General features: G+C 39.3%; 1 protein-coding gene across 3 annotated transcripts; it reads right to left on the bottom strand.

Annotated features, from left to right (window-relative positions):
• Nucleotides 1-11,933: 11,933 nt before the first annotated feature.
• LOC124272269 lies at nucleotides 11,934-64,888 on the bottom strand. 3 transcript variants are annotated; one of them, XM_046707436.1, is made up of 8 exons: nucleotides 64,833-64,888; nucleotides 36,439-36,614; nucleotides 23,408-23,465; nucleotides 19,996-20,149; nucleotides 16,835-17,064; nucleotides 16,357-16,422; nucleotides 14,962-15,198; nucleotides 11,934-13,215 (listed from the first exon to the last, which is right to left on the bottom strand). In XM_046707436.1, exons 2-8 carry the CDS (start codon nucleotides 36,490-36,492, stop codon nucleotides 12,830-12,832), a joined length of 1,185 nt encoding a protein of 394 aa, XP_046563392.1. In that variant the 5' UTR covers nucleotides 36,493-36,614; nucleotides 64,833-64,888; the 3' UTR covers nucleotides 11,934-12,829. The 3 variants fall into 3 exon arrangements, with proteins under 3 accessions (XP_046563392.1, XP_046563390.1, XP_046563391.1); XM_046707434.1 differs by lacking the exon at nucleotides 64,833-64,888 and adding an exon at nucleotides 64,098-64,217; XM_046707435.1 differs by lacking the exon at nucleotides 64,833-64,888 and adding an exon at nucleotides 36,922-37,003.
• Nucleotides 64,889-72,089: the final 7,201 nt, after the last annotated feature.

Genomic DNA, 72,089 nt, shown 5'->3' with positions numbered 1-72,089 from the left:
ACTCTAGACTGATGTATCAGTTCCACTACTTTGTGCGCTTGGAACGTGCCTACAGCTTGAATAATGAAATGATGAATAGTGTTAATTGACTATTATTATTAATAAGTTACACATAATTACATCACTGTCACTGACGTTGCAATTAAAAGTTGTAAGAGTCTCTGAATACATCTAACACAATTGCGGTCCTTCCTATTTATAAAGCCTTTGTGTAGGTTCATCTTCATGGGCAAAACTTTCTGGTTTCTGGTGATGCAATCATGACGCTCTTTATATACACATGGAATATAGTATCGCAACAACCGATAGTTTTCAAATTATCAATATGTTACCATTAACCATAGCATAGGAACTTATTCAAACCTCAATTCACCTTACTATCTGGATAATAAGGAGGAACAAGGAATAAGCAAATCTAAACGCTGAAGAACGAAAAACTGTAGTTTATTCACAGAAGCAAACATGGTAAAAATGACTCATTTTGTAGTGCTGATAGCTATGGTCTTATGACGTTAAGTACCATCATATTCAAGATTCTGGCATACAATCTTCCAGACATCGCACAAGTGTCAATAACAGAACACAATGTCGGTATCTGGTGTAACCTCCACCAACTGCAATAATATACCTGGCAATCCTCTTCACTGACTGTGTCAGACGTTGAATTTGACACTGAGGTATTGCGTTCCTTTCTGGATGGAGAGCTTGTTCCATTACATGTAGCTTTGTATTGGTGGATCTCTCTAGCGTATTCTTTGACCCATCATGTTCCAAACAAGCTCTGTATGTTTGAGATCTGGATTCCGGGCAGAGCATGGTAGAGGTGCGACAGCCTCTTCACGTAAGCAACTACATCGGCATTGTTGTCCATGAAGACTGGCCTTGTTTGTGTTCACAGGATGGTCATGAAAATGCGGTTCAACAACCTTAGGATGTCAGCGTTGCACTATTGTTCATTCAAATCTTGTTTGATCGTCAATACCATCATTAGTTCGTTACGGGGGGCCACAGGGTTCTGTTCTGGGACCCTTCTCTTTAGCTTGTACATTCTAACAATCGGAGACATCGTGGGGAGTCATTCCCTAAAATTCCATCTATTAGCTGATGAAAATCAGTTGTATATTTCCTTCAAACCAAAAGAAGTTCCACAAGGACTTCACAAGATCGAACGCTGCATCATGGATATTCGGGAATGGATGGCAGTCAACAATTTGAAGTTGAACGACCGTCAGACTGAGTTCTTTGCTATAGGTTCACGGCAACAGTTGCAGAAGATGTCACCTGGGGTCACACTAAAGATAGGAACTGAGGATGTGAAGACCTTAAATTAAGCCAGAAATCTGGGAATCATCTTCCAGTCCAACATGTCCCTAGATGAATATGTCAAGTCCCTCTGCAGGTCATGTTTCTTTCACATCTACAACATCGGCAAGATCCGCAACTTCCGCGATATTGAGACAACAAAGCTCCACATGCACGCAAACACTTGTAATCTCTAAGCTTGTCTATTTCAACACGCTCTTTTGCAACACGTCATGTTCAACACTTTCTAAATAGCAGAAAATCCCAAAAGCAACAGCTCGTGTCGCCTCCCGAACCCATCGCTATGACCATATATCGCCAGTTCTGATATCCCTTCACTGCGGCTGGCTTCCAGTAAAGTACAGGATTTGCTTCAAGATTCTGCTACTGACGCATAACTGCCTCTACCATGACCAGTCCTGTGACTACCTTCGCCAGCTTGTACATCTGCATGTACCCACCAGAGCACTAAGATCAATGGACACACCCAGACTGACACAGCCAAGCTCTAAAACCGCAATGGGGATAGAGCCTTTTCTGCAACAGCACCAGCTCTATAGAACAATCTTCCAGTCACCCTCAGACGAACTGAGCACCAAGCATCTTTCAAGAACTTGCTAAACCCTACTTCTTCAAGATGGCTTTTGAATAAAAAATTCTTTTTTTTATTCTTAGTGTTTTTCTAATTATGTATGCAGCGCCGTTGAGAATCTGTGATGGAAACTAGGCCCTATACAAGCCAATTATTATTATGTTTTACAGATTAAAGATAGTATGCAGCAGAGAGGGTTCGGGGTATCCTGGCACAGTCAGGCTTGTAAGGATCATCAGCTCAGGGCCATGCTCCCTCTACACGCAGCCCAGACAGCGAATGGGACTTCTCCCAGAAACACTGCCTAGTCGAACCCACCAAGAACCTTCCGGAGAATATGAAGGCTCCCCAACACTGCAGCCTTCTGCATTACCCAGAGTGTCAGAAGGGCTGTGCTCCCGGTAGAGAACCCGGGCACTCTCCTGATCTGCACCAAGAGATCAGGAGGTACCAAACCTAGGGCACCGAGAACAATGGGGAGCCTGACGACAGTGTACTTGGGATGCAAGCGAGACATTTCAAAGGCGAGGTCCGCATATTTATCATGCTTTTCCTGAATTTTGCCAATCACAGTGCTGTCAAAGGGGACAGCAAAAAGAACAAGATCAGGTTTGTTAGCTGGAATTTTTCTGAGGCTGTATATGGGCCTATTCCACAGAAGTTTGAAAGCATCATTTTCCATGACGCCCTGGACATGTTCAGGGTCATACCATGGATGGACCTCAGAGTCAAAGCCACAGGCATGGCGGAGACGGCAGTAGAAGCAGCGAGCCATGCCATCATGTCTTTTATATTATTATTAAGGTCAAGTATACAGTCATGTGAGAGGCACCCCACACCATCAATGAACCCCGATACTTGCTCCAAGGTATTCCGTTGTGCGTATGCAGTGTTTCTGCGGCGCCAAACACGAACTTGGCCATGAGTCATGAACAAGGAAATCGACTTTCATCCGACCAGATGACCTTTTCCCCATGACGTCACATTCCAGTGACGTCGAGTTTGACACCGAAACAGTTGTGCTGTTTTGTGCTTTTGGGACAACAGCGAACGCCTGGATATTGGTCTGGTTCTATACCAGGCGAAGGAAGTCTTGTGATTCTGAGTCGACCTGAACACTGACGGTCCTTAGCTGATGTTTTCTGGCCAGTCGGCTGATGGATGACATTCAACATCCTATGCAATCACCCTCAAAGACATAATGTGAATTAGGAGATAACCCTAGTGTGTTTGAAAATCAGAGACATGCTTTACTGAATTGACGTACTACCTCCACCCCGGCATGCGACAAAAGCGTGACAGTGCTGCTGCTAAGTGTACATGCGACTAACTTGTGATTCCTTGGAACTTTGTTTTCATCGTTTGGGACTGGACTGTGTCCAAGCGTTTTTCAAAATGGATGAACATTACAGTGACAACCTTGCGGGGAAGCTGGCAGAGAGCAGAATTATTTTGTGAACGATGCAACGGGATATGATGGAGTATGACTATCAGTGGCATAAATGTGGTTTTTCGCCAGACCGTTAGATCTATCTTGCAAATTTCCCATTCTAAACGGAATTAAATATACCATTTACCAGGTAGGTAAATGTTTACTAATGTTTTGCTGCATATTTTGTATAGATAGGGATGTATTTTTACAAGGCTTCTGATTTATATGTTAGATATTGTATTGTAATTGAGTTTGAATATTGTTATAATAGAAGGTAATATGATAGTGAGGTTCCCTCTTAATTGTGTGGGAAATCATATAATTGTATTTTCGAGTTTAAATAAATGTTTTATCAGCATTTCCATCACGTCTGTTGTGTTGATATTAGTCATGTTGGTGGTCAAGCTGAAGTAGTGCGGCAGTGTTCTATACGTGCGCAGTGAAGCGCAATGAAATCAAACGCATTATTAATCCAAAAATTTCCAATTGCCTATGTGGAAAATTCGAAAGTCAGCGTCAAAATCCATGGAGTTCTTGTGATGATCCGCCATCATTGTGGTCAAACGGAAGTAGTTCTCACAATAAGATTTGTTAATGCGCGGTGAAGCGGCCTTTACAATCAGATGAGCGTCAATCCACAATTGATGCCGTCTGATTTTTCTGAACAACCAATCAGAATCTAGTATTTTCTTGATTCAGGGTAGAATAATACATAACCACATGCATGGGGGTGAAAAATCAGGTGTTGCGATACTTTTGTCCATGTGTATGTGTTGTGATACAGTGACCAAAACGCATCTTTCTCTACCCTGGTACCAAGAATCATGACAGGCATTAAACATTAAGAACTTCATGATGTGTATATACCGCATCGCTTTAAGTCAATAGTGCTATATCTAATTAATGTAGAGTTGGTGTATGTGCTGGAGACAAACACACCATGGCATTCATCAATAAATAACTGTTTAATTATGAAACGCGGCGCTAGACAGGTAGTTCTTTATTCGTTATTTATTATCATTTACGAAGCCTACAGGCCATAAGCTTCCTAATGTAATCTGGATGCGGATGACATAATGATTACCAAATAGAAACGGTATGTATATGCGTAGAAAGCTTTAGAAAGTTTTATTATCCTACAACCAAAGCCAACAATGGTTTAATTCTTTCATCTTTTCATTCATTCCGTCAGAATATGCCCCAACCATGGACATGTAATGGATCGGGTGAGACTCGATGTCAGAATATGCCCCGAACATGGACATGTAATTGATCAGGAAAGACTATGTGTAAGAATATGCCCCGCCCCGCACATGGTCATGCAATGGAAGAGGTAAGACTCATCCATTGCCTTTCATCGTTGCACACGAATCACTGGACTGTGTGGCCCAGATTATGTGCAGGGCGACGTGAAATATCTGAAATAACGGTGAATGCGGCATTAACCAACCAACGGACCAATTCAAACATAATTGTACAATTCTCTCAGTAAGGCGTGAAAAGCTCGGTTTATTGATCAGTGCGACATGCGCGACAATTCACGCTCAACCGGAGCCTGGGAAGGACTGACAATGTATCAGTTGCAACTCCATGGCTGCCGACTGGAACAACGGATAGGCTTCCAACATCATACACAGGACGGGTCACGTGATAGGGGGTTGGACATCGAATCCGTAATCTTTACGACATGGATGGAAACAAAGTGTTTAATATACAATGTGTCGACACGAGGTCTTGCCCTCATCAGGTGAATGACAAGGTTGGGGGGGGGGGGGGCTTCATAAACACAGCCAGCCAAATAGACAGGCAGATGGAAGGACGGACGAACAGACGTACTGAAAGACAGACAGAATATATATACATACATACATACATACATACATACATACATACATACATATATATACACACAAACATCGGCCATACATGCATATACCCGCACGCGCTCGCATGCACACGCACGCACACACACACACACACACACACACACATACACCTAACCTTGAAACCTAGAAATGGTATCCACATCACAAAACAAAATTGCACCCCGGACCTCGCTCAATGTACTCATGATACCCCAAACTCCAGGCACTTGCTCGCAAAAACTTACTTCTAACTTTAATCTGGCAACGAATAACAAATCTCATAACTAAACAACACAGCCCATACAGTATCTTCACGCCTAACTAAAACATCTCCTCAGAAATATACAAACAAACAAACCCAAACATCGCAAAAACACAACACAGGCATACATACAGGAACTCTGGCCAAATTGGTGCCACATTTACACAGACGGATCCTTTGACCCGAGTACAAAACGCACAAGACAAGCTAAATCATACAGACAGCCAATCAATTTTCACGGTAGAATTAATGGGCATAGTAACAGTACTTCATGACCCGCTCGTACACCAACACAATAAATGTTCATTCTGACAGACTCACTCAGTTTACTCCAAGCAATGAAAAACAGAAACACAAAAAGTAAACCTAAACTATTAAACAAGACACTAAAATCCACTCAGGATCTACCCGCCTTAACAATCGGATGTACACGCGGCAAAAGAGGTGAGTTGATAAGGATCCCTGGCCATGTTGGTGTATTTGGCAACGAACATGGGGACTAAGCAGCCCAAGCGGCTCTTAAAGTCCCAGAAGTGAACTTAAACATTACACTATCTAAAAACGAAATTAAAAGTCTATCAAAAAAGAAAATCTTCCCAAATTGGCAAAGTAAATACCTAAATTCAAATGCTAAACTAAGAATTCTACTAAAAAAGCTAAAAATACCATTAATAAACAATATTGACGGGGTGATAACAAAATTACAAACAGGTCACTCAAAATTAAATTCCCATGTACATAAATAAAAAACAAAACAACACAACACCAAGCAAACGAATGCACACTTGTGTGGTCCAGACTCGATTATTTACAGACCGCTGCCATAAAGCTGGAATATTGCTGAGTGCGGCGTAAAACAACAATCCAGCCAACCAAAATATTTCGTCTAAGACGTCAGTGTCGTAACAAAGGAGTTGAGTTGAGTTGAGGTGAGGTGAGGTGAGGTGAGGTGAGGTGAAATGGGGTTTAACTTCGCACTTAAGAATATTTCACTGATATGACGACGTGTATACGGGTGTATGTATGGCTGCTTGTACTAGCCCAGACTTAAGCTGGTTTTATAGTGCTAGCTCACTGATCGATGATCATTCTGTTGATCACTGGATTGTCTGGTCCAGACTCGATTATTTACAGATCGCCGCCATATAGCTGGAATATTGTTGAGTGCGACGTAAAACTAAACTCACTCACTCACTGACAATGCTATGACGTCATGAACTTGATGACGTCACAATGCTATGACATCGCTCCACTGCACGTCAAAATGCTATGACATCGCTACGGCAATACTGTGTTCAGAGATGTACATTTTTCATTGAAAACTAATGAAGAGTGATTTTTGATGATAAATAGACATTTGTAACTTTATCAAATCGTGTTGATATAATCAGTAGACACTTGGGTGAGATTCTCTATGTATTCGATATTTTGTAACGTGCAACAAAAGTATTCAGGCATGCTGTAATCACACACAACAATGCTGTTGTACGGTTTGAATCTGTTATGTTTCGGGACGGTTTCGGGCACAAAACATCCTCTAGTTATATTTGATCATGTCATTTCACTGTGTTTCCTTGTTTCGTTGGGGGCAGTGGGGTAGCCTAGTGGTTAAAGCGTCCGCTCGTCACGCTGAAGACCCGGGTTTGGTTCCCCACATGGGTGCAATGTGTGAAGCCCATTTCTGGTGTCCCCCGTTGTGATATTGCTGGAATATTGCTAAAAGCGGCGTAAAACTGATCCCACTCACATATGTGTCTTTAACACACCACGCATGTCTGACATTAATGTTTAGATTGCTTACATTTCTTCAGTATTATCTGGTATATATTTTATATATAAATATGATAATTTTATGCAACATATATTTTAAGCTATCATCTATCGTTCATGAGTCATACGTAATAGAGAGCTGTTTATTTATTACACAAACGAACCTTTAGTTCTTTGAGGTAACATTTGTGAAACGTCCTTTATGACAATGCTTTTACGGCACCAAAGCATGTATTTTTAATTGGACTTTTTCTAATAGTTTAATACAATATGTTGGAGGTAATAATGGTATACACCTGTCAATTGGGGATATCGATCATACGTCTAATGTGACATCACCATGGAAACAAGTAAATAATTCATCAGGGTTTAGAAACTTGGTGACAATCGATAGTGAAGAGACGAAGAAACCTACTTGAGCATGGCAGTGAGATTCAGTCCAAGACGTTCTCCAGTAGGATGTCATTATTGGAAGGGACCATTGTTGACTCATCATCGGAAAAATGGTTGTTTAAAAATCATAAATGCAATACTGTAACGGAAATAGAAAAAAATAATGAAGGTATTTTTAGATTATTAGTTTTAGACTTTAGTTAATTGATTTTCCAAAGTAGTAATTGTTACCACTGGATTCGATTCGTAACAATTAGGTTGCGGTGTGGTAACCTTATGGTTCAAGCAGTCGCTCGTCACACCGAAGACCTGGGTCGATTCTTTACTTGGGTACATTGTGTGAAGCCCATTTCTGGTGTCCGCCGCAGTGATATTGCTGGAATATAGCTAAAAGCGGCGTAAAACTAAACTCACTCACTCGTAGCAATTAGCTTCTCAAACAGCTGGAGATCGTGTATGGTTAAGGACCGAATCGTTGATAATTGTCTTTAGATATTACCACCAAAATATCGTTCAGTGGACATATTGAATGATAGGGTTCTCTATATGAAGAATAAACTGGGATGAAATGGGGAAAAACTCGGCCTCTCTCCCAGAAAACCAAATTGTTGGTTATTGCAGTTTGACGTGACAAGTGTGGTGTCGCAGGGCGTATACTAGTATTTAACATTCAACAGTGTATGCTCAGAGCGCTACAAATTTGTTTATCAGGAATATGCTTTAATGAACAGAAATGTTTTGAGCTTTAAGGTTGGACTTGACAGAGTGTAAGCAGGTGGCAGTTCTGAGTTGAACAGGAAGATCATTCCACAGTCGAGGGCCAACTGTGCTGAAGGCCTTGTAGCCATAGGTTTTAAGTTTATATAATGGAACTACCAGCTGCTGTGAGTCCCATGACCATAGAACCCTGTTTGGTTTGTAGGGCTGTGTCAGGTTTCATAGATACGTTGGTGCCTGTCCATAGAAACACTGGTAGGTTAGACACAAGACTTTGAAATCTATCCTGTATTTCACAGGCAAGCAATGTAGCTCCATCAGGACTGGTGTAATGTGGAAGGTGCGTGATGTTCTCGAATCATAAACGTATATTGATAGATATTTCTTAGGTTTATAGAAATTGTTTTTGTTGCTTTTATTGTTTACCTAATTGCAATAAATATATGCTCATGCTGTTGATCACTGGAATGTCTGGTTCAGGCGCGATTATTTACAGATGCCGCCATATTGCTGAGTGCGGCGTAAAACTAAACTCACTCACTCACATTTCCCCACAGAGCGTCTGTATTTCAGCGTGGTCATTGAGAACACGGCCCAGTCCTTCAAGAGCATCAACAAAATTCCAAGCAATTTCCAACTAGTTTTAGAACTATCACCAAAGGTTTAAGTATAAATCAGTTTAATTTTGACAATTAAGAATGACGACAAACGAATTTCTTCACAAACAGCTGTTTGTTGCGGGTTGTTTTACGGAATATAAAATTGCCCTTCGCGCAAGCTATCAACTGATGTTAAATTCTTTTCATGCATGCATGCAGGTTTATGCATGAATGCATTACGAATCATTCCCGTGAGGTTTTCGTGTTGTAATGTGTCCCCAGTAGCCTGTGCTTGTTTGAGATAGCTCCTTTTGAAACTCTCAATGACAGTACAGCTCTGGCTAAATAAGTAAAGGTAAGTCGATTTTCTTAGACCGTGGTGTGTGCTTAGTTCATATCGTTCTTCACCCTCCATAGTGGTAGTGATTATCACTATATTTGACCTGTTACCATTTGACGCCTAAAACGGATCGAAATCGGGTTCGATCCATTGAGAGAATTAATTGATTTGTGGTGGCAGTCGATGACGGATTGGACGTGTTTCATTCCTTCAACCACTGGGTTCCGTCCAGATTCGATCAAAGGCCACCGTCACATAGCTAGAATATTGCTCATTGTATCAACCACTGGGTTCCGTCCAGACTCCATCACAGTCCACCGTCACATAGCTAGAATATTGCTCATTGTATCAACCACTTGGTTCCGTCCAGACTCGATCAAAGGCCACCGTCACATAGCTAGAATATTGCTCATTGTATCAACCACTGGGTTCCGTCCAGACTCCATCACAGTCCACCGTCACATAGCTAGAATATTGCTCATTGTATCAACCACTGGGTTCCGTCCTGGCTCGATCACAGGCCACCGTCACATAGCTAGAATATTGCTCATTGTATCAACCACTGGGTTCCGTCCTGACTCGATCATAGGCCACCGACATATATCTAGAATATTGCTCATTGTAACAACCACTGGCTTCAGTCCACACTCGATCACAGTCCACCGTCACATAGCTAGAATATTGCTCATTGTATCAACCACTGGGTTCCGCCCTGACTCGATCATAGGCCACCGACATATATCTAGAATATTGCTCATTGTAACAACCACTGGCTTCAGTCCACACTCGATCACAGTCCACCGTCACATAGCTAGAATATTGCTCATTGTATCAACCCCTGGGTTCCGTCCAGACTCGATCACAAGCCACAGTCACATAGCTTGAATATTGCTGATAACGCCGTAACCGGTCTTCTTGACAGCGAAAGAACATATAAAACATGGCGTCCATCCCACAGACGGTGCAATGAGATTACACGCACATGCATTCTGGTCGCATTTTCTTTTCATTAATAATGTCAGAGAGAAAAAATGACATTGACATGACGAAACACATTCTGTATATATGTGATTTTTTTATTGTACTCCCAGAATTTAAAAATATGTTTTGATAATTCAGTATGGCATTTCTAGTCTTGAACATACTGCTTGGATATAATTACCAAGTAAATCAGTCTGAAATTGGAATAATTCTAAATATATTACAGTACATATTTTGTGATGCCAAAGAGTGTTTTGATACTTTAGTTTTATTTCAGACCACGCCATACTATATCGTCATAATAGCAATAACAAAGTTAATACAATACCAGATCGTTCGTGCTGAAGATAACGATAAAACAGCAAATAGCTAACAATCAGCCGATGTCAACAACACAGTAACATTCGTTATATAATACACACAGCTTATGTACATGCATCAAGCAATAGACTACCTGCAAAATGGTCAATCATATTCAGTTGTTCCTCTGTTTGACCATTTTGCATTAACACCTGGTATCATCATTGATTTTCATTGCTCCATTCATAAAATGTTGTCTTGGAATCTTTTCGGCGAATAATGGAGATAGGTTTTTCTCTTACTATTTAGCAGCTATATATAGTGAACATGTTTGAATATATGACATTCAGAACATGAAAAGCAATGGATCCAATGAAGCAATAAATCTGATAATCCTGATCATCAACTTGCTCACCATCCCGAAAATTTTGAACATGCTCCGACACCACACTCCGCGATATTCCCTGCGCCCTACGCCCCTCCACCCGTATATTACGTCTCCTTCGGTCACCCCACCTCCAGACCTCAAATTTCTCTCTGTACCCGATAAATAACTCTACACATAGGCGGATCCAGAGGGGGGGTGCAGGGGTGCACACCTCCCCTTTTGTGCTGAAAGTTTGTTAAATGACCATTGAAACTCGGGTGAAAATGAAGTGTGCACCCCTCCTTTTCTCAATAGTGTGCACCCCCTTTCTCAAAAAGCTGTATCCGCCCCTGCTACACCACTCCCTCTCGGCACCCAGACGGTGAGCGAATCTGTGCATCGCAGTTCAAACTAAAGCATAAATAAAGCATACAAAAGTATTCAGTGTCACAGGAAGCAAATTAAAAAGTAAAGACCTATATGCATACCTATATGCAGAGTTAATGAAGACCTATATGCATTTGCGAAAACAATACTTGATATTCCCTTAAAGCTATGTGCACCTCGTGTCGTAGTCATCACGTTGCTGTGGCAAAATGACGTTGCCACGAGGTCACTGATCGATATATCAAACTGAATTGCTTACTTGTTTAGAGTTTTCGCAAAACTAGCATTTTTGTGGAAAAAAACCCACTTATGTCAAAATCCACACCGAGACCGTATTATTGCTGCAAGATGGAATCGAATATCGGATTAGCCTTGACACGTGGTACAACCATTTTATAAGTTGTAATAATGAATACACGTGGTCAGAGCACCCATCGGTCACTGCGGTCAGCCAATTACTACGTCGATTCTTATGACGTAGACCGTATCACTTCGCGAACACTTGGTGATTTCCATTCATATATACTCATATCAATAATGGTTGTCACTCCCTCCCCACCCCCACCCCACCCACACCTCACACCCCACCCCACCCCTCTCAAATTAAAAAAATTGAAGGGGGTGACAACCATTATTGGCATGAGTATACTTTTCACAGCTCTGTTTTCCAAATGGAATTTGTTTCTGAGGATGTTCTTTGGCAATGACGTTCTGTACTATATTGAAAGAAATTGTACGGTTGTAGCTCTAGCGGATCTCTTGGGGCTTTTCTAGGATTCAAAATACGAGCAGCAGAGCCTAGAACGGGCAAGGGAAGAAACTCTGCACATCAACATACGTCGCTTAAGATCATAGGGGTATATATTTATGATCTACTGTTTGCAGATGACATTTTGTAGCAGCAAATGTAAATGAATATATTTCGTGCATGGGTAACCTACTGGGCTAGCTTTATACCAGTTCGAATCCACAAACCACCAAACAGCGTATTTGATATTCAATGCCCGCGCAAGTGCACATACTGATTTGTTCGCAAAGCTTTAACATTACTATGTACAACCCGTAAATCCATCTTTCCGCATAATCAATTGGAAAAATGTAGGCCTTGATTGCCTTAGCTTTCTATATACACATCTCAAAACAGCAGTAACAAAATACATGGATATGCTTATCAACTATCAATGTTTATATCACATCCTGCATATAAGATAATTTAAACCCTGCACACTTCATATATATTTGTCAAAGAAATAAAACAGCAATTCCGAAAAAGGTTGAGACTGAGATCTAGAATGAGATGTTGCGTCTTCGTCAATTCCTATCTACAGTGATAACGAGTACCATTAAAATGGAAAGCAGTTTATAATAACGTCATTTTTCTTATTTTCCAACAGTTTATATTACCATCAATTAAATATATTCCAAATTCAAATCAAATTATAAAAGAATTCGAAGAAAACCAAGGAGGAAGTTGCACGCAGTCTCCACCTACATTGGTCATACAGTACATTTAGTGTGCCATTCACGCATAGCTCTGTTTTGGACCTCCTTGAAGATTAACTTGAAGAGTAGTTGGGGGAGGTAAATCCTTTCCACCACCTGTGGCGCATTGTAGATTGTACATCATAATTTTCAAATCACGTAGCATTGAGGTACAGTCCAACAGCACTAGCCCTCCAAGGGTGACCGTGATCATAGTTATGCCAAAATACCCCATGGTTTGGGAGGATGGTCGATCGTCTGCCGCACTGGTCTTCTTCCGGATGGTTGCTGAGAGATTTTTTGTGGGAACGGTCAGTTTCTCCTTTGTCTCCTCCAAGATCTCCTCCAGTTGCTCTGGCGTCGGGTTCGACGTTACATTCCCGCAGATGCATTCTTCTCCGTCTTTGCAGTCGGTGAACTTTTCAACTGCGGAAGAGAGTGAGTGAGTCAGTCGGGTTTTATGCCGCTTTTAGCTATATTCCATCAATATCACGGCGGGGGACATCAGAAATGAGCTTCACACATTGTATCCATGTGGGGAATCGAACCCGACCCATCGGCGTGACGAGCGAACGCATTAACCACTATGCTACCCCACCGCTACGAAATGTGGAAACGAGACTTTACAATTCACCTATGGAGACCTTTGTAGTCAGTATCTGCGTGCACTTCCTCCAGGGTAAACTTCATCTTATTGTCTCCGTTCATCACCACTTAGACCCTATCAAGCCTCTGGACCCGGCAAAGGTCAACTCACAGAGGAATAGGTAGATTTTGAACACATGATTTTTTCGAAAATGAGTAAATATTGAAATACTGAAATATTGAACAGAAACGTTGTTCGTGTTACGGCTTCAGTGAACTTTTGACAAATGATTCAAAGACTTTACGAAAAGACAAACGGTAATCAAAGCACAAAATCCCTTTCTGAAACGATGCCTTTCGCGATGCCCAAAATCGTGTTACGACAATCGGGAGACAATCTAACACAGTTTTACGACCGGGATACGATCACAATAATGCATGAAGCGTTTCCCATTCAAGTGTGACAGCGCTACAAGAACAGGAAGCATGGACAATGTACTTGGTACAAAAACTTCTAACCAACGTTGATTAAGGCACATACAGTAAGCCACGATGTGAATAATATGTGTCTAATACAGGAATGATTCTTTTCGAAAGAGCAGATACCATCTCTAATTTAGCATATCGGGATATGATAATGTCACCCAGAAACGTGAATATATTGACATGTTTTGCAAAATATATTTTTCTGAAACATTATTAACACCAAGTGCACAAATATACATACACAGACTTAACAACATATATGATACAACAAACAAATAGAAATATAATTTTCCCACACAATAAAATTTCAGAATGTCAGTTGAGCCATTGAGGTATGTCAGAGTAGCTTTAGAGATGCAATGTGAAGGTCATACGTTGCCATAAGCAGCACGTGTGTCACCTGTCTATCCTGACAATTCCACCTTCATCTTAAAGTGACACCCCATTAGTTTGGACATTTCTATACAAAGAGGACGCCCATACGGACCTCCATGATTTAGGGGCCGACCAATGGACAATCTTGGTGTTTTGAGAGTATTTAGAAAAAAAGATTGTCCCAGGAATTGCTTGAAACAGATTTTTTCTCAAGCATTATTCCACAAAATAGACCATTCGCAAGTTGGTCCGGGGAAAAATGTGATGTAAAAAAAGAAACGCTTCCCCTCCTCATGTCTTTGATACTATGAGTTTGAATTAGTTCGGTTGAACTGTAGCTTGAAGATGTACTAATGTCAGTTATGTTGATGTCATCGCTCTCTTTCGAGGAGTACGGCTGTGTTTTGATTTTAGAAATCTTTCCAAATGACCATGTCGCTACAATGCCACTTTACTTTAGGAGAGTCGTTTGCCTTTAGAATATAACCTTAACGGTGTACATGGGAGAGTTGTCCCCCTTAAAAATATAAGCTTTGAGGTCTACAGAGGAGGGTTGTTTCCCTTTAGAATATAACCTGATAAGTATACAGGGGGAGAGTTGTCTCCCTTTAGAATTGAAGCTTTAAGGTATACGTAGTAGTCTTAACCAGAGAGTTGTGTCCCCTTAGGACATGACCTTGAAGGTGTACTGAGGCCCAGGCTTAATCTCCCCTCCTCCGACTATACCTTCGACACAGTACTTGGTGTACAGGTTGACGTTGGAGCCGCCTTGGATGTTGATGAGGACGGGTTTGCCTTCACTGATGACGAGCGTGCAGCTGGTAGCGCCGGAGTTACTGTCGTACTGGTACAGCCAACACTCATTGTTGCTGCTTTCGTAGGTGTCACACGTCTCTTTGCATTGGTCCAGGGTCTTGTTTGAGATCAAGAGATAAGGAAGGCTTGTGGATGGGGTTGCGGTAACTGGAACAACAATAAAGGCATCTGATCATTGACTTCATCAATGTTCAATCTGTATCAGATCTTCTGATCAATACGACGTAATCAACATAATCAGTGCGACTTAATTCTGGACGAAAGTATTGACAGAGTAGGTCGAATTATGAACTGTTATGGATGTGTTGATTTCATTCGACTCGTTCTGCCATGACTTCAGAGCGTATCTAATCCAGCTAACACACAATGTTTTCGTAACGTTGTAGGAAGGTTGTAGATGGTAACGTCATGACACAACGTTGTAGGAAGGTTGTAGATTGGTAACGTCATGACACAACGTTGTGGGAACGTTGTAGATTGGTAACGCCATGACACGACGTTGTGGGAACGTTGTAGATTGGTAACGTCATGACACAACGTTGTCACAACGTTAGCATAACGCCATTTTATAAAGTTTTGTCACAACGTGATAACAACGTTGCAAATTTACTTTGAGGAAACGTTATGCTTTGGGCTCTTCACAACGTTGTAACAAAGTTTCTCATAACTTGGTGTCCCCAATTCTTTCATCACTATTCAGCTACAGCTGCTAAACCCACGGCCAAAACAGCATGCAATTTGACGAATAAACATTAAAGTGAATTTCTGCTTTGTTTCATATGTACTGTTCACAAAACTGTTTAACTATTAACGTTAAATAGACTTTGTGGCGACGTAAAAATGACGTATCACAACGTCAGGCCACAACGTTGTGACAACGTAAATGGGAGTCCTGAGAATAACGTTGTAACCACGAAATTGTTAGCTGGGAAGTTCAGAACAGGAAATCCCGACGACAAGCACCGGAGGGAGGTTCGGGGTCAGGGCCTTTTTAAGAGTTTTAAATGTATTTGAGGTAACGGTATGACAGATTGTAGTGGCGAGAGGCGAACATCTTTACCCACAAGCACGGGTATAGCCAGGACTAGGCATTAATTACAATGATTATCAACTCAAGAACCAAATCTGGACGATGGCTAAATAGCTGGGACGTCCATGTCCAACGAGGTATAATGGATTATACATGACACACACACACACACACCGGTGATGCATATTTGAATGTTATTAACGAACATACACATAATTAAAATATTTTGAATTCATAATTATAACATGTATAATATATTAAAAAATGGTACTTACCTACAGTTGGCAACGTTGATTCGTTCAACATTTTCTTCTCGTGCGTTTTGAAGTCACACTTAGTTGCTAGAGAAAAAGAAAACAAAAGAAAACCCATCAAATCCAATCAATATTGATCACCATATTAATTCAACACAAGTTAATTATTTCCATTTGTGACAGAATACTGTCTAATTTATTTGCTCCCCGTATAAAAGAGAGCGCGCATAGTTTAACGCCGTTACCATTGTTTCAGCAATATTCCAGCAATATCACAGCAGATGAAACCAGAAATGGGCTTCACACATCGTACCCATGTTTGGAATTGAGCCCGAGTCCTCGGCGTAACGAGCGTATATTTAACCACTATGCTACCCCACTCAGTCAAATAAGTATGAAGTGGAATGATCTTAGTAGGGTCAAATGACAAAGTTATAATATTTTGCTACTTTGTCATCTTGATCTGAATATTTCAAAGGTTAATGATATTTGTACTTACAAGGAAGTGAGCAGATGAAAGGCGAAGGGACATCACAAGCTTGGGGGACGTAGAAAGGTTCCTTCACATTCCACTGTACACAGTCCCAGGTGATATTGTCCTTGAATTCAGGCCGAAGGGGGAAGGCAGCCGTCATGTTCAAATCCAGGGCAGTGCCACCAAGCCATTTCCAGTCCTTATTTGGTTCTCTCTTCAGACCGATCCAGAAGTACTTGTCGTCCAAGAAGATGCTTAAATGTCAAACACAATGTAAACGTGTAAGGTAAAGTTTTGTGGGTGCTGATTGAGGGGGGAGGCAGAGATAATTCATTAGTGTTAGTCTTTCAATTTATTTGGTAGTTCCTGTGGGTCTGGTGGGTTATTTGGTAGTTCCTGTCGGTCTGGTGTGTGTGTGGTAGTTCATGTCGGTCTGGTTGGTGTGTGGTAGTTCCTGTCCTTGTGGTGGGTTATTTGGTAGTTCCTGTCGGTCTTGCGGGGGTTGTTTGGTAGTTCCTGTCGGTCTGGTGTGTGTGTGGTTGTTCATGTCGGTCTGGTGGGTGTGTGGTAGTTCCTGTCCTTGTGGTGGGGTTATTTGGTAGTTCCTGTCGGTCTTGCGGGGTTGGGCAATTCCTGTCTGTCTGGTGGGTATTGGGCAATTCCTGTCTGTCTGGTGGGTATTTGGTAGTTCCTGTCTGTCTGGTGGGTATTTTGTAGTTCCTGTCTGTCTGGTGGGTATTTGGTACTTTCTGTCTGACTGGTGGGTAATTGGTAGTTTCTGTCTGTCTGGTGGGTAATTGGTAGTTTCTGTCTGTCTGGTGGGTATTTGGTAGTTTCTGTCTGTCTGGTGGGTATTTGGTACTTTCTGTCTGTCTGGTCGGTATATGGTAGTTCCTGTCTGTCTGGTGGGTATTTGGTAGTTCCTGTCTGTCTGGTGGGTATTTGGTACTTTCTGTCTGTCTGGTGGGTATTTGGTAGTTTCTGTCTGTCTGGTGGGTATTTGGTAGTTCCTGTCTGTCTGGTGGGTATTTGGTAGTTCCTGTCTGGTGGGTTATTGGTAGTTCCTGTCTGGTGGGTATTTGGTAGTTCCTGTCTGTCTGGTGGGTATTTGGTAGTTCCTGTCTGTCTGGTGGGTATTTGGTAATTCCTGTCTGGTGGGTTATTGGTAGTTCCTGTCTGTGTGGTGGGTATTTGGTACTTTCTGTCTGTCTGGTGGGTATTTGGTACTTTCTGTCTGACTGGTGGGTATTTGGTAGTTCCTGTCTGGTGGGTTATTGGTAGTTCCTGTTTGGTGGGTATTTGGTACTTCCTGTCTGTCTGGTGGGTATTTGGCAGTTCCTGTCTGTGTGGTGGGTATTTGGTACTTTCTGTCAGACTGGTGGGTATTTGGTAGTTTCTGTCTGTCTGGTGGGTATTTGGTAGTTCCTGTCTGTGTGGTGGGTATTTGGTACTTTCTGTCTGACTGGTGGGTATTTGGTAGTTTCTGTCTGTCTGGTGGGTATTTGGTAGTTCCTGTCTGTCTGGTGGGTATTTGGTAGTTCCTGTCTGGTGGGTTATTGGTAGTTCCTGTCTGGTGGGTATTTGGTACTTTCTGTCTGTCTGGTGGATATTTGGTAGTTCCTGTCTGTCTGGTGGGTTTTTGGTAGTTCTTGTCTGTCTGGTGGGTATTTTGTAGTTCCTGTCTGTCTGGTGGGTTATTGGTAGCTCCCGTCTGTCTGTCTGTCTGGTGGGTATTTGGTAGTTCCTGTCTGTCTGGTGGGTATTTGGTAGTTCCTGTCTGTCTGGTGGGTATTTGGTACTTTCTGTCTGACTGGTGGGTATTTGGTAGTTCCTGTCTGGTGGGTTATTGGTAGTTCCTGTCTGGTGGGTATTTGGTACTTCCTGTCTGTCTGGTGGGTATTTGGCAGTTCCTGTCTGTCTGGTGGGTATTTGGTAGTTTCTGTCTGACTGGTGGGTATTTGGTAGTTCCTGTCTGTGTGGTGGGTATTTGGTAGTTCCTGTCTGTGTGGTGGGTATTTGGTACTTTCTGTCTGACTGGTGGGTATTTGGTAGTTTCTGTCTGTCTTGTGGGTATTTGGTAGTTCCTGTCTGTCTGGTGGGTATTTGGTAGTTCCTGTCTGGTGGGTTATTGGTAGTTCCTGTCTGGTGGGTATTTGGTACTTTCTGTCTGTCTGGTGGATATTTGGTAGTTCCTGTCTGTCTGGTGGGTTTCTGGTAGTTCCTGTCTGTCTGGTGGGTATTTTGTAGTTCCTGTCTGTGTGGTGGGTATTTGGTAGTTCCTGTCTGTCTGGTGGGTATTTGGCAGGTCCTGTCTGTCTGGTGGGTATTTGGTAGTTCCTGTCTGTCTGATGGGTTATTGGTAGCTCCTGTCTGGTGAGCATTTGGTACTTTCTGTCTGTCTGGTGGGTATTTGGTAGTTCCTGTCTGTCTGGTGGGTATTTGGTAGTTCCTGTCTGGTGGGTTATTGGTAGTTCCTGTCTGGTGGGTATTTGGTACTTTCTGTCTGTCTGGTGGATATTTGGTAGTTCCTGTCTGTCTGGTGGGTTTTTGGTAGTTCTTGTCTGTCTGGTGGGTATTTTGTAGTTCCTGTCTGTCTGGTGGGTATTTGGTAGTTCCTGTCTGTCTGGTGGGTATTTGGTAGTTCCTGTCTGTCTGGTGGGTATTTGGTAGTTCCTGTCTGTCTGGTGGGTATTTCGTACTTTCTGTCTGACTGGTGGGTATTTGGTAGTTCCTGTCTGACTGGTTGGTATTTGGTAGTTCCTGTCTGTCTGGTGGGTATTTGGAAGTTCCTGTCTGTCTGGTGGGTATTTGGTAGTTCCTGTCAGACTGGTGGGTATTTGGTAGTTCCTGTCTGTCTGGTGGGTATTTGGTAGTTCCTGTCTGCCTGGTGGGTATTTGGTAGTTCCTGTCTGACTGGTGGGTATTTGGTACTTTCTGTCTGACTGGTGGGTTATTTGGTAGTTCCTGTCTGGTGGGTATTTGGTAGTTCCTGTCTGTAGACTTGTTTGGTAGTTCCTGTCAGGTCAGGTTGTGAAGGAGTCATTATTCACATATTCTGCATATTTCAAAACATGTATGTTGCAGTAGAGTGTAGAGTAACTTCTTGAATCAAGAAAGGTCAGCTCTTTTCCAGTCTATAGTTGTATGCACCAGGGAAAAACGAGTTTATTGTCATGCCAACGTACCTGCTCATGCCGTAGAGGAGCTCCCAGTCGTCAATGTCGATGTCCCCAGTCAACTGCCCACCCTGCTCTGTACATTTTGCGACTGCATTCGACCAGTTTGCAATACGTTGATCTCCAACATAGTAGAGGTACTTCGCCGCAGTAGTTGCCCCATCTGAGAAAAATACAAAAGTCAATGCAAGACGAAAAGGTCCGCATGGTTTTCTGGACCAAATCCAGTTCATAATGCTTTCAAACAAAGAGGGAGCCCTCTGTGTCACTCACAATTAAACAATGTATGTCAGTCGTAATACAATTACAGCGGGGCTACACCCCTTTGTTTGTTGATGATTAAGAAGTGTCATGTTCATGATAACATTTCTTGGTGTCATTAGTTTTGCTATAAATCTGAATTACACTTATGGGAGGATACAGAACGTACCTGATCTAGACTTCTATTATTATTATTATTTTGTTTTATTTTTATTTTTTTAAATTTATAAATATATTTGTTATTTCCATATTTTGTCTTACTCTACAATATACATAATATACTAATAGCCATATACCTGATCTAGACTTGTCAGACTGTGTTTAATCTGCAGTGTTGGTTAGATGACTTTGTGTGTTGGTGACAAGCTGTCTTAATTTAATCATTAGGGTTCGATTCCCGAATGGTGCTTGATCCATTTAATTCTAGAAACCCTTCCTTACTGAGAAAGTGTAATCTCATTTTTTATAGTCCGACAATGCATGGGAAGTTTTCAAGATGGCGCTTAAAAAATTAATTTGGTGATGCAATATTTATGATACAAAGAGTCATAGCTTAATTAATGATAAGGATATGACTGTGAACACGTAACTATATATCCATTGAATGAAACAGATAGTGTTTTCGTTGACTTTCGTTACAAGGGCCATACCGTTCGCCTTGCGTTATACTGTTATTTTAGACATATAAAGTCTGTGTTCTGTGGGACATCAAGGAAATGAAAAACAAAAAAGGGTACTGTTTCACCAAGAATACGAATAATACAGCGAAATCGCAGTGAGCACCCGCAGTAGAGAGGTATTTATATTCACTAAACGTTGAAACAAAGACGTCGATACGACAAGCAACGTGGCAGACGTCAATCATTAATATATCAACGATTCGCCGTTGACAAACAAAGTTCAGGGCGATGGTTTTGTCTGTAGGGAAATGGGTATTTCTGTACCGATGGAATTATTCATAAGACTGTCGATAACGTGAGAAGGTGATCAGGTCATGATTATTTTGGGCACCACATCTGGATGTTTGAATGCCAACAGTACATACTTGGTACCAAATGTTCCCAAGAACCAGGATTATGTCCCAAAATATATATCAGCCTTCAGACTCGAAGTGGACAGCGCATATATGAATTGCAGATCGTTAAGTCTCAGGACAAGCAGATAATGAAGAAATATTGTTTTCCAAAAACACAGTTTATAGTATGACTCGCCAGCTGCTCGTCCGAAAACTAAATTTTGGAACATTTAGCTTTTTTTACAGAATATACATCTAATACATCTGTGAAACTTTCAAAACCTGTATAAATGGTTCTGTTCCCCCTACAACGAAACCATCATTTAACATATACGAAAATGTCTGTTTGAGACGGCCATATTGGATTCGACTTGCGATCTCTCTTTCACAGACTTCTTACGTCGGCTTGCCGTGGAGACCACACTTAACTCTCCGAGTTGGTTTTAACAAAATTGATAAATACAATCGGTTGGATGATCAGTGCAACAGTTTCAGCGTTGCTTGCAGAACATATAACGTCATAGATAATGTAGTTAATCTGCTACAACTATTGTAAATTTATCTTTCTTTTCAAAGTGTCATATTTTACTAAGTGTCTTCTTTCCATGAATGTTTCAAGTATTAGCCCATCAAGGCCTGAAAAATGTTTTAAATATTACATCTATACTGAAGTCTCAGTTTGATCTGTTAGTGAATGAGATTGGGTGGATAACTCAGTTAAACACATAATCCTTGAACCTGCTGAAAGGAAACACCTTTAAGACCACTGAACACCGCTCTCACAGATAAGTGTATAATGTTTTTGAATGTATTGAATGACATATTCACCAGAATGTATTTAATTTTGGAGCATGCGTTGGTCTAAAGTGCAAAGGTAAAAACGTCCAGTGTCGAAATACACATGTATCACGTTCAGCCCAACTACAACCTCGCCGTACCGTGTTATGCATCTGAACCTTGATCAGCGTGTGATGAATTGTTTGATCAATATGTCAAAGAACGCCTGAGGAACTTCTGTCGTTCTTTGATCATACGATACACTGAGAAGGTTGATAAGTGCCTACGTTATTATTCATGATGGGGACAAAAGCCTACTAAATATGGAAATGCTAGGAAAGTGGGTGATTACGTAAATTGAAAACGAGGAATGTGAAAACGAGAATTTGCCCCACCCACATGTGTAGTGTTATAAAGTCTTGCCTTGAGTTAGTATAGTTACCGAACGGGGACGCTTGCGTTAAAGGACAAAATACGTTTAAACATAATCTAAACTAAACTCAGTTAAAATACCTTGTGCTACCAGAGGGATTGATACAAGAGCAAAGGTCTACATCTGTCGCTATACGACAAACCATCACCGATTCTTACAAGCCGATTCACACGTCATTCACAACGTCACCTCCAACGTCATACATGGGTTACTGGTGTACAGCCGTGAATCCAAACGGTGTTGTGGTATTGTCTTGAACACTGTATGTCGTGGATATATATTACCGTATAAAGGATTCTTGTGTGCGTCTTGGCATTCCGAGACTTAAATTTAAACCCGGAGCTTGTAGACAGTTTGAGGAATGGTTTAGAAACTGTATTTCTGTTATACCGCGCGATGTCTAGTTAATTATGAATGAAAGACTATCGTGACGTCAGTAGAGAATATTCAGTGTCAATAATCTGCCAAAATGTATTAACACTTGATCCTCACACGACCAAGGGAAGTCACTCTGCATAGCGAAATGCATCATTTCAGATCTCCTAGCCTGCCGTCAGTTAAATGGCATTATCTAATAAAGACAATCCTCTGGAATATGAATACTGAGTATTTAGCCAGTCGGGTTTCCATAGTAACACAAGGACGTGTATACAGGATTGTCGCGATAAGAAAGTGGGTGAGTCAGTTTGTGGGCGAATTTGGTTCAACGTCGCTTTGATCAACATCTTATCATCACGAGCCGCCCAGCTATTTTTCAGAAAAAATGCCAAGGTAATGAGGTTTCACTTAAACGAAAACTGGTGCACTCATAATCTAGGCAAATCGTAGCTTCGAATCAACAAGGTCCTGGTACACTCAAGGGAAGCAACTCTGTACAACGAATTCTGGCCCCTTAGACAATAAGTTACGTTACATCCAAAGAAAGGGAGTCTTACCTGTCATGGAAATTGACTCGAAAATGAGGACTACACCAAACACTGATAGGGCCAGCATCTGAAACAAGAAACAAGATATGAATACATGACACGTTTTTATGGATAACAGCTTTTTTTATATTCTTTATACGACGTTTCAGAGCTAAATCTTGCTTTTATCAGGTGAATGCTGAGTCAGTGCAGAGTGAATATATACTCATGCCAATAATAGTTGTCACCCCCTCCCCACCCCAACCCCCACCCTAATAAAAAAAATTGAAGGGGTGACAACCATTATTGGCATGAGTATATATAGAAAAAAACATGTTTACACAACGCAAGGTGGGAGAATGTACAAATATAACAATATCATATTGTTTCAAGAACTTCAGATACAGATAATTTATTATATTTGAATGTAATGCAACTGGATTTAAACTATAATCTGGCGAAGGTGAACTAAAGGAGGAACTTCAAGTCTTCCTTGGCCTAGTTCCAGTCTCAAAGAGACACTTGCTGAGGAAGATGCTACAATTTTGCTCTCCTAAATATAACAGATATGTGAAAGGGGAGAAAAGAACATTTATTTGAAGAAACATGTTTTAATTTCCAGACCAATAAGACGCTTATAAAATCTGCTAGAACTGCTAATGGACCTTCCGGAACAGTTGAATAGCTGGTTATGAGAGGTTAAGGAACGATGATTTAATTTAAACATCTCATTAGTCTTTAAAGGGGCTGATAACGCTTTTTGAAGGATATATCACATGTGAATTTCATTAGAGTGCATTTGATTGTGTCTGATTGTTAAGGTTACTTTGACTGAGGATTATAATGAATATAATTTAGAAATCAAATCCACATTATATAATCAAATAAGGAAACTGTTGATACAACATTATTAACTACCGGCAAAGTATATTACACTCCCACGTTATAACAGCTAAACATGAAGCAAGCCAAAAATAATTATTCGATTTGAATATTTGATACCAATTTGAGAGTGGAGTTTGACCTTTCGTGTTTCGACGACTGTTTTCATTACTTATTTTTTAACGCTTGTAATGGTTTGGAAAACAAGTTTGTACTTTCTTTTGCCAGGTAGTTTAGTTTGAAGCTTGGATTGAAAGTTTTATAACAAATTTTGATTATGGCTTGTAAAAATTTGAAAATAAAACAGTATAAGAAAATGTTTTGACTCTGTTGGACTTAAATCATTCGGCAAAGTAAACAATATATTATATAAGTAATTCGTTATACTTACAACGCGGGGATCCGTTATAGAATAACACTCGACAGTCGAACATTTCAATACCGTTCATAAGTGGCAGAATTTAGAGGTTGTTGCTTAATCACACTTACGCAATATGATAACACACAAGGTGTTACCACACTATACAAGAGATTAAAATATTTATTCACAGATTTAGAATTATGAACGCCAAGGAATAACTGAGAACAATCAGTGTTGATTATTGATTGCATTTCATCATAGGGCGTAAAATGCAACATAGTGATTAAAGTTGACATGAATGGATATACCGACCGTCAGTGATGAACGTCAATTATTGTTTGCAAGACCAACCCGCAAAAGAAGAGACCGGATACTTATTGTGTAGAAGAATATTTTCACAGCAACAGAAAAACTGATTGCAACGAGGAAATATAATTATCATCATGGTAAGTATGCAGTTTTGATTAAGGATTGATTGATTGATTGAGTATAGTTTTACGCCGCTTTTAGCAATATCCCAGCAATATCACGGGGACACAAGAAATGGGCTTGATACATTGTGCCCATGTGGGGCATCGAACTCGTGTTTCGGCGTGACGAGCGAACGCTTAAACCACTAGGCTACCCCACCGTCCGGTTGATTAATAATAGAAGAAAGTGACTGAGGGGCAAAAGAAATAGTAAAACGCAGTTGATTTGTTTGTAGTTTGGCTAAATACATTCCAAGTAAGTGATGCGATTATAATAAAGGAACTGCGCTGGTGTCATCTCTCAAACTGGGTACAATGTGTGAAGCCCATTTCTGGTGTCCCCCGCCGTGATATTGCTGGAATATTGCTGAAAGCGGCGTTAAACCATACTCACTCACTCACTCGCTCACTCATCTCTCAAACACGTCTTCTATGTGCATATATTTTCTCAAAAGCATAATTGAGTTATAAAATCACATAGATATCAAATAATACAAAATCTTAATCTTTTTTTCTTGTTTATTTCGGCACAAGTCATATGGAGCCAATTCATTTTCATTTTCTTCAATCGCACAACAAACAGGCTTTTACTTGTATGGTTATGTAAAGTTTTTGTTTCTTTTCCTTTAACCAGATCACAAAACGCTACAATATATATCGCTGAAAAGACGTCGTAAAAAATAGGTTAGACTTTAAAAGAATCGCGATGTAGTGAACATTACTAAATATTTGACGCTTCTGGTGACGTCATAGTTGTGCAGTCAAAGCTGTGTATTTTTCCTTCCTTTTACGAAGGGAATGTTCACTTACTGTTAAGGTAGTTTATAAAACTTCTAAGACATCCAAGCATGAGAGAGAAGAATTCTAATGATAAAACCAAGTCTAAGCAATATTACTATGCACAATGACATACAGGTGATTTCATAATACCTGTCGACAAACACCACAGGCAAAACACGATGTTCGTACTAGTGGTGGCCCAATTAATTGAAATAATCGAAGATTGGTCGCAATAACTAAACGACCAAGCAATCGATCATGTTTTCTCATAATCGAACACAAACGATTTTGGAACATTTGTTTGCATTAGCAATATTTTTCACAAGGTTGGTTTTGTCTGTTACATTTCAAAAGCACTACAACTTGTACAAGCTCGTTCCAAGTCAGGATTGAATTTACCTTAAAGACTCAAGGAAATTTATGTTCCTAGCATGCTTGTCATCCTTTAAAGATGTGAAATTTGCAAATGCATTTTGTGCAATTTGCTAAAAAAAAACTCATAAGAACTACATGTTTTTTCTTTATTTTTGTGCATTAACAAACATAACAAGGAAAATTTGATAAATGACGTTAACCAATTATTTTCGATGATTGATCGGTTGTTATGAACCAATCATCAATTATGAGATTTTAACCAATTCCCAACACTAGTTCGTACGACATCGTTTCCAGATGCGTAGATCAATGCTCATGTAGCCAATCAGCTGATTGTTTGGTCCATTCTCCATAATTTACAGACAACTGTTATAAAGCTGGAACATTGCTGAATGCGGCGTTAATATAATAACAAACAAATAACAAACTGTCGCTAAAAAGTGTCAAGTTTTGATACATATTTATCTTACGCCCTGTCATGAAAGATTTCGCGTTAACGTTTGTCAGCGTTAAGTAAAACGTCGGAACGTCACATCCCATGAAATAGTCTTCATTGAAATAGTCAACGATGTATTTTCAAATGAAAACATTCTGAAAGTGCAGGTTGCAAGATACAATTCTTGAATCTGTAACAAATACCTTCTAAAAACGCATTAAGCAGATGATCACAGAAAGGGGCATTGTACAGCGGAAACCTAATTGAAACCATCACGCTATCGCCTCTCATAATATATATTTGTTCGTATTACATGACACCCAATAAACTCGATAACCAACAATGGACTCTGCTTTTACCAGAGCTTTTTGTAAATGTGGATTTATTTTTGTCGCTTTTTTCTGGTAAATGCGACATGTTCTCGTGAAAGTAAAACGCGGAAATTGAAAGATGAAGTATTGAAAAATGAAGTAAAAATCCATAAATTCACTGTCTCCTTCAGGCTCTTCCCACTCCTTTAGAAGACATTGTCCCGGTTATTGGTCACAAAGCGTCAGTCTAAACGCATTAACTATGCTAATATGCATGAATGACGTAAATTTACCGTTTTTTATCTATTACCCTTTTAAATCCATTAACGCTATAGACGATATTGATTGATGGAGCTTTGCAATTCATGTAAATGTTACATTCACAGTTAGGTTGTTCACATCTTTGAACTCAAAATAACAAAATACAAGCCATGTACATAGGGTTTAAAAAACTGGTACCTCCTACCTATGGAATCCTGGAAGGGACATTATCGCGTTGTCGCATTGTCGCGCTTTGGTTAATTTTGCCTCATTTTGCTAGTTTTTGAGAGGGCGATAACGTGACAATGTCCCTTCCAGGATTTCATACTTACCTATCAAAGAGTGTTTAAAGACATTATGGCGTTGGTAGTGTGAGTTCCCATTGGCCGTCGCATCAGCATTGTTTCAGCTCTATAGCTAGTAGACGTGTGATTATATATACTGATGAGCAAAGTAACTTTCTCTAGCAAAACAATTCATAATATTAACATAAGAAAATATAATCAAATGCAAATTGCCCCAAGGTTATTGGCAACAACAAGGGTTCGATTCTGACCAGCATCAGCCCTCAAACGCACCTCTTGACAACTTTGCATTGAAAACAGCAAAATGCACGTGTTTTGCAAGTAAGGGTAAAATGCACGTGCATGCATGGTATAAAATCACCTCACAGCACAGAGTAGATCGTACTTCAGCAGAAAACTACTTTACAATGCCGAGGTTAACTTCAGCAGAGCGAGAGAGGGCCATCGGAATGCTGCAAATGGGCGATACAACGGGTCAAGTTGCAAGAACCTTCAATTGCTCGACCGTCAGGAACCTTCGTCGGCGTTACCAACAGACTGTTCAGACCTCAGACAGGCCCCAGACAGGCAGACCCCGGGTGACAACTGCGCAGGAAGACCGCCACCTGAGGACGTTACACCTTAGAAACCGCTTCCTTACGGTAACGTCATCAGCGTCAACAGCACTCGGTCACCCAGTGAGTCGAAGGATAGTGTCAAGGAGACTACGGGCCTATGGTATCCGGGCCTACTGACCGTACCGAGGAACGCTGCTGACAGACAGACATGGTCGCTCGAGTTGTCCAGAACTTCTTTCACGCCAACAACGTCAACGTCCTGCCATGGCCTGCACGCTTTCCTGACATGTCGCCAATCGAGCACGTACGGGGCCACCTTGATAGAGTTATTCAACGGAGACAGAATCCACCAGTTGCAGTACAGCAAATGACTCAAGCCCTTGTCGAAGAATGGAGGCGAATCCCAACTGACGTCATCAGACGCCTCACAACTTCAGTCAGAAGACGTGTGTTTGCATGCATTATATCCAGAGGTGAACAAACTCGCTATTAGAGACTTCTGTTCACGCTTTGCTGTGTTTCCCGAATGGACCCACTGATCGTGAATTCTCTAGTATGACCCCATGCCGACCACAACCTGTTCAATAAGTTATCAGCCTTGTTAAAAATCGAACTTTTGTACTTAACACGTGCCTATGTCATTGCTTCACAAATTATAAATTGCAAACTTCGATTTGTTGTTGTTGTTTTTAAGTGAGATCAAATTGAACGAGGAGAAGGTTTCTTTTGCCCGTCAGTGTAGATCATTGTTTTTCAGAATTTATATTTCATTTCAAAATTTGATATTGAAATAAATGCGACAGTTATAGCCAGTAGATCGAAAATAATGTAGATTTTGGTCAATTGGTCATAACGGCCAATTGCATGACTATCACGACTTTCATGAAATGACGCCATCCCGACATCATCTCTGACGGCTTATGATCGTGTTACTAGACTTTATCCTCTGTTTCTAAGTAATGACATTCATAAAACACATTTAGAACCGGTTTTACCGGACACCAAATAGATCACAAAACACATGGAAATGTCAACGACAGAGAGTAATCAATCCGGATTGTCTACCGGTACAGATTCAATATTAAAGTAATTGTGCAAATGTAGAAACATGGATCAGTGAAATGAGCTAGGATTTCAAGCATTAAAATACCGGTACGTAAGTTCACACAATTTATACAAGTCAGAGTTATCAGTTATCTAACGCCACAATGATCCTGCCATACGGCGACAGGTTGTCTCTTTTGATTCCTTAAATCGCTTTTTGTAAGCCTGCCAAAACAAATTTCATTACGTATGTGTATAGGGGTTTGATTACACAAATAACACTGAGACAATGCGTCAATCTCACATGTGGCAACACTTGGCACGTCTCTGAGCTGGAGACGGGTAACATGTCGTGAAGTAAGGGAAAAGTAAAAGTACTTGAAACTGATATCCGTTTTTATTACGACATAGCTATAAAAGTACTTGAAATTCATATCCGTTTCTATAACGCCATAGCTCTGAGAGTACTTGAAATTCATATCCGTTTCTATTACGACATAGCTCTGAAAGTACTTGAAATTCATATCCGTTTCTATTACGACATAGCTCTGAAAGTACTTGAAATTCATATCCGTTTCTATTACGACATAGCTCTGAAAGTACTTGAAATTCATATCCGTTTCTATTACGACATAGCTCTGAAAGTACTTGAAATTCATATCCGTTTCTATTACGACATAGCTCTGAAAGTACTTGAAATTCATATCCGTTTCTATTACGACATAGCTCTGAAAGTACTTGAAATTCATATCCGTTTCTATTACGACATAGCTCTGAAAGTACTTGAAATTCATATCCGGTTCTATTACGACATAGCTCTGAAAGTACTTGAAATTCATATCCGGTTCTATTACGGCATTATGAAAACATTTTCTGATCACTCAAGCCTAATATCTGATTTTTTTGCAATACAAACATTGCTAATGAGAGTTATATTGCTCCTTTGTGTTGTGAAGTATTCCAGTGGAGCATACAGCTTTTGCACTGACTCATTGATTGAGTTGGGAACTAATTATTAACGGCATAAATGGGCCTGAAGATTTGACGTACCTCATTCAGGTAATGGTTTATTAATCTAGATCTGCTGATTTGATAGTTTAACCGTTAATAGTTGCTTTGCTATTCCATACGTTGAATACGTAATGCATTCAATACACTTGTGCGTCATTAAGAGTCATATCAATTATTTTAATGATTAATGATTATGGACGATTTAATATTTTGGGATTGTAGGAAGTTGAGGCGGTATATCAAAAGGCCGGTCAAAAAAACATTCAGTGTATCCAAATTTATTCGGTTTAAGAACCTATGCTTCGCGAACACCTGGTGTTCAGTGATCCATTCATGCAATGTTCACTGCCATTTTCCCCTTTACACTAAACGGAATGTGTTTCTGGTGATAGTCAAAACTGGGTATTCCTTTGCTCTGACATCCGATATGTTCATTCGAGGCAATGAACTGAGCTTTAATTTGTTAATTGTTTGTCCTTGTGTCCTGCTACATGTGTCGATGATCATACTGTCAATCACTGTATATAGTCCGTATAGTCAGGCAGCCAACATACGACTAAAATGTATGATCAGGGTTATAATCAGTAAACCTTTTAACATGCCTTTGCGTGTGTTTGTGACCGATGACTCTTCAATGGAGAATCATGACGATAACTATATGACCCACACTATAATGGAGATAGGGAATTGATTAACGTGGACGCTATTCATCACAGAATGTTATTGTGCTTCTATACACACACATATATGTGTCTGGTGATTCTCTTCTGAAGCTTGATGGAAGGTTCGTGATGAAAACAATACATTCAACAGTCTACGTAAACAACCCAAGGCTGTAGCACACAATCTCAATGACAATGTTAATTTTGTTGATGGACGGTATAGAAGAGAGTTTCAGCCAAGCGTGATGCCATTTCAAACCGACCCAGATGTTCCAAGAAAGGCTCTGCCATCGACCCGTGCATGAGTTTATGTACAGTGTGTTGAGAAGAGAGCAGCCCTGAAAAATGGAACAGAAGGCTCTCTGTTTGCTGCTCCGGTTCAGCCACTTCCAAAATCGAACACGTATATTATACAATAAATTTAACAAAACTGTATACACAGGTATTTTCCGTTTTTGCCATGCTTTTTATTGTGACTTAGATGTCCACATGTGCTCCGACCCATAATATGCACATGTCGTCATGAAAAAGCGATAATAAAATAATTCTTTGCTATTGCTACAGACGCATCAAAGCCAATTAACCCTGTCTTGTTCTTCTTGACAAGGGGTGGTGGGGTAGCATAGTGCACGTGGTTAAAACGTCCGCTCGTAACGCCGAAGACCTGGGTTCGATTCCCCACATGGGTACAATGTGTGAAGCCCATTTGTGGTGTCACCGACGTGATATTGCTGGAATATTGCTAAAAGCGGAGTAAAACCAAACTCACTCACTCACTCTTGAAACTCCAACGAAGTTATTTTATCATTTAATTCTCTGTCCCTTTTCAAAGTATTGTGATTGACAAGGCTCAAGAGAACCTTGGCAAATATTGTTATAGGATATTTATATAGCGCACATATCCACGCACTAGTGCATGCTCAAGGCACTGAGGCATATGATGACTTCGCTTTCGAAATATCCCGCTTGCATCCAAAGTAAGAATTTGTGTACACGGTGTGTTATGCTTGGTACTTCCTAGTCTATTGTACGACAAAGAATGATCAACTAAAATTACTCAAACAGATATTCAATCAATGGTCAGCTGTCTGTTCATCAATATTGACAGTTTTCCTGTAAGGAAATGCACTTTCTTCAGTAGGGTGTGTTAAGTAGTAGACGTCAATACGAACGTCAATGATCCAAAGATGTTTGTAGTTTACAGCACGTGAGACGCCAATACGACTATTGAGTGGTATCAATTCTCAATAAATCATCATATCGTTGAACAATACTTATCGATTATTGTTCAATTTTCCGATATCCGCATGCTGTTTGCGGCCCAGTTATATACACATCGGACAGTACAATAGGAATGGACGTATTCATGGACAACCAGTTAACAGACGGAAGGATGATGGTGGTTGACGGTAAAAGATTGGCGTCACTGCTGTATGTTTGGGATTCATTGACTAAATATGTATAATACATAATTTCCTATGGTACATGAAAAATGTCAAGCACCATCTTATATGAAAACCATGTACTTGATACATTACATATGTACAACGTTATGGCGACACATACCCGTGAAGGTCCGGTTTAGAATTGATCTTCATTAACCCATGCTTGTCGTAAGAGGGGACTATAACGGGATCGGGTGGTCAGGCTCGCTGACTTGGTTGACACATGTCATCGTATCCCAATTGCGTAGATCGATGTTCGTGCTGTTGATCCCTGGATTGTCTGGTCCAGACTCGATTATTTACAGACCGCCGTCATATAGTTGGAATATTGCTGGGTGCAGCGTAAAACTAAACTCACTCACTCACTCGATAAAATGTGAGCGCCCTCTGCCTAATAGGATGCACCCGTAGGAAACACATGCAAATATCAACTTTATCTGAGGGATCTGAAATAAGCATGTCGGAAATTGGTCACTTTTCGCTAAGTGAGGCGGTTCACACAGGGCTTGTTTTCTGAGTCGAATGTCGTCTTTGGAAATATGTCATAAATCTTGATAATTCTTAGAAATACATTACACGATAAAGAGACGAATTTACTATTCTAAATGTAACATTACTTGACTATATTTGACAACATTAAATATCATAAATATTGCAACCATATAAAACAACAAAATATACAGAATTCCTTCATTGGAGAAACTCTTCCAATAACAGCTTAGATATACATGGATAATAAATTACTAAAAAAGAATACCAGTCACCGAAAGATATTCGTAAAAGCTTTCATTACAAATAAAATTCAAATGCGATTGCGTTTATGCGCTGAAAAACAAGTGTAAAGAAAATGTATGCAGTACGAAGACATAAAGTCCGCCCGAAAATATTCCACGGTTGTCAAGCCAATACTTCTTCAAGTACATCATTAATACATATACATTTTTCTTTTGGCAAACGTGGATGGATGTGAGACAATGAAACAATTCACCATGGGGGCGTTGTACTTTTCAAAAAGACCTATTTAAAAGCACTCTGGGTTTGAATAAACATTTAATTATTGAGTATATATACTGATGGTCAAAAGAAACTTTCTCTTGCAAATTTTTTCATAATATTAACATAAGAAAATATAATCAAATGCAAATTGCCCCATAGTTATTGCCAACAACAAGGGTTCGATTCTGACCAACATCAGCGCTCAAACGCACCTCTTGACAACTTTGCATCGAAAACAGCAAAATGCACGTGTTTTGCAAGTAAGGGTAAAATGCACGTGCATGCATGGTATAAAACCACCTCACAGCACAGAGCAGATCGTACTTCAGCAGAAAACCACTTTACAATGCCGAGGTTAACTTCAGCAGAGCGAGAGAGGGCCATCGGAATGCTGCAAATGGGCGCTACAACGGGTCACGTTGCAAGAACCTTCAATTGCTCCGTCGTGACCGTCAGGAACCTTCGTCGGCGTTACCAACAGACTGGTCAGACCTCAGACAGGCCCCAGACAGGCAGACCCCGGGTGACAAGTGCGCAGGAAGACCGCCACCTGAGGACGTTACACCTTAGAAACCGCTTCCTGACGGTAACGTCATCAGCGTCAACAGCACTCGGTCACCCAGTGAGTCGAAGGATAGTGTCAAGGAGACTACGGGCCTATGGTATCAGGGCCTACCGACCGTACCGAGGAACGCTGCTGACAGACAGACATGGTCGCTCGAGTTGTCCAGAACTTCTTTCACGCCAACAACGTCAACGTCCTGCCATGGCCTGCACGCTCTCCTGACATGTCGCCAATCGAGCACGTATGGGACCACCTTGATAGAGTTATTCAACGGAGACAGAATCCACCAGTTACAGTACAGCAAATGACTCAAGCCCTTGTCGAAGAATGGAGGCGAATCCCAGCTGACGTCATCAGACGCCTCACAACTTCAGTCAGAAGACGTGTGTTTGCATGTATTCTATCCAGAGGTGGACAAACTCGCTATTAGAGACTTCTGTTCACGCTTTGCTGTGTTTCCCGAATGGACCCACTGATCGTGAATTCTCTAGTTTGACCCCATGTCGACCATAACCTGTTCAATAAGTTATCAGCCTTGTTAAAAATCGAACGTTTGTACTTAGCACGTGCCTATGTCATTGCTTCACAAATTATAAATTGCAAACTTCGATTTCTTGTTGTTGTTTTTAAGTGAGATCAAATTGAACGAGGAGAAAGTTTCATTTGCCCGTCAGTATATATGGTTGACACATCGTCATCGTATCCCAAAATGTTCATGCTGTTGATCCCTGGATTGTCTGGTCCAGATTCGATCATTTAAAGACAGCCGCCATATTGCTGGAATATTGCTGAGTGCGGCGTTAAACAACAAACCACCCAACCTTAGTTTTTTTATGAGCTTTGTAGTTGTGTATAGCAATCGGCATTTCTGATTGGAAATCGGTTAAGAACTTCAGTTTTAGGTATGTCATATCGATCAATAATAGTGAAATAGCACATCCAATTTCTATGATTTCTGTTTTATATTTAGTTAAATAGATGTAGTGACAAAAGCTCTGTTCAAGACTGCGTGACAAGAGGGATGATTGTATGGGAGTCTTTGGTCATGGTGCTCATGAACTCAGGACAGAAAGGGAGGCAACTCTCCATTGCTAATTGCTTCGCGTTAGACAACTAGGTCACCTGTGTCCCCTTCGCAAACATATAACAACTATGTAAGTACACAGAAAGAATATTATAGGTTTGATAATTTCAGTAAGCGTCTGAAACATACATGTATATACAATCGTGTCGCTAATGGTAGAATGCAGCATGTGAAACGTAGGACATGGGATACATTCTGAACGTGAACACCATAGAACACACTCCATATGGCCTTAAAAGGTAAAATATTGATGGGAAGTACATCCATGGGTCACTGAAACCAGTGATGACACAAGGTGTTCGCGAAATAATAGGTATTTTTGTATGTTGTTTAACGCCACAGGAGTATTCCAGTGCGGAAATAATCGAGTTTTGACCAGAGAATCAGCGAGTAATGGAATAATATTATCCTCCTCCACCGGTTGAACATACATTTGATCGTCACCTGCCATACTGAAATATTCCACTGTAATGATAATTGTAAGGAAGAAGTCTTCTTAAACTCGCCCTTGTGGATCAATTCATCTGTAGATTGTGGGATACATTTGTTAATATCACAGAATAATTCTTATAAATATGACTGGTGTTTGGAAGGCATTTAGTTGGATACACATAAAGACAAGAACTAGTGGATGTCAACCTCTCGGTTTTGTAGAAGACGTCTTCACCTGACGAAGAAGCAACAATATACTCTGAAACGTCGTGTTCCTCAAAACAAAGAAGGTGACGTCCATACATTCTTGCCTTTAATATGATTAGTATTCAAAGTTTATGAATCTGGTGAACAGTGTCATGTCATAAAACAATTGTAAATCATAAAAGTTGAGTTGAGTAATTTTGTTTTCCATTCTTGGGTCTGGAGTGCAGGTAGCCTTTCTATTTTGATACCTTCACTACTATTAAAGATAAATGATGGAACTACTGCATCAACTGGGGCGACGCGACCAATGCGGGTTTCCAGCCAATCGCTTACTGACATGTTTCTTCCTACTGCTTGCCAAGTCTTGGAGTTCCATCGGAACTGTTTTATTTATTTCAAAAACATGTAAAGAAATCTACTTTCCATTAAGTCAGTCTTGCATCTTTGATACTATATCCTAGTCCCTGATACCTTGTTGTGTCGTATATGAATATAAAGCAGGCCAATGTTCCTTCGTTGTTACAACATTAAATATTCAAGGTGAACATTGTCAGTGGGTCCACAGATATCTTTTTCGCGGCAAAAGGACAAAATGTGTTTTAAGCAACGAAACGAACGCAGCAAAACTAGTTGGAAAGGATGTTTTACAAGACGTATTTTTAACTTTAAAGTAATCAATCACTTAATCATGATTATCTTAGTTTTATCGTAGGTTTGTCAAAAACAATACATAAAGGAAATACTTATCGTAAATATAAATAAAAAACAACTATTTGTAATGAATTGTTTCCCATTGCTTTTCTTTTGTTTCCAGTTGTGAAAATTGTAAATCTCGTTAAAGGAGATATTTTCACAAATGTAGGTTTTATTTATTTACCTTAAAGCTCCATCCTCCTGTATCCCACGTTGGCAGAAGCTTTGCCGTGAACATGTTCCAAAATTAAAGATGGCGGCTTGTCGCAAAGCAAACCCCACAGCAACTCGCCTTATACACTGCGGCAACTCGTGTGTTATCCTACTGCATATCACTCTGCGTATTCTCCCTTACTGGAGCTGGAAAGGAATGAATTAATCATGATGCCCTTTCAAAAGTTTTGCTTGCTCAGAGCAGAACCTGTTTGTGTTTCATCTTCAAAATAAATATTTAATTGCTTTGAGAGAACTGTATGGATGTCATGACTTTAAACTGCTGTTTGGATCCATTACACAGTTCTACCCCATCTTGAAGAATACGCTACACATAATTATGAATTCCTGTTCTTCGAAACCAAACACCACCAAACTCCCAGTTTTAATCAACTGAAATCACATCTCCTGGATAAAAATATCCCAAACACAGAAAAAAGCATCAGAGGTTTACAGTTTTAACGCTTTCATTTAGCTTTAATGAAAGCTGTGGTGCAGAAATCTAAATGAATGTTGACCATCTTTTCAATCGCTAATACTTGCGGTTACCAAGATGAAGTGTTTACCTAGAGACCGAACGTGGCAGGTGTACTTATTGGATTAATTATTCACGTTTGGGCACGTGGGATACGGTTATATGGGCTCAGTTGTTAACAAAATGGATCTATTTCGTAGTCCTCTATTCGATCCCAGTGTTGTGCCTCTGTTCAGGTACAATGACAACGTAGTCACGCTTTGGCTCCTGATCTCTAACGTGAAACAATTACCGTCTTCGGTGGTGATGTTTCAGTGCAAAAGGCGCCCTTGACTGCCCGAGACACGGAGAATGCCTCCATTGAAAAGGAATCACGATACGTCAGTTGCAGAGTTCTAGGCGACAATGTCATAAACCTCTGGCTATATACAAGTAATCATCTGAATGAATGACATTGCTGACAATCAGGTAAACAAAGGACTTTGATCACAATCAGGAATAAACAATTCCATTATTCGGGTAATCAGATAGCTGAATTACATATGCAGGAATACAAGTAACATTCAAGTGAAAAAATTACATTCATGACAACGAGGTAAAAGAATTACACTTTTGTCAACCAGATAAAAGACTTTCAGTGTTTAGGTCATCGGGTACAGGAATACATTATCGACATTCAGGTAAACTAATTTGTTGAAAATCAGGTACACGAATTATACAGTTCGTGTAATTAGACACATTATTTAATCGTTACCACTTTCCTGATTAAAGAAATACAGTTGTAACGTATTCTTAGGTTTAAAAAGGGATAAAACAGTTCGATATATCCGTCATTTCGTTACAAGCGTGTTCGTTATACTTGTAAACTTTAAGATTTCCTTAGCAACTTTTGAGCAAGATTTGTATAACCCATCTAACTCACGCAGACCTATTTTAACAATAGCAATTATCCACAGGCCAAAATGTAAACGTTAATACCCCACTATTCAACATTCGGATATTCAGATGTATACACCTCATAACGCACGAGTAGTGTACAATACAACTTATGTGGGAGTGAGTGACTATTAATTGTATTTGTGGCATATAAGGCATCCACAATAACTAACATCAACGTCAAATATACCCAACGGTGCGATCATTTAAATGCATCGATAAAAGGAGAATGATATATACGACAAATCACTATAGGGCCCTGTAAGTCGCGTGAGGCGCTACTTCCGGCACTAAACTGGTTCCCGGTTCCTTTTGCGCGCGCCAGCTTGCGATATGCGAGGCGGGGCCCAGCTTACTTCCGGTATTAGATTTCGGGTGAGAAGCTTATATTCAAGAACCAGTTCTGGTTTCAAATTGCGCAACCGCCAAATATAACTTTACTAGACCGGACCAAGTGTACAACCATGCTTGGCTGTCACAGCTGTTGACTGTCGTAATGGTTGGCTAATTTGGGGATGGATAAATCGGAAATTTGTTATTCCTGCAATGATTATCGGTTCCTTACTGTCAACTGACAACCACGAGACCATTCGAAAAGGTATGAAACGTTGTTTGTCACCGGAAGTACTACGATCTCGCTAAGTGTCGTGACCTACTTACGGACCCTGTACATAGTCGCTGGAAATGTCTGATTATAAACCGTGTTCGTTGTACGATTATGACATAAAATACGCAGTGTTTCTTTCGTTTTCGCTTTTATCGAAGTTCGATATTTGTGCTGCACTTAAACTAGTCAATAAATTCAAACTGTACATGCTTTCAAGTAAGGCACGACGTTCAAATCAGCATCTTAAGACCAAGATAAGTGAACCGTTATATCTGTATTACAAGATCACCAGGTCACAGCAATGCACATAATAATGATAATGATTGATGGTTGGTCGTTAAAATATTTTTAAATCAACGCTTACATAAGACTGGCAATGATCAATGGTACTTATATTGAGTAAGTACTCAGATTTCGATTATTCTTGAAAATCATACAGCCTATGTCCTGTTGCCAGAGTGCCGTGACTATAACAATGCAATCTAACTCAACGGGTTTTAAATCAATTACACCATTCGTATGACTTCTTACGTGGTGTTTCACTGTCCTCATCCAACAAAATGAAGTGATCAGCCTACGTATCTAACAAACTACTTCACAACCAAAATAACACGAGGAAGCATTTAATGGAAACGTTTTTAACAATGTTGAAAATATTATCTGATGCATTAGCATCTGTGCTCTTTGACATAACCGCACTAAAATGCACGTTGTGGAATCGATCCATGATTATAGATCACTTGGATCGGTGGCTTGGCTTGGGGAATAGGAAGATGTTTGTTTTCATCCCATCTGTGCTGATCCATGCTCACGATGTCTATCATGGATATTTATTCCAAAATGTACAAGTCACCGTGATACGGCGGGAATAAACGCCAGTTCGTCATTAAACGAAAAACATCACATAAATATGACATGGTCACGGTTGATGCTACTTTTTATTAATTTTTTGAGGTTGTTCAAATGTGAAATATTTACTCTGACATGTGTAGTCTTCGTATTTGGTTATCGAAGGCAGATCAATATATTTCTTCATAACCAGACAGCAATCAGACTAGAATATCAGTCCAAACAGATCACATTGAGCTAAAAGACAAATATAACGGTAAAATATATTGAATGAATCGCTGATGGCAAGTATTGACACTCGGTGAAATGGGTAAGCCCGTATTACCCAATACCTGTCACTCACACAATTTGCCTAAAACACTCCAGGTGAAGGCTTAGTACAATATACATGTAAGATCCATATTCACCGTCTAACTTTCTACTGATGTTCACAATCATCGCATGCCCTCGTCTATTTGCAAGCTGAGGTGTCGCCGCACTCACATGACAAATAAGGAAGCATTTGCCATATTCTGTCTACATAATTTTAGACTAAGTAGTCCTGAAGTCTACATCAATGCACGGAGCTAAACCGATCGTATAAAGCATTACAAAACTTCTGAGTTGCACGATAGTATGCTCTTTCCACGACGATTTTTAAGAGCGTCATATTGTTTTTGGGGGACACACGTTGAAGAGGTGTACAGGATTGAAGCATCAATACAATTTCCGTTTTTGCCTTGTGACTCATGTTCCCATGCTTTTGTCAGGTGAACGGTTGACCTGCCTTTGCGTGCGTGTGCGACGGGTGTTACATGGGTAGGACATGCTCATGTTCTTGCGAGCACCTGGTGTCATCACGTACACTGTTTGATACTGGTTATGAGAGATATGCTGATGATCCAGTCGGAATCACTCAATGGGCGCTGTTTTTGTCAGAGGATGCTGTTGAACATTGAACTTGGTATGGTTACATACCTGGAAGTAGACATTTGTGATGTTTAAAACAACAAACCAGTGGAGCATGTAAGGATTTTCAAGTCCACTGCCTCCAGAGAACAATGGAGGTTCTATGTTATTTCAACGACATGGGTCATACAAAAATGTTAACTGGTAAATAGATGGAATACATCCACAAACCATTCCCAAGGTAAAAACAAAATACATAGCATAGTTTCGTTCTTACTTTTATTTCATAAGTCATATGTATACAATAAAGTTCAATAAATATACACAAATATCACAAAAATGATATTGTCAACACTGTCATGTACAAGTATCAGGTATCACTATTTTATTTTATTAGTTCATTTACATTAATATTACATACATAAATTAAATAATAATATACACAAAGCATGATTAACATTGCATTCAGTACTTAGCACTAGGTCTACTGCATCACACTTCAAAGTCACACACTAAATGTCAGTTCACTGTAACTTCATTAGATGCGACACGGCATCAGCGTAAACCATGACACTCATGGCACCATCTCGGAGTTCTTGCTTCAGAGTCTCTAGTCTTGAGTTGACATGGATGTACTTCCTCCTTTTTGGTGGCGGTTTCCTCCCAGCAGCGTACTGAACAAGCTTGATTTCGTTCAGTTTCTGCTCTTTCCTGAGGAAAGACAACATCTCGAAGACATTGGGGTGAGCCTTAGAAATAATTTTCTTAAGGCGACCATGCCAACCTTCCAGGTGGTAATTGTGTTATTTGTCATTTAACTAGTGAGTTCATATCAGCAACTATGTTCATAGTTAGAACTAGTGAGTTCATATCACTAATTAGTGAACTCCGAGTGAACTCCGAGTTCACTCACCAGTTCAAGTTTTAGTGTCACCCATCTCATTAATCCTTTAAAACAACATGTATCTACCTCGGCCGAACATCAAAGGATTTTTACTGTAATAACAAATGTCTACTTCCAGGTACGACACCTTATGGAGAGTCACACAATATGTTACAATGGGTGACCGGACAAAATCCACCTGGTCAAAATCCACCCGGACAAAATCCACCCCAAAATTGCCACCCCGGACAAAATCCACCTCTTCTTAAAAAAAAAAAATGGACAAAATCCACCCTTCTCAAATTGCTATTGTTAAAAGTTTTAGTGTGTCCTGATCTTTGATCAAGTTGTTTTGCTCAAGCATTGCAAGGATTGTTTTGATAGCATTTTCGTTTTCCTAATTGGCTGTTGTTCCTAGATGTTGTTTCAAACATTAAAGGTTTCTCCATTTGTCACATTTTGATCACTACTTAATCCTCTTTCATGTATCATTAAGTAGTCTCACACTTTGATCATTACGTAATCCCCTTAAAGAATTAAGATGTTTTTGCAAGCCCTTTTTTTGTTATTGATTATGAATGACTGATATGAATAAAATTCATTTCTGTGACTAAACATGTCATTATTTTTTTTTTCTTAGGGTGGAATTTATTAGGGGTGGATTTTGTCCGGGGTGGATTTTGTCCGGGTGGATTTTGTCCTAGGTTGCAATTTTGGGGTGGATTTTGTCCGGGTGGATTTTGTCCAGGTGGATTTTGTCCTGGATTCGTTACAATGGTTTATTAATATGAACAGTGAATCAATTTGACAGAAGAGTATATGAACAGCTCTTAAAGTTTATATTCCCTGTCAAGAACCAAATATTGTGCTTTACATTTTTACTATTAGAAGTACAAAACATGCGTTTTTTGGTGTTTGACAGACATCTTATCAATAACGTCTGTTCTTTGTTAAAAGGTTCACAATGAAATCGATAATGGAATTCATCTGCAAGATTTACAGAGTTTACATTGTGCAGGGACTCACTCGATTATGATAGCTTTCCCTCGACGTTTATGGACAAACAATACATTGTATGTGGAACAGAAAGAATTTCTTTTCAATAAACGACATTGATTTTGGATCCTTGTTGAGCATCAATGCTTTTTAGTAGCAATAATATGTACGTTAAGGAACAACCAGCGACTCAAACGAAATTACAGCCATCATGTGCGCTGTTGTATCCAATTGTACACTTCACATTACAATATGTTCCTTTGAAAAAAAGTAATTGAATCTAACGCCACAATAGTACCCCAAGCAACAGTAAACCATCAATTACTGTACCCGCATCAATGGAGCCGAGCAGTGCTGGATTGTACTGGTCACAACCACCGTAGATACACTACCCGTATCAATGGAGCCGGACAGTGTTGTATTGTACATATCACAACCACTGTATATAAACTACCCGTATCAAGGGAGCCGAGCAGTGTTAATCAATCAATCTTTTTTACAGTACTGAGGAGGCCGGTTATCTCCCAAAACAAGATAGCCATATCATAGACAGCCACAACTTAGACGCTAATGAAGGGGATTAATTAAGACCCATGGCTGAAATGGAACAGTCCTAATTAGTGTTCCCTGCTGAGTAGACCTAGCTTGTAAATAAAAAAATGAAACAATTGTAACTGTAAAGTATGTTTAAACTCAAATTTTTGAAGGACATTTATAAGTGGAATGCATAAGAAAAGCAAGATTTATGGGTGTCAACTTCATTATTGTGAATAACACGACGTTTCGGAGTGTATGCTTACTCCTTCATCACCTGGACTCTCACCTGATGATTTTGTGTACAAATCATTTATTCTCCAAGCAAAATTTTCAAAATGTAATGACTATAACTGCTGTATAGTTCTACATTGTGAACATTATATGTACAACAGGAATCAGTTCTTTTCCAAACTTTTAGATCTTTTTCAATGCCAATTTTCAATTTGTTTGTCAATGTATCTGTACAAATAGAATTACTGCCAGACGATGAAATGCTGTCTCTCTTTCTGGAGGTGAAATACCAGTTACTGAACACATAGATGAAATGTCATGGAGATGTATGATTGTCCTATTTTGTAAATATCTGTATTCCATGGTATCCTCACTCTAGTCTGTATTTTAGATCCTTCCTTGCCTTTGCTCTGTACATTTGTGTACCCGCCTTGTGAATACGTTGTTGTGAATATATGATGTATGCATGTATGTGATCTTCGGATTGAAATACGTAATGAGAATGTTTTATAGTCAATATATGGCCGAGTGCTGTTTGTCTGAGTAGGGTTAGTGTATATTATATATTTAGATTTGTATATTTATATATTTGTTCAATTATTTATTTAACTTAGTAACTTCCTAAGCAACGTACCAAACAACCAACCAACAAACTAACGGGTTCGAATACCCGTTACCTTGACAACCGTTGCTATGGAGCTGTACTCATCAACTCTTCAAAAATATAACTGAAGTGAAAGTTATATGTATTCTATCAATACAAAGTAAAACTATTCTGACAGCATGAGTGGTTTTAACAATATTGTCAATTGAAAAATAGTATTTTCGTACATTTTCACATGCGATTTTTGGTCAATTTCGTAGAACATTAATTAACGGCTAATTAATGAAAAATATTGAGAAGAGAAACATTTCTGAGTGACATGACCTTTTACAAGGCCAAATAAAGAGAATGACAAATGAGAATGAGAAATTTTGGACTTATCCACCTCTGCATGATTCTTAGGTGGAATTCTACTTAATATGCCAAGAATGGACATGATCAACATGCCATATTTATTATTTACTATTTATTTTTTATCTCTGTTGAACTTATAATAAATATGCTGAATGAACATAACGTTTTTGTCTAATTGATTCTACTGGACTGATCCATTATAAGAAATAGGTGACAGTTTGAGGATTAGTTTTGCACTGAACCAGAAAGATTGTAGTTTTAAGCTGTCTAAGATATGGCTGTCTAAGTTTTGGGAAGTTACCACGAGGCCACAGACCTATAGTACATTTCATATATACAATTTTCTTATGGATATGGCTTGATATATGAAAACCGCAGTATTTTGGACAAAATATAGTTTTTTAATATATTTTTTACGTATAGTATTGTATGCTAGAAAAGAAAGAAAGTATAAGTAAATGATATTCGTCTTCTATAACAGTATTACTACAACATCTACAGATTCCATCCTCTCTTTTGATATTCATAAACCTACCTTTTTCAATTAATAAAACACGAGATGAACAACGGAAACGGGCGAAAACTATTCTATATTTCTTAACATTAGCACATGATAAATAACGTTCAGTATAAATGTGTGTTTTAAAGATTGAGTAATAATTACATTTTGTAGCTACTGAAATTGTTTCCAATCAGTTTTGTTGGTAAATATCTTATAGTCTTTGAGTGAATGTATTTAGAAACAATGACGAACATCCAACGTTTTGTTCATACCATAAATGATTAAATTCAGTTGAAAAAAGTAGGTGTTTAACATCTGTTATCAAATTCTTTTTACCTCCTTTGTCATATAGTAACATCATATCATAGCATTTTTTCGGTAAACGGTAGGATGGCATACTTAATAACCTTATCCAATATTTAATCGCCCTGATTTCTGAAGATATGATGAGCGGGTATCTGCCACATTCCCCATATACCGTAACAGTTGATGTGCCCATCTTTACCCCGAGAAATTTCTTGCAGGCAAATAAATGTACCTTTTCTATGTAATCAAAGTATTTAAATCCCCATATTTCCGCTCCATACAGTAGAATCGGTTTGAGTTTAACATAAAATATTCTTAAAAAGGTTGTTAAACTTAAATACCCGAATTTTTTTATATTTCTCAATAGACCTATCAATACCCTTCGTGCTTGAACAGATGCATATTTTGCATGTAACCACCATGAAAGATGATTAATGAAATACACCAAGGTATTTATATGAAGTGATAGTCTCTAGAGTACTGCCTTTGTAAAACCATTTTTCCTTTTTTTAAATAATTTCCCCTCTTTTTTAAAAACAACTACTTTCGTTTTGTCCATATTTACAGTTTGACATGGTTTTTACAGTAGTTTTCTAGTTCGTTAATTTGCTTCTGTAGGCCATTAATAGTACTTGAGATGAGAACAATATCATCTGCAAATAATAAACGGAAAATATGAAACATATCCTGATGCAACTGGATACCATGTGAACAATTATTTCAATCTGTACTGCTAGTTCATTTATAAAGAAGGAAAACAAAAATGGACTGAGTACACAACCTTGCCTTAGCTTACTCCAATAAGTACATCAAATGTCAGAGAGTAGGGTGTTATTCCAGACACAAACTTTAACAGTTTTATACATTGTTACTTAACAGGTTGGTCATTTTGAGGCTAGGTCCATTTGTGTTACATAGTCCCCATAGCTTATGTCTTTGCACAGAATCAAATGCTTTTGAAAAAAGCAACAGTCAATGCATATAACCTGCCAGTTATATATGTAATATCTTTGTATCACACTCTGTAATATAAACATGTTATCAATTGTTGCATATCACTGTGTAAATCCAGCCTGAGATTCATTTGATTTATTCATTGCCCCCCAATAAAAAATAGTCCTAGGTTGAAGATTATATATGCTTAACAGTGTGATTCCCCTGTAGTTATCAACATTGTTCAAATTACCTTGCTTGTGTAAAGGAACTATTATCCCAACAGACAGAATACTTGAAACATTCTGGAATTAAATCATCTATTCTGGGGATTTGTTGAGTTGTTTGTTTGTTGTTTAAGCTATCTAAGATCTCTTCTCTTGAGGAATTTCTTTTGTAAAGTCACTGTTTGGATCATCATTTAACAAACAATCATGGTAATTGCTTTCAGTATGTCTCTCAATATCTACATTTTCACCAGAAAACAATGTTCTAAAGTGATGAAACCACTCTTGTGTTTAGATACTGATTTTTGGAATATTTCAATTCGTACCAAAATCTTTTGGAGTCATTCATGTTATTTTCTATTTTATTCTGTTTCTCTTTAAACTATGCAGTGCTCGTCAAGCTGGGTACATCTGAATTTTCATGCATCAATGCAGTACACCATCGAGCCATTCCCGTCTATCTTGGTGTAGGTAAATGCACACCCAACTCAGCAGTAAACGGAGATTCGGGGTGGATTCGTCCTATTGTACGGCAATGGTCTGCTATAGCGAGACAGTGGGGTAGTGAGTGAGTGAGTTTAGTTTTACGCCGCACTCAGCAATATTCCAGCTATATGGCGGCGGACAGTGGGGTAGTGAGTGAGTGAGTTTAGTTTTACGCCGCATTTAGCAATATTCCAGCTATATGGCGGCGGACAGTGGGGTAGTGAGTGAGTGAGTTTAGTTTTACGCCGCATTCAGCAATATTCCAGCTATATGGCGGCGGACAGTGGGGTAGGCTCAAGAACATGCGAGAGACCGCTATGAGAACTTACCAGCAGAAGAAAGACTATGTTTCAACTGCAATAAAATTGAGGACGAATTTCACACGCTGTTCAAGCGCCCAATATACGAAGAGGAGAGAGATGAAGTTTTTAGGAAAAGTGCCCAGACATATTCTGCTTTTGTAAACCTTACTGATGTTTTAAAGTTTATGTACTTGTTAGTGATTGTAATATTGTTTTACACACTGCCAGAACCTACAATCTTATCTCATCGAAACGACGTCATCTTTTATGTTCCTAATTATACTGTTTTACTTTTATGCTTCTTTGCAGCATTATATGCGTTTACATATGTACATATATTCACATGTCTATATATATATCTATGTATTTACTAGTTTTTAGTCTCTCATAAATCACTATATTTTATTTTATTTTATCTATGTTACAATCAACTGTATATGCACAAGTGAGACGGTAATAAAATCATTGTCTTGTCTGTCTGTCTATATACCGCATCAACTACACTCACAAAGACTGATTGACAGGGTGTAGGGTGTATGGGTTTGACTACCCGTTCGAAATTATTTTATTTACGTGGCGACGTGTGTGTGGCAATTCCTCGTTCCATTTCCCTGACAACAAGCGCCAAGCTGGGTAAAACATGTACCCCGGTGTTCGAACCACAAACCTTCGGATCTCTAACAATGGAATATATCTCGTTTTGCGGTTAGTTTTCACGTTTGGGTTAAGAATTTGACATTGAATTTCTTTGGCCTGAGGGTGTTCAGTGTTCAGTCTCGGTGATTTGCATATTGGAGGTCATCTCACCTGGAGGTCATCTCACCTGGAGGTTATCTCACCTCGATGGCGTTGCTGCAGTTCAAACTGGATAATGTACAGGTCCTAGTCAAACATGAATATGACAACAGACAAAAAACCTGCTTCTGTATGTTGTTTTATAGATCCTGCCAAAATGAACGGATCATACCGGCTTATGTTCACAACATATCAAAACAGCTGTGTTAAAGACAAGTGTGTGAAAGTTTACATAGCAAATACAATAACCACAACTGACCGAACGTGTTTATCGTTTCACTTCGAACATGCTTGTTTTGATCTCGACATACATACTGCCATCACAAGCTAGAATGTCCAGTATCGCCCTATAACGACGCTCGTGGTATTATTGTATTGTTTATCGATTGCGAATGATCCGCGTCAAGTTGATAATAATACCCTAGTTATTTTACTTTTTGCATTATTTGACAAATAATGAGTTTCTGTAGCAATTTATTATTCATTACAACATACTGAATAGCTTTTGTTATACTGATTTGAATGTCCCTTTTGTTAGTGTGTGTAAAGTATTTGTTCAAAGCAGTGGGACGTTATTCATTTCCTCAACTGTACAAGATGATCGCATACTCAACGCGAATATCAATTAAAACCTGAACAAAATAACTTGACGAATAGTAAGGCATGCACACTCTGGTCAATATTATTCGATATAGTTGTATATTAATAACATGCTGTGATGACAACATAACGAACATTTAATGAATATGTTAATTTAATGGTAAATCCATGGAAATTTGTATTGTCAAAATAAGCTTTTTATCTCGTTCAGGAACGTCAATACTTTACGCTGGTATGTTCGAATCACTCAGTTCACATTCATCAATAACGTACATTCGCAAATCACAGGAAAACATTTTCAAAGAATTAATCGTTTTATAGGCCTTCATGGGTTGAAACCTAACCCGATAAATAAACACTCTAGCTGAAAAAGCATGACGTTGCTATGCCAACTATGTTCATTTTGCAGTATTGATTCATTTAAATGAGGAACATGGTAGATAAAATGTTCGCGCTTCACTATCTGATGACGTGTTTAGAAGGAATGGCAGAATTGGACTTCTCTGGAATGCTCATATTTTGAATAATGAATGCTCTGGCAAATGGAAGATACCAAACGACACCGACACCAATGTCAAGGATACATATACCACCAATATCGATTTCAAGACATTACAATATTGAGTCAAAAAATGAAAATAATGAATAAACAATAAATGAATTTTGACTGCAGCCAAATTTGTTGACAGACGAGTTATTTGTTTTAGGACATAACAAGCTCAATTACTCGTCCAACTTTGGAGAAGATGTCATTGCGACTCTTTTCAGAGAACAGTATTTTTAAAAGATGTTGTGCACATATATGGAGCTGTTTTGATATGCTTAAAGAAACGCGCTCGTTAAAAACCTTTTCATCCACTGGCTATATGTGACATTTACAGTGTATAATGCCATGCATCTGCTCACTGCGAGTGGGTTGCTGTGTAGGCAGACTTGTAGTAATGTCATTTATTCATTCTGTGTATTCGAGCATGATCTTTCTTACACGAGCACATATGACGGTGAAAGGTTGACAATAACCAAGGTCGCGGTAAAGTTTTCATAACGGTACAGAGATGTCTAAATTTGACTGCGAGTGACAAAAATTAGGTCCGACGAAGTCCGCACCACTTTCCAATCTTTGTCACGGGTACCACCTGTGGAGCAGGATACGCTTCCCTTTTGCGAAAACCTGTCATCGTTTTTCATAACCACATTTTAATAATATCTTTGGAATCTATTCTGCTTTTAGCAGAGATGTTTTCGCAAACACATCACTGATTTTCAGCGTTTGCTAATTTTTACAGCTATTTCCCCTTTACACCACACGGAATTGTTTCTGAGGATAGTCAAGACTATGTATTCTATTGCACTGACGTTCTATATTTACGGACCGCCTCCGTGGTGTAGTGGTTAGAGCGTCCGCCCGGAGAGCGGAAGGTCGCGGGTTCGATCCCCGACCGCGTCATACCAAAAGACGTTAAAATATGGCACTTGTTGGTCCCTGCCTGGCGCTGGGCATTAATGGCCACAACAAGGACCGGTCTGCTCGGAGTCAGTATAATGTGTCTGAGTGGGGTATTCATGCTTCACTGCGGCATGGCATCTCAGTGGGCTAGCACTATAAAACCAGCTTCAGTCTGGGCTAGTACAAGCAGCCGCACACACACATACACACGCATGCACGTCGTCATATGAGCGAAATATTCTCAAGCACGACGTTAAACCCAATTTCACCTCACCTCACCTCTATATTTACGAATATGGAAAGAGATTCTGTCGCTTTTATTCAGACCATAGACAATTGTATGTTTTAGTTCAGAGTTGTGGGATTTGTTTACTTAACGCTGTCATGAAAAATGTAAAGGTGAAAACAGCTCTTGCTAAGAGAAATATCAGTGGTACTATTTGCCCAGCAGGTGTTGTGAAATCACCTGTAATCGAGGTATGTCAATGTCATATCGAAACAGTTTCTTTTCTAAAGACGGGAATTCATGGATGTCAACTTCTATATTTTGAGGAACACAACGTTCCCCAATGACGCTGACATCCAGAAATCCTCGCCTTTATGTGTATCACGTTCGAAAGACATATTCTTCTCTCAAAACCATAGATGGCTTGGTAGTGTACAACACTACATGGTTTTGAGGAAACAAGTTGACTTTATTTAAAATACTAAAGGAAAACACCAAACTTTAAACTGTACGCCCATGGTGTCAGCATCTTCGGACAATATTCTGGTCACTGATGCATGAAGTTTTGTAATGCTCTTCGCAGGCATACTTTGAAATGTTTTGAAAGCCTAACGAAATCCTTTAAATGCTGTAACCTTGATCAAAACCTTACTCTCCGACATTTGAGCAACAATTTATGTTTCACAAATCTTCGTATAGGTTACACAACCTTATACCGAGTATTGTTAAAAACAATTAAGAAAAATGTACTTTTCCAATATCTTGTTTTTCCAAGTTACTCAATCGATAGCACACACTTCAATTCAAGGACAAGCTTCCCTGTTTAAGGCGTAACATCAACGTTAATTGGGCGACGGGACAATTTATTCCTTTTCAATAAAAGAATTAGCTTTGTATGAAAAAGTCTCTTCGAACTTCGATTTCTAAGAGAATACTTAGTTAATCCTAACCATAACAGCTATAATTAATGCCTCGAGGCATCTTCGACTGATAAATCTATCATCTGACGTACTGACGTATCGACCATGGGTGCTTCCATAGAAACCTTTGAAAAACTCACAATGTATCAATAGCTATGTATAGGTAAGTCAAAGGCGTTTTACTGTCTTGTAATGTTCCTCCAAGAGAAGACGTACCATCAGTTATTTTGAGGTGAAAGGGCTAGTTGATGTGGATTCCTTCCCATAAAATATATAGATGGTGGTGGTAGTTTAGGTAAAGGGCGTGGGGGTGGGTGGGGTAACGAACGTGGGGTGGGTGGGAGAGGTGGCTGGGGTAAAAAGGGCGTGGGGGTGGGTGGGAGAGGTGGCTGGGGTAACGAACCTGGGGTTGGGTGGAAGGAGTGGTTGGGATAAGGGGCGTGGGGTTGGGTGGTTTGAAGGGGCTTAAGGGGTTCAAGATTATTCAACAAAGTAAGCGGTGTTCATGTTTTTGTACGTATGTGTGTGTGTGAGTGTGGGCGGGCTTTACTAACTGGACAACACACTACTAATGACAGATGCACTGAGTCAGACAACTGTGACATCATGATCTAAGTTACCATGATACCCCTACCACAACACTCATGGTACACCAGTCCGAGTTATCCCCTCCATGACGAATACAGGCAAGGTAACAACAAATACCATATTTTAACGCCTTTTGATGACGAGGGCTGGGATCGAACCACCGGCTCTTAGGGCAAACGCGCTATCCACTTGACCAAGCGGGCGGTCCGATGTAGTTGTGGGGATGTCATGAAGTTACTCATTTCACAGCAAAGGACGCGATCATGTGTCCAATCGTGTAGTCCCTTCGTAAATATTGCTAACTCATATTGCGTAGAAACAACTCACTAAATACGATCGAGGACACATGAACATTTACATGTATATTTAATAGCTAAGTGGCAGTTCGGTTGTTTTTAAGATAACAACAATAAGTCATTTAATCAATAATGTGTCAGTACTTTTACGTCATTTGCAAAATCCATTACATCCTTATAAGGCCAACTCTCACAATTGAGCCAACAGTCTGTCCATCATCCAATCAAGTTTTCATTCTAAGTGACCTGTATCGAGGCTTCACGTGCGCAGTAACTGTTTGTAATGGTCCCCGTTTAAGCAGTTGCTAGGTCAGCTAATACAATAGGTTGTGTATTGCTCACGTGCGTGTGAGTAGGGCTAGCATCGCATTATTGAATAAATGATGATACGGTAGTCATGTTACCTGGCGTCATATTACCAATGACGTCATAATGAGATGAAGGGAAAAACGTAAAGGCTAATGGGGTTTTTACTGTTTGCTCAGTAATAGCACATTGACAGTTGCTAAAGTTTCCGGGCGTGACGAGGTCTACATATTTGTGATATTATTCCTGAATCTTGTCAATCACATTAAAGTCGAATGCAACAGAGAATTAAGTGATATAAATAATTTAATTTGTTTGTTAGCTTGGATACGACTATATATTGGCCTATTCCCAAAAATTATTCAATTGTCATTTTCCATGACGTTGTCGACATATTTTGGGTTGTACCATGTAAGGACCTGCAAGCCACAAGCATGAAAAGACGGTTATAAACGGACCGAGCAACGACGTCACGTCGTTTAAGATACTGTGTCTGTGCCAAGACTGGGCATCCACTCACAAGACGTTGGACAGTCTCGTTAAATTCATCCACTATCTACATTTTGACGTAAAATCACACTTGACGTTGACGAGTAACTGATCATGGCCTACAAACAGAAGGTCTTCTGATCAGTAACAGCGAACCAACTTCAACCAAGCGAAGGACTCAGCAGGGTCGCTCTTCTCCTCAACACACTCCACATAAAGTCTTCGTCTAATCAACAATACCAAAACATATGAAAGGATGGACACAGAAAAAGGATTTATCGCCATGACTTTGTTACGAACGTTCAGCTCTGAACTTCACAATTTCTCAAATCTAGATTAAATTTCGCATTCTGCCCGTAGTTTGTTCATTATACGGTCGTTCTGGAGTTTGTCTCTACCCTATATCCTTAAGTACGTATAGGCCTGACGCTCAACGAAATATTCAATAACTCCTCTACCAAGTAGACTGAATGATCCTCCTTCGGCACGTTTCAGATGAAGAATGTTGTCGATCCCGAAGGACATTCCTATGTCATTGGAAAAAAACTCGACAAGTAGAATATTTTTCTTCAGCGTACACTCTCCATTTTCAAGAAGTTCAAGGTCTCCGTGTACTGGAGGTGAGTAAGAGGTGCTGTGCTGATGAGGGCCAGGACGATAACCCTCCTCATTGCTAAGCAAAACGGTAGACGGATTTAGCGGCAGACAGATGCGAAGGGCGAAAAGAATCGCCCTGAAATATTCCCCTTTTAATGGAAATGTGTTCTGAGGTCAGCACCTCCACTTGCGGACACATCTCGAGTTAGTTAAGCAACTATTTTTAAAGACTTAAGTAAAACAGGTACTCGCTCAGGGAAGTCAATACATTCTTGCGACCAAATCCATTCGTGAGGTACAGAATCTTCACTGCTTTTCTGTAATCAATCCAGCACTTTGAGAGGTTACGAAGATGAGATTTTGAATCTTTCAGAATTATTTTTATAACCAAGAATTGATCCCAGGAACTCCAGTGTCCCTTTCTGGCTGCTTCTTCTCCATATAAATAATACCATTGGAAGAGCAGTAGGATGAGCAAGATCTTCACGGCATCCTGTAAGTAGTTTCTATTGTGTATTCAGACACGTAACGGGGCGGAAGTTTGGAATCAGCCAAATCGCCGTTCCTTGGGAGAAGTATTGTTCGACTTCTACAGAACTACAGCACATCCCCTGTATCCACAAGATAGACGAAACAGTGAAGTAAAGTGTTTAGAGACAAGGAATAAGTTTCCAATACCGGTTTCGGATAGCATCAGCCCTTGGCACCGTATTAAATTGGGACTTTTTAATTAACTTTTTGCAGACAATAGGTATGATGATACACAAATTTGCGACTTTATTTTGTCATGTATAGTATTACTGTATTCCTCTACCCATGGTTCCTCAAGGTTGCAATTGTCGGGGATAGACCACAACTGTTTCCAAAACCTTTCATTAGAATCCATGCATGGTGAGTCTTTTATGATCAGTGCCATCTGTTGCATTGAATTGCCTGTACAATTGTTTTTCATCAGTGTGGAACAGTTTATTTTGTTTCTTTCTTGTCCTACTTTCTTTTCCATTCTGTCCAAATATTCAAAGTTGCCTTCAAAGAATAAAAGATTTGGTTTTGCTTAATATTTTTTCCAAATTGATTTTTTACTTATAGTCACAGATTTTCCCGAGGAACGTATTTTTAAGCAAGATTCTATCAAGAAGATATCTGTTCTTTTTTAGTTAATTTTCTCTCAAATCGGTTTATCTTTTGTAGATTCTGCTTATTACACGTTTGTTGCTCTTTGTCATTGGAAACTGTATGGTGTTCCTCTAGTTATCAGGATACACAGATCAGTTTATAAGATTTGATTATAAATTGACTTGAACAAAATATGCAATGGATCCCCAGAAAAGCACTTAGAATCGGAACAGAACTTAAGATTTTCGAGGCCAACAGCGGTGGTTGCAGTTTGTGGGCCGTCATCCACAAGTGCATCAGGCAATTTCGGAAGGACAATGCTGGCCAACTACTGAGAGGCGTGCATAATCATTCCCCATCATTAAATTATTATTATCCCCGGCATGTAATGCGGGGGATATAGTCGTCGCCTCGTCCGTCTGTCCGTCCGTCCGTAATCATTTTGTTTCCGGAGCCTAATTCCAAGACCGTTCGATATTTTTCAACAAAAATTGGTAGATATATCAAACAGAACCTAAGGTGGTGCCTTTTACTATTTACAGATTTTTGTCATTTTTATTTTTCTCGGTTTCCATGGAAACGTTTTGGACTTAGTCTTAAAGGGAGGGGTGGGCTTCGTTTCCGGAGCATAACTCAGAAACCTTTCTGTATTTTTCTGCAACTCTTGGTAGATATATCAAACAGAACCTAAAGTGGTGCCTTTTACTATTTACAGATATTTGTTATATATATTTTTCTTGGTTTCCATGGAAACGATTCGGACTTAGTCTCAAAAAGGAGGGGTGGGTTTCGTTTCCGGAGAACAACTTGAAAACCGTTCAATATCTTTCTACAGAACTTGGCAGATATATGAGACAGATCTTGAAGTGGTGCCTTTTGCTTTTTGTAGATTTTTGTCATATTTATTTTTCTAGGTTTCCATGGAAACTATTCGGACTTAGTCTCAATAGGGAGGGGTTGGTTTTGTTTCCGGAGCACAACTCGAAAACTTCTTAATTTCTTTTCTGCAAAACTTGGCAGATATGTGATGCCTTTCACTCTTTACAGCTTTTTGTAATTTCATTTTTCTCAGTTTCAATGGAAACGATTGGACTTAGTCTCAAAAAGGAGGGGTGGGTTTCGTTTCCGGAGCACAACGCAAAAACTTCTTAATATCTTTCAACAAAACTTGGCAGATATGTTAGGCAGATCCCAAAGTGATGCCTTACATCTTTTTGTCATTTTTATTTTTCTCGGTTTCCATGGAAACGATTCGGACCTAGTCTCAAAAAGGAGGGATGGGTTTCGTTTCCGGAGAACAACTTGAAAACCGTTACCGTTCAATATCTTTCTACAGAACTTGGCAGATATATGAGACAGATCCCAAAGTGGTGCCTTTTGCTATTTGCAGATATTTGGCATTTGTACTTTACTTGGTTTCCATGGAGACGATTCGGACTTAGTCTCAAAAAGGAGGGTTAGGTTTTGTTTCCGGAGCACAACTCGAAAACTTCTTAATTTCTTTTCTGCAAAACTTGGCAGATATGTTAGGCAGATCCCAAAGTGGTGCCTTTTGCTATTTTGCAGATTTTTGTCATTTTTATTTTTCTCGGTTTCCATGGAAACGATTCGGACTTAATCTCAAAAGGGAGGGGTATGTTTCGTTTCCGGATCACAGCTCAAAAACTTCTTAAACATCTTTCAGTAAAACTTAGCAGATATGTTAGGCAGATCTTGAAGTGGTGCCTTTTGCTATTTGCATTTATGTTTTTCATGATTTCCATGGAAACGATTTGCACTTAGTCTAAAATCAAGCTAAGTAACTGTCAGACGATTTGTTCTTTCAAAGATGTGGGGCTGGGGGGATATGTCATCTTCTGATGACTCTTGTTATAATTACCATTACTATTATTGAATTGAAAAAAACCCAGTGAATGGAAAATTTCATGCCGATGTTTTGGCATTTATACAATATCCAGCATCCGGCGTTTGACAAAATACATCAGACTGACAATTGATTGATTTAGCGTAAACTGATGTAAAAATTCTAAACTCTATGATTATGGCGTTGAAAGTTTAAGGAGTGGGTTTGGCGCACAGAGTCATTGTGGTTGACTTGTTGGTTGAATGCTTCTCCGTGGATTTCAAACGACAGGCCATTGATTGATGACGCAAACACTACTTCCTTTACATTTAAACAAGGAAGACAAAAGTGCCGATGATTGATCTTTTCGTTGACATGATCTTGTTTGGTGTTTGTTTTAAGAGAAGGGGCAAGCCTAAACTAACATCAGGCGTCTGTATGCTGGATGGAGAGTGTTGCATGAATATCTGAAGAAAACAACCTGTTATGATCATGTCATCAAACTTTAGAAATCTAAACGATAAATTTCCAGCATGCATGTGGCCATCGACAAGACACGCGAAGCAGGATGCTTCATTGATAACAAGCAGTTCAAGCGCCACAAACACACTTCATGTTCAATAACAGTGCTCCGGAAACTTTTTCAGCCATTTGAGTACATAATCGACCAGGGCCTACATTTTCGAAGCTCTCTTAGAGCTAAGATAGTCGTAAGTTCATGTTAATGTGTGGCACTTAACCATCTTAACACTAGGCGAGCTTCGAAAATCTAGGTCCAGTATCAGTGAGTGCGTGAGTTGGATTTGTACGCCGCTTTTAGCAATATTCCAGCAATATCAGGGCGGGGGACACCGGAAATGGGATCCACACAATGTGCCCATGTGGGGAATCGAACCCGGGTGACAAGCGAACGCTTTAACCACTAGGCTACCCCACCGCGCCTAGTATCAGTTGTGACGGGTACCAGGCACACTGTTTCAAACCAGGCAATACCATACTACTCATTTGTACAATTGAAACGCTGCCATCTTTCAGAGCTTTGTATGTTTGGATTTGGGGGCTAATTATTATCTTTAAAAAAAGTAGGTCAACTTCAATTTTTAATTTACGATTGAAAAAATGGGATACATATCGGAGTCAATCGATATTGATATTATAATAATGAAAGTTTTGAGATAGCATCACCACTTCTTTTTGACCATAGTTGTTTGAACAGTAATCGCTCTTGAAATATGATTGGTGTATGACGTGAAATTTGCATGTATACGATTTTCATTTTCAAACAAAAAAACTGATTAGAAACAAACACTAACAACAAGATGATTATCAAAATTAATGGTCTTCAGTGATTTATCGACCTTCTTGAAAACCGTCAAAAACCAAAACTGACACCCCATGCACGTGTATGGGGCTACTGCGTTGTGCACGTGCATCCCAAGCGTTGTGTTTAGGGATGGTTATGAAGAGAAATGGTGGTGCGCGCGTTCATAAGATGTCTGTCCTTGAAAAGATTGTTAACGCTTATACTTCCTATTCAAATTGAAAGTTCAGGTTCACTAAAAATTTTAAGAGTATAAAATAACGAAAACAAAGCAAGTGAGTTAGTATGTGAGTGACTGAACATGTTTTTTAGCAATATTTTGACTTATATCACGGCCGAGAAAACCCGAGACAGGCTTCATACAGTGTGGGGAATTGAACCGGGTCTTCGGCGTGACGAACGCTTTAACCAATAGGCTCCCAACCCCCCTTAACTTAAAGAGAATTCAATTGCTGTATTTCTAGCTAATGACAGTGCACGGTTATGAGGACGGAAATCAATTTATTGGTGACACGAAATGACACGCACCTGTTTAAAGATACGGTACACCAAAGCTTCAATATGTTTTCAACGATTTTATTTGAGTATTTGACTTGTTGTTCGTGGTACAATAAGCTGATACTGCTTCTATCTGGAACACTGCCAACAATCACCAAGTTAATGCGTCGCCATGGTAATACGAGTTCTTGCTCCTAGTTTGAAATGCGTAATGAAATTGATGCGATCAGACCAGCTTTGAAATTTGAGAGCTCAGCAAATGTCACCATCGAATAAAATAAGCCGTAGAGCTATATAACAGGAGATGGGGTGATAAAAGTTGTGTTTAAAATAAACTTTATCCATTCCATGAAAACAGGCGATATTCTATATCAACATTTAATCTATATTTCATTTAATTATCCCATTAGGGACTTTGGGGTAGCCCAGTGGCTAAAGCGTTCGATCGTCACGCCGAAGACCCAGGATCGATTCCCCACATAGGTACAATGTGTGAAGACCATTTATGGTTTTTCCCCGCCGTGATATTGCTGGAATATTGCTAAAAGCATAGTAAACCTAAACTCACTCACTAATTATCCAATTTAATAATTTATAACTAATTTGTTTATGACTAAATAGTTTACTTACAAAGTAATATTGAAAATTGTTACGGTTAATAATTTGCCGTGAAAAAAGGTTTAAGAGTCCCGTTTGAACCAGCAAAATAGAACACAGACAAGTCTAAATAGTTAATAATATATTGAGCAAACAATGAGTAAGCTACAAAGAATGACAATACAGATATCTAGTACAATGCAATTGAGTCACAAATCTTAAATGTTGGGTCACAAATATAAAATATTAACTCACCAGAGTCTTGACATTTACAGTGAGAACAGTTATACTGATTGAAGGTTGTTTACAATGACAACAGTTGAATAGGCACGCACGATCGCTCTTGAGATGATGGTAGAAAAATGTGTATAAATCTAGTCATGTGAAAAGTATCGTCGCACAACTCAACAACCAGCCTTTATATAGCTCTTACACAGTTCTCGAGCATTCTAGCAAAGCTTGGCTCTATCATTATTCTCTGAGAACGAAAACTCCACGGCATGACGAGTCAACCAAAGTCTTGACCAGACAATCCAGTGATCAACAGGATAAGCATCGATCTACGCAACCGGAAAACAATTACATGTGTCAACCAAGTCAGTCAGCCTGACAACCCGATCCCGTTAGTCGCCTCTTACGACAAGCATAGGTTATTGAAGATCAGTTCTAACCCGGATCTTCAAGGGTCGCGTGGACTCCGATACACAGCCATTTGGCCAAGTCCTAAATTCATAAGTCAAATTACAAATAAAAAAATAACAAAACTATTTTAATTGAAAGAATGAAAAAATGTTATAAATCTATAATAACATGCGATTTAAACTTTATCAAATTTTGCTATATAACACCACCATTTGACTGAGTCCTAAATTCATAACAGTCAGATTATTTTTAAGAAATAATTACCAAAGTTTTTTAAATTATAAGAATCAAAATATTGTGCCAAATCGATATTAATATGTGATTATAACTTCATCAAAGTTTGGTATAAGTCATTTGAAAGGATCTTATTCTATGGCGTCATTGTGAAGGTAATTAGGAATTAATCATTTAGTCTAAATAGCCGTATTGTGAAATAAGGTATTTCTATGATATCCTTGAAATCTTAAATATATGAATTATACTTGTTCTTGCTGAAAATCAACCACATGTGTGAGCATTAAATCAGGATTACATTTTTGTTGATGAACATAAAATTTATTGTTTCACTGTGAACAATACTGGCATGATCGAATCAGTTTCATTTTAGTGAGAACATTTTAGTTTTGCGTTAGGCACAAAATAAACTACCGGGCAAAAGAAATATATCGCTTTTAAAGTAATTGTATAAAAAAAGTAAAAACGCCGGTACAGGTTTTGAACCCAAGCTGAAAACATTCGCCAAAACGCAACATGGTCCCGATAACAACACAGCTGTACGAAAACTTCGTACGAATCAGGCATTTTTCAAAACTTGAAACACGTAATTGTGGAACATTGGTTCAAATGCACCTACATAATTGTAGCAAAAATATCGATGTTGGACAGAGCAAGGATGCAGTACCCACCACGAATATGCCAAGACTTACGCAAGCGCAACGAGACAGGGCGATCGGTATGGCAATGTGTGGGTATCACAACATCAGCTGACCAGATCCTTTAACTACGGCGAACCCACCATCAGGACTGACTGATTGAGTTTGGTTTTACGCCGCTTTTATCAATATTCCAGCCACATCACGGCTGGGGACACCAGAAATGGGCTTCACACATTGTACCCATGTGGGGATTCGAACCCGGGTCTTCGGCGTGACAAGCCAACGCTTTAACCACTTGGCTACCCAACCACCCCGCAACCATCAGGAAACTGATAAACCGCTATCAGCAAGATAGCCAAAGATAGCCCAAGATCGGGAAGACCACGAGTCACGACACCGGCTACACTTGGCAGATCCACACCCGGAACAGATTCGTGATTGACGGCGACGTCAACGGCGGCGACAGCGCTAGGACACGCCATCAGAAGACGAACAGTCCTTCGACGACTTGGTATGACTGGTATACAAGCCTACCGCCCCTTCCGTGGAATAGTCTTGCCCCGTCTATACAGTCAACGCAGACAGCAATGAGCATGGACTGTACGTCTGTGGCAGCGACGTGAATGGGACAGAGTGTTCTTTACAGATGATAGTCTGTTCAGTCTGTTCAAAAACGATGGCAGAGTTCGAGATTTTCCACGTAGATTATAGATACGGGTGCCAAACTGCGTTCAAGAAGTTGATCCGTACGATGGAGGAGGCGTCATGGTATGGGGCAACATTAGTGGCAAGAGAACAAGAAGACTGGTAGTCATCCGAGGAAATCTGAATGCCCAACGATACAGGGATGAAGCGTTGAGACCTTTTGTGGTGCCAACAGCCAAGAGGAGTCATTTTGCAGCACGACAACGCAAGTCATCACACCGCCAGAATTGTTCGAGACTACCGTCAACGATTTGCCTTGGTCAGCGCGTTCTCCAGACTTGAACCCCATTGAACATCTCTGGGATCATCTTGATCGTCAGTTGAGACAGCGTGTACCTCCTCCAGCGATCCGACAGAAACTTAAACAGACTCTTTAGACTTATGGAACAGGGTACCTGTCAATGAGGAGACGTGTGTTGGAGTGTATGGATGCCAAGCGTGGGCACGCTCGCTATTGATGACTCCTGTCTCATGATGTGAATGAACTCTAATTTGTGTAATTTTTACTTTTGACCCCTTGATTCTTTCTTAACGAATTGTGTCAAATATAAGACCAGCATTACAATGAATTTACAGTCAAATTAATGGAAAATGATTTCTTTTGTAAAATAATAATCATAAATCTCACATACGTCGTTGTTTCTATTTTTTATTTATCAAATGAAGTCGGTGATAACTTTCTTTTGCCCAGTAGTTTACTTCCATTTTTCGGCGGATCTTGTGAATGGCGGGTGCTGCGAACACCTGGTGTCATCAATGATTTCAGTGATCCATTCAAGTAATTTTCACAGCTATTTTTCACTTTACACCGGGCGGAGTATGTCTATGAGGATAGTCGGAGCTGGGTGTTCTTTTGCACTGATGTTCTGTATTACATCAATTCGAGTATAGGACATGGGAGCACTGAAAGAAGTCTTGGACGTTAACCACCTCGGTATACCGGCAAACACGTCCACCAAGGCAGACGCTCATGGAAACATAATCCGGAAATATCTAGGGGACGCAACTCTGTACCCCAAATTGAAGCGCCTAACTAGGCCACCTATGAAGCAAATGTGTCCCATCCTCGATTATCGAAGGTGTAACATCTGTTATGATAAGTTCTTTTACCCATCGCTACTATAGTTCGTATATGAGCCGGGTTCGTATGGCACGACGATAGAATTAACCATCCAACTGTCATTAGGGAGAGACATTCGTCCAAAGTTATGACATTGTGGATGAGATGGGGACAGCGACACTATTCTAACATGGCCATGGTTGTAAACGGCCCTATCTCAATAGAAAGGAGGTTCATTCTCTCGATTATTGATGGCAACACCCGCCATTGCAAATACATGAATGAAACGTGTCGCTCTTGTACACATACACGGACGCACAAATACCACTTTCTATCATATGACAAAGGTACTATTAACTGTCTACATATTCAGGCTTGACATTCTCTGTTGAAAAGCAGTATAAATATACTTAGCAGTGTGCCTAATGAGGTAATTGTTTCCACATCACATTAGAATGTTGAACGTGTCCTTGGGTGTTACCAAACTTGTATCCGTCAAAGGTATTCTCTAAACATTTTAAACTTATTACATTATTTATACTGGTGGCTTGACATTCTCTGTTGAAAAGCAGTATAAATATACTTAGCAGTGTGCCTAATGAGGTAATTGTTTCCACATCACATTAGAATGTTGAACGTGTCCTTGGATGTTACCAGAATTGTATCCTTAAAGGTATTCTTTAAACATTTTATACTTATGACATTATTTATAATGGTGGCTTGACATTCTCTGTTGAAAAGCAGTATAAATATACTTAGCACTGTGCCTAATGAGGTAATTGTTTCCACATCACATTAGAATGTTGAACGTGTCCTTTGTGTGTTACCAAACTTGTATCCGTAAAAGGTATTCTCTAAACATTTAATACTTATTACATTATTTATAATTATACTCTGCTCGCCCATCATGAAACAAAATTCAACTCATATTGACTTAATTCGACGAACTAAGAACGATATTAAAACTCGCCCATGGGCGAAAATAGGTTGGCCCATGGGCGAGAATATTTACTTTTACTCAAAATATGTGTTTTCCATGTTTCGGAGGGTTGTAAATGAATGAGTGTATGTTTGTAAGCGTCATGACACAAATTTCAACTCATTTTGACACTAATTCGACTAATTTAGAGCGATATTAAAAAATCCGCCAATGGGCGAAAAACATTTTGGCCCATGGGCGAGAATATTGAATACTCAAAATATATGTTTTCCATGTTTTGGAAGTTACAAGACTTGTATGTTTAAAAAGTATCATGAACTAAAAATTCAACTACATTATTAACGATAACTTTTATAATTATACTCATTATTATATATTAACAAAACGTACTCTACCTGGTTTGATAACAAAGTTTAAAGGCTCTTTCTTCAAGCAATATGTTTGAGCCTTGTCCTTTTCAGTTTCTAGTGGTAATACAGAACGTCTAAATTGTGTGACAGTAGACGTTTTTTCTTCAACATAAAGGGGCGGAGTAGCCTAGTGGTTAAAGCTTTCGCTCACGCTGAGGACCCGCGTTCGATTCCCTACATTGGTACAATGTGTGAAGACAATTTCTGGTGTCCCCCTTCGTGATATTGCTGGAATATTGCTAAACCAAACTCACGTAAAACCAAACTCACTCACTCACTCTTCAATATGCAACGTCAAATATACATAGCAAAGTCATGGTTTATGGGCACTGTAACTTTGCTTGTACGATATACCTCAACTATATGTGTGACTGATGGCGTGCTTCTCACAGATAACAATGATTCGTCATGTAGTCATTGAAATACCACAAGGGTGTAAACGAAAGTTTGTCGTGTGGATAGACGTGAGTGGTACGTTTGTTTGGAATCCTTGGTTCCGTTGTGAAAGGATATTCAAGGAGTTTAATGTTTCAGTTTGGAGCTTTTAGTTTTACGCCGCTTTTAGCAATATTCCAACAATATCACGGCGGGGGACACCAGAAATGGGCTTCACACGTTGTACCCATGTGGTGAATCGAACCCGGGTCTGCGGTGTAACGAGCAGACGCTTTAACCACTAGGCTACCCAACCGCGCCGTTTCAGTTTGAAGCACATGTCTACTTGGAAATAGAAGCTGTGCAAAATAACAACTCCGTGACAGCATCTGCACCATAGTGATTGACATTGTAACGACGTTGGTGACAACAAGTCGGGAACATTAATATTGACTTCCCATGTCTTGAATTGTCAGAGTATACATTTCACCAATGTATCCATTGAACTGTGCTCTGGGCCGACATGGACGTCATAACATGTGAAATGTATATGTGTGACTTTTCATACTGCTGAACCCATTTGCATGTACATACTTATCGGAAACATTAGAAATATGCATGTGAACGAGTGAAGCTAGTCTTTCGGTTGGTGATCATGCCAACAGAATATCCCTGATGAAGAGACGGGTGTACGATCACGATGCTAGTGCACATCACGCAGTGAGGCGATCAATGACTACCTACTGTAGGTATTGACAATTCCGTGACACAGCTTCCAGTGTCATTCCTCCCTCTGTTCAACCACCTATAGTTGTCTGGCCACAACATGGACATGGACTAAGTAATTAACAGTAAATATCAACTTTACCTTTATATTGTCCACGGATTATCTTCAAATCCCAGTGTAACGTGACGGATATAAGCAAATGTGGGTCTGAACACGCGTCCGTGCCTTGCCTTGCCTCTCTGTCAACGCGTTTGTCTCGACATTGATTTTCTACCCGCCAGGCGATATACATGGAAACCGAAACACAATGATTTTTAGATCGATCTGGATGGAAAGCTTCTCATGAATTTATCATATCGACAGCATAACAATAGAGTCGGGTACTTAATGTAGTAAACAGACAATACGGTGCCTTTCACAATGTCACGTTATGTTATACTTCTAGACTGTTACAAACATGATCTGAAATATTTGTGTTGATGATGTGTTGATTGTATTGCAAAAAGTAGTGTCTACCAAGGAGTTAAAGCTGTGGTGAAACCTACCCTTGCTGTCTGCAAAGACAAGCAATCGATTTTCGGCAAGATGCCACCGTGTTGAATTTGATTGGTTGAAAGGAAGCGGTCGACAAAGGGAAGTAGTGATGGTAACTCATGAAGGGTTTTCTTGTAGGCTTCGTTAGGTATACAATGACTCTGAGATGGACTTGCGGAAAAGGTCATACTAAATAAAAGATTCCCCAGGCCAATACTAGACGCAGTCATTAGCATCACTTGAACTCCTTCGTAACGTTTATTTTCGTTAACAGGGAATTTTACAAGTGAAATACATTTTCTTAGTTGCTAAATCAGGAAACCTATTAGTGCGGACACTTACCTTTTATCATATGTTTCTGGACGTCGACAAATAACAATGCTGCTCTAAGCCAGAAATGCAAGTCATTTGACAACTGAAAGCTGGTATTGACAGATTGACATAATCGTATGGAAAGATTAAGTGTTCTTCAACCACTTCAACCACAGTAAATAGCATCGATATGTGTCCCAATTGTCCCAATTGTACTAATTATTTTCACATCTGTTATTTATTAATGCGATGCTTACATTCGCTTTTACAGGACAGGAAATACAGTCATTATGTGAAATACATTTAGTATATAATTGCCACAACATTTCCGCTCCTTTGAAGCTGTTTCAGACTTTCGTTCCGGATAGTTGCTACAAATATTAATTACTTCCGGTCGATCGAGATATACTGAACCAAAAAAGTAAGGGATACTGAGAATCATCAATACATTTCTTTTGTTCTGTATAAATAGGGAAATAGAAATGACCATATCTTTGAAGTTGGCGATCAGTGGAATATTATCAGTTGATGGCGCAATAGGTTATAGAGGTTCGTGGGCCAATTCGAAATTTGCATTTTGTTACCATGGCTACTTATATACGTATCAGGTGTGGCAGCAACACGTCGACGAAGTCACGTAGATGGAATTTATGGTGGTGTGTGGTCCTGTGCGTAGAGCTCAGGTCACATATCAGTTGAAGTTAGCAACGTTGGGCGCGGAGAGTCCTTGGATGGGTGAATCTGTTTGGCAGCTTGACTCCTGAGAGTTTCTGGGACTTCAGTCCTGCCTCACAAAGAAGCGCAGGTGATACATGTGGTCTCACTGTAGCAGTTCAAACATGCCTCTATTCACCCAGCAGCAAGAATGGGCACCCGGTGGGATAAATCATGCGACTATTAACATTCTAGCCCCTTACAGGCAGCTTGGGTTATCCGAGATAATAATATCACATTGTGTTAGGGCTTTGAGCATGTGCCTTGTACATGGAAAAAGCGCATTATAAATCAACAATTACTATTATTATTAATTTTGCTTCTTAAAGAGTGCGACTTAAAACAACAAGAAACAAACAAGACACGAACATGAGCTTGTTTCTGATAATTCAGTGAGTGTCATCTTGACCGGTTGTTCCACTCATCAGAAAGAGCAGCACCGAGTTCATTGAGAGTAGTCGGTGGATTTCACTTTGACGTTGATGTTGATATCCCGGATGTGGTAAATAGGAAAACGGCCACGGTTGGGTACTGGTCATCGCATGCTATGCATGATTTGCTGTTGGAGGAATTGGTCACGCCAGCATGTACCTTTTCATCTTTAAACATGAAATGTTGCCAAATGCGTTCTACAAATGGCCCCACAAATTGTGCAGTGATGTTGGCATCATGGTATTGACCTTTGGCTCTGGTTTGGTTTTTGTTTAACGTGGTCTTTTACAAATGTGATCAACTGAATGATATAGAAGTATTATATTGGAACTTGTAGTTGGACAATATTTGGAAGATTTTGAAGACCTTTTTTAAGAAAGACTTGCTTCCCGCTAAATAATTTGATCACCATGCTTCAGAGGCTACAAAAACAAAAGGGTTTCATGTTACGTGCCAACATCAATCTTCTGAAATGATTGATTGTTTCGGCTTTGTCATTCTTATCGCCCAATTATTTAATAGGCCAGTGAGTCTCCATACTTCTCTTCTTTGATAAAACCATGTGGGATTTCCTGGTTTCGTACAATCCGAGGTAGTCACAAATAATTTGCAAAAAGATACTCATCCCCAGAGCAGTATTTATTGTCAATGGCGTACAGTATTTATTACTCATGGCGTCCAGAGATTTAGAATTAGACGTACATAATACAAATGGCATAGTGTTATTATCCGGTGTTCGCTTAAGGATGAGCATACCCTGTCCTACTTTTGATATATGTCCAAAACACACGCAAATGCAAGGCAATTATTCAATAGAAACATATGATAAGTGATAGTGATATTTCAGTGGTGCAACAAGACAAACGACACTGGAGATGAGTCATGCTGTCTATAAATGTTTCATGTTTCAAGCTAATATCTCCCTAGGCGGCCGAAGAGATTGCAGCGAACAATTCCATCTGTTACAAAATGCAAATGCTTCAGGTTGATTCTTACCCATGATTGTTGGCATAGAATCACATTTTTTATTTTAACTGGTGCAAATGCACGGGAGAATAGTTACGTATCTGCCAACAATTCAGTGGTTGAAATCGATGACAGAACCCAGTTGTAATGTAAAGGACATGAATACTGTTTTGAATTCATGTCAATAACATGTACACAATGTACAAAATCGATCACACAGACTTCTACACAGAGCATGCTATTACATCACAAGGAGACGAAATACGCCATAGAACGCACAACCGTGGGACAACACAGCAAGGAAAAATGAAACAGCAAAGCTTCTCCACAACACAAAAAGATTTAGTCATGCGTACACACATCATCGATGGATGCTTTTTGATAAGATTGTACAAAATTGATTAGGTGGCAAAAATAATCGAAATCCAAAATGAACGTTTTTTGTTCAGATGTATAAATGCGGAAATGTCCTTATTAGGAACAACATGAAAGAGAAATATTACAATATATATTGTGTTATATTTTGGACATCGATTGCAAGATATGCCAGAGAGATTGGTAAAGAAACTGCAGGGGCATCAAACAATACATGAACCAAATAGATGTATACCCAATAATGTCCTCACAGTATTTCAAAGGTCACACTCTTGATAAAGCAAATGCCCGAATCAGCCACTATACAAAGGCACACAGTACACAAATATGCTGATTTTGTAAAAAAAATGCATTTCGACATCGAAATAATGAGATGGATAATATTTATATAAATGATACTATGCGCTATAAAGTAAAACGGATGCAATTTCCGTAAAGCAATTTACCAATTATTTGTCATTCGTTGTACATACGGTTTATGTATAGTTCAATGACATTACTGTATCCCGCCTTAATGGCTATTGCTGTAGAATGTGGAAACCTGGCTTGAACTCAACGTTCTCTTGATGAGCTTCAATATCAACTGTCGTGCGGGACTACAGCACCATCGGCCTCATTTCAGACTGTACTGTAAACACGACTGGTACTGAAGCTATTTAGCAACATAAACAGTACAACCAGAAATTATTGAGAATTTAAAGATTGTAATTTTTTATATTTTTTTCACTCATGACTAACATATTAAATGTGAATATTAGCAGAACATAACTTCAGATTCAAAGACAGGTGAACAGTTAGTATTTTGTCAAGTCACCATGGGCAGCAATGCAGGCTTCAATGCGGCGGGGCATACTACTGATCAAAGAAGTTAGAAAGTCGTGGTCCTTGCTGTCCCAATATCGGACCACCTCTTCTTTCATTTCAGCAATATTTGTCAGATTTGTCTTATTGACACTTTCCTTCATAAGTCCCCAAACATTTTCTATTGGATTTAGGTCAGGGCTATAGCTTGGCCAATCTAATAATGTCATATTTTGGGTCCGAAACCAGGCCTGTGAATGCTTTGAACGATATTTTGGGTTGTTGTCCTGCTGGAAAATCCAAACATTTCCATAGAACACGTGAGCAGATGGAAGTAAATGTCCCTCGAGAATATCTGTGTACCGCTCACTGTTCATATTGCCTCCTTACAGACAGCCACAGTTCCTCTATCAATCTTATCCAACCTTAAGTTTTCTAAACTCCTTCGTTTGTTTTTAGAAACAAGAATACCAAGCCGCCTCCAGTCACCGACAGTCAATTTACTGGGCCTACCTGCGCCTCCGTGGTGCTCAATACCATATCCATTTGCAATATTTCCAAAACACAATAAACAGTGGACAAAGGGATGCCTATTCTACTTGAAATCACTTTAGCTGATCTGATGTCCTTCTTATAACACTCTAAAATCAACTTCCTCTTCTTTAAATCATCCATACTGAGGATCACTGAAATACCGTCTGCTAGCAAGTAAACAAAGGGGGGATAACTCTTCACAAACTAATGAAAAAAGGATTAACGGAGTTGTCTCTCTTGAATGAAACCAAGCACTTGATAGCTGGTCAAGGTTGTTTATACTAGAAATCCAATTAAACATATTCCTAAAATTCTCAATAATTTCTGGTCATACTATATATTGGTTTGACACACTTCATCGTACCCCAATTGCGTAGATCGATGCTCATGTTGTTCATCACTTGGTTGTCTGGTTCAGATTCGATTATTTACAGACCGCCGCCATATAAAGTGACGTACAAAGGAAAGTACACACCCGGTGCTTTTGGATTATTTTCCAACGAGCGACGTAAATGTTTTGAAAAGAGCTTTTACAATGATCTCTAAGTCACAGACTTTCCTAATATGTTGCCAAAACACCATAGATTTCGTGCCCAATTGCGAAGTTACCAGTCCAAAACAACATAGATTTCGTGCCCAATTGCGAAGTTACCAGTCATTATCACAACACTTTTCAAATAATCCCAAAACACCAGGTGTGTACTTTCTTTGTACGTCAGTTTAGCTGGAATATTGCTGAGTTAAACAATAATCAAACAATATTAGGGCCAGGTGACAAATGATTTACCCGCTTACACCCAGGATGGAGACTACAACCATTCCGTTGACAAGTGCATGGTCTTTGCAAAGACGAGTCACAGGAAACAGGATCAATACAGGACATAAATACATCTAATATTGTCACATCAATCATAACGGCTAAATAAATCAATGTAAGCAAGATATCGCCACTGTTGACTCGTCACAATAGTGTTTAGGGGGCAATGGCCATAATCAATGGCATTCTTACATTGTTCGGCTACACACATACCTGGCCAAAAGAACGCGTGATTGCAACCGCGAAAACTGACAGATTGCTTCTGGGTCGTGATATAAAGATATTAAAGATATTTTGCGTAGGTCACAATTTCTACACACATACCTGGCCAAAAGAACGTATGATTGCAACCGCGAGAACTGACAGATTGCTTCTGTGTGGTGATATAAAGATATTAAATATATTTTGCGTAGGTCACAATTTCAAAACATACCTGGCCAAAAGAACGCATGATTGCAACCGCGAGAACTGACAGATTGCTTCTGTGTGGTGATATAAAGATATTAAATATATTTTGCGTAGGTCACAATTTCAAACCAGTTGGCATGATTTCGATATTTAGTGACAGCAGCTAAAACATATTGGAGATACTTGGATATAACTTTCCCTGAAGTCAACTACGTTTTTGAAACATCCCAAAGAATCTACAATCTATTGGTTGTTTTGTTTGTTGTTTAACGCCACACTCCAGCAATCCAGCTATAAAACGGCGGTGAGTAAGTACTCGGCTCTGGGCCAGACAATCCAGTGCCTGACATCGCGAACATCCATATGCGTAATTGGGATACGATGACATCCATCACCCACATCAGAGACCCTTGATGAATATGATTTCTTTTCTCTTTTTTGTTCTTTTTTTCACTTCCATTTCAAGTTGCATGTACAGACAGAAGAGTGACATGTGTTGGCATTTACATCATCAAGTTAGTACAAAATTGTATACACATATGAGGGTGCACATATATAGATAAATAGGAGTTGGTTTGAAAATATTATTACTGCAGTGGACACAATAGTTTCAGTAGGTCAAACTGCATCTGTGCTAAATTAAAATGTCAGAGTACCGAATCTAAGTGTTGCCATTTCATAGTAAAATAACTGAATTTATTATTTTTCATTGCAATAAACCTTTCAATATGGCATATGTCTTTAAGTAACTTGAGAAATTCTGCAAAGGATATATCTTGCTGTTTAAGGCTTGAAGTATATATTAATCTTTTTGCAAGTAGTAAAATGTGATTTACTGCTTGGTTATTTGAGGGCAGTCCCAACATTATGATTAATTTAGATAGTGTCGTATTGGTTTAGAAGGTCATCATTAAGGAATTCTTCAAATTTAAGCCAAAAATTCCGTACAACTGACATTCAAAGAAGACATGTGATATATCTTCTGAGGCGGTTTTACAAAATGTATATGTATCATCATCAACTAACTTTATTTCCAATAATTTCTTTTTTTGTATACATTTTTCTGTTTATAAATCTGTATTGAAAGTCTAAGAGCTTACAGTCATTTGTACATTTCCTTCAACAGCTAAATACATCTTTCCAGTCAATCTGATGTTGAAAGACAGTGTTCCAATATTCTAAGGACTTGGGTGTAGAATTATTCTTAATTAGTTCGTCATAGAATATCCTTGAGCCTTTAGCATTACAGATAATATATTTGTATATATTATTAATATGTGGTTGATCGAATGTCAATGTTGTGTTTCTTATCTGATATCTCCAGTTACTTGGATTGTTGTTTAACAAATGTTGATAGTCTAAGAAAGTTCCCTGTATTTTGTATCTCTGTTTTAAATTTTCAAAACTATGAAAGCCATTTTCATCACATATATCTTTTATGCTATGTATACCGCGACTAAACCAGTTTTTTTTATATAATATATGATGATTTAAAGAAATGGTTCAACCAAAGTGGTTGAGTCAAGATTTGGTCTACATCATTTTCCTCAAAAGTAATTTTCCTATAGAATATCCTCCAAGCAGATAGAACGTCTCTCCAATAAGGATTATCATGGTCTCCAGTAAGGATTATCATGGTCTCCAATAAGGATTATCATGGTCTCCAATAAGGATTATCATGGTCAGATGAATAATCAGCAGCATTGGAGCCAAGTGAGAATAAATTAATTACAGGAAAGATGATTATCGATTCTTTATTTTTGTTTATATATTTTTTCAGTGAGGATAATTTCAAAGCATTAATGAAACATTCTATATCGATCCATCTGAGACCTCCATCTTGATAACCTCTGTTATAGTCTTTATTTTGTCGTTTTTATTTTTCCATAAAAATCTATAAATTATTTTGAGTTCTTTAGTGAATGTTTTAGGTGGGTTGGGCAGTGCAGAGAAAATGTGTACAAGGGTTGAGATTGCCAAAGTTTTAATAACAATGATTTTTCCAAGAAGAGTTAACTTTCTTCTGCGCCAGTTGGCAAGTAATCTATTGATGTGTTCTAAGCGTTTCTTTGTGTTAATCACCCACAGGTCATTTGATGAAGCATTTAAGGTAATTCCTAAAATTTCGAAGTCCCCCCTGTGCCAGTCAAGATTAGGTCATTGGCTAATATTACTTTCAGACATCGAACCTATCCAAATAGCCTTGTTTTTTTTTTATCTATGTTCATTTTGAGTCCTGA

This window comes from Haliotis rubra, unplaced genomic scaffold, assembly GCF_003918875.1.
Source record: "Haliotis rubra isolate DU_JTF1 unplaced genomic scaffold, ASM391887v1 Scf168, whole genome shotgun sequence".
Classification (NCBI taxonomy): Eukaryota; Metazoa; Mollusca; class Gastropoda; order Lepetellida; family Haliotidae; genus Haliotis; species Haliotis rubra.
The sequence above is the reverse complement of the archived record's forward strand: the minus strand, read 5'-3'. Positions and strand labels throughout refer to the sequence as shown.

What these genes read in the sequence shown, in the direction of transcription:
- LOC124272269 (XM_046707436.1), bottom strand. Translation starts at nt 36,492, where the DNA reads ATGTTCACGGCAAAGCTTCTGCCAACGTGGGATACAGGAGGATGGAGC. An exon ending in CGAGTCAATTTCCATGACAG is followed by an intron (nt 20,150 to 23,407) that starts GTAAGACTCCCT and finishes TATTTTTCTCAG; the next exon opens with ATGGGGCAACTACTGCGGCG. An exon ending in CTCCTCTACGGCATGAGCAG is followed by an intron (nt 17,065 to 19,995) that starts GTACGTTGGCAT and finishes TTGACATTTAAG; the next exon opens with CATCTTCTTGGACGACAAGT.